Source organism: Aegilops tauschii, chromosome 7 (assembly GCF_002575655.3).
Source record: "Aegilops tauschii subsp. strangulata cultivar AL8/78 chromosome 7, Aet v6.0, whole genome shotgun sequence".
NCBI classification, from domain to species: domain Eukaryota; kingdom Viridiplantae; phylum Streptophyta; class Magnoliopsida; order Poales; family Poaceae; genus Aegilops; species Aegilops tauschii.
Genome location: NC_053041.3, coordinates 110,034,573 through 110,106,661, shown reverse-complemented (window position 1 = coordinate 110,106,661; position 72,089 = coordinate 110,034,573). Strand labels below are relative to the sequence as shown.

At 45.4% G+C, this 72,089-nt stretch overlaps 1 long non-coding RNA gene, 1 other non-coding gene and 2 pseudogenes across 3 annotated transcripts; all 4 read left to right on the top strand.

The window, feature by feature from the left end:
• Positions 1-358: 358 nt before the first annotated feature.
• Positions 359-431, top strand: TRNAK-UUU (transfer RNA lysine (anticodon UUU)). The gene has a single exon. It is a non-coding gene; the product is annotated as a tRNA-Lys (tRNA).
• Positions 432-16,503: 16,072 nt separating this feature from the next.
• LOC109744668 (glutamate receptor 2.8-like) lies at positions 16,504-24,593 on the top strand (annotated as a pseudogene).
• LOC109744669 (uncharacterized) lies at positions 19,325-21,507 on the top strand. 2 transcript variants are annotated; one of them, XR_012190040.1, is made up of 4 exons: positions 19,325-19,567; positions 19,659-19,751; positions 20,281-20,352; positions 20,805-21,507. It is a non-coding gene; the product is annotated as an uncharacterized lncRNA (long non-coding RNA). The 2 variants fall into 2 exon arrangements; XR_002228361.3 differs by lacking the exon at positions 20,805-21,507 and having other exon boundaries at positions 20,281-20,621.
• Positions 24,594-27,668: 3,075 nt separating the features above from the next.
• LOC109744658 (glutamate receptor 2.7-like) lies at positions 27,669-57,330 on the top strand (annotated as a pseudogene).
• Positions 57,331-72,089: the final 14,759 nt, after the last annotated feature.

Genomic DNA, 72,089 nt, shown 5'->3' with positions numbered 1-72,089 from the left:
ATCGATCGGAAGTTCACGCCAATCGATCTTCTGTAGGAGTAGGAGGTAGCGCGAATCCCCTCTTTCTTCGTTTAGAAGAGTGCTGGACCTCCACAACGTCAAACCATAGAACACAGCTCCTTTCGGTCGAACCGTAGGAAAGACGACTTTACCTCTTTCGTAGATAGTCTGAGTTCGAGCTACTGTAGTCTCCCCCGTTGACCTTCTTTTTTAGATAGAATCCTCAATGAGTGGAAAGGACTCCCAGACTTGCTCCACAGTACTATACCATACAGAGCCGCGCCCTTGTGATATGGTAAGAAGAAAAGGGGCCAGGCCGCCCTCTTTTCTTTTCCGCACCAAGCCTTCTTCTAAAATCGGGTGTATAGCTCAGTTGGTAGAGCATTGGGCTTTTAACCTAATGGTCGCAGGTTCAAGTCCTGCTATACCCAAAACAAAAAAAACCACTCTTGTATTCGTAAGGATGCATAGTAGCCTTCAAAGAGCACTCTTTGGCCTTGAGAAAAGCCCCTTTCTCATCAACATCTCGACTTCGCTTGTTCTTTGAGGTAAGTATAAAGGAGATCAGATCTGTCCCGGGAATCGAAGGATATAGAAATATGGAATCGAGCACAGATTATAGGAGACGAGCAAACAGAACAGGTTGGATCCCATCTTTAACTGCACAGAGCAACAACCTACTATTGTGTTGGGGAACGTAGTAATTTCAAAAAAAATCCTATGAACACGCAAGATCATGGTGATGCATAGCAACGAGAGGGGAGAGTGTTGTCCACATACCCTCGTAGACCGATAGCGGAAGCGTTAACACAACGCGGTTGATGTAGTCGTACGTCTTCACGATCCGACCAATCAAGTACCGAACGTATGGCACCTCAGAGTTCAGCACACGTTCAGCTCGATGACGTCCCTCGAACTCCGATCCAGCCGAGTGTTGAGGGAGAGTTTCGTCAGCACGACGGCGTGGTGACGATGATGATGTTCTACCGACGCAGGGCTTCGCCTAAGCACCGCTACGATATTGTCGAGGTGTAATATGGTGGAAGGGGGCACCGCACACGGCTAAGAGATCAATAGATCAATTGTTGTGTCTATGGGGTGCCCCCTGCCCCCGTATATAAAGGAGCAAGGGGGAGGCCGGCCGGCCCTTGTTGGCGCGCCAGGAGGAGGAGTCCTCCTCCTAGTAGGAGTAGGACTCCCCTCTTTCCTACTCCTACTAGGAGGGGGAAAGGAAAGGGGAGAGGGAGAAGGAAAGGGGGGCGCCGCCCCCCCTCTCCTAGTCCAATTCGGAGCAGAGGGGGAGGGGGCGCGCGGCCCCTCCTGGCTGCCCCTCTCTCTCTCTCCACTAAGGCCCATAAGGCCCATTACTTCTCCCGAGGGGGTTCCGGTAACCCTCCGGCACTCCGGTTTTCTCCGAAATCACCCGGAACACTTCCGGTGTCCGAATATAGTCGTCCAATATATCAATCTTTATGTCTCGACCATTTCGAGACTCCTCGTCATGTCCGTGATCACATCCGGGACTCCGAACAACCTTCGGTACATCAAAACATATAAACTCATAATATAACTGTCATCGTAACGTTAAGCGTGCGGACCCTACGGGTTCGAGAACTATGTAGACATGACCGAGACACATCTCCGGTCAATAACCAATAGCGGAACCTGGATGCTCATATTGGCTCCCACATATTCTACGAAGATCTTTATCGGTCAGACCGCATAACAACATACGTTGTTCCCTTTGTCATCGGTATGTTACTTGCCCGAGATTCGATCGTCGGTATCTCAATACCTAGTTCAATATCGTTACCGGCAATTATCTTTACTCGTTCCGTAATACATCATCTTGCAACAAACTCTTTAGTTGCAATGCTTGCAAGGCTTAAGTGATGTGCATTACCGAGAGGGCCCAGAGATACCTCTCCGACAATCGGAGTGACAAATCCTAATCTCGAAATACGCCAACCCAACAAGTACCTTCGGAGACACCTGTAGAGCACCTTTATAATCACCCAGTTACGTTGTGACGTTTGGTAGCACACAAAGTGTTCCTCCGGTAAACGGGAGTTGCATAATCTCATAGTCATAGGAACATGTATAAGTCATGAAGAAAGCAATAGCAACATACTAAACGATCAAGTGCTAAGCTAACGGAATGGGTCAAGTCAATCACATCATAATAATGTGATCCCGTTAATCAAATGACAACTCATGTTTATGGCTAGGAAACATAACCATCTTTGATCAACGAGCTAGTCAAGTAGAGGCATACTAGTGACACTCTGTTTGTCTATGTATTCACACATGTATCATGTTTCCGGTTAATACAATTCTAGCATGAATAATAAACATTTATCATGATATAAGGAAATAAATAATAACTTTATTATTGCCTCAAGGGCATATTTCCTTCAGTCTCCCACTTGCACTAGAGTCAATAATCTATATTACACAGTAATGATTCTTACACCCATGGAGCCTTGGTGTTGATCATGTTTTGCTCGTGGAAGAGGCTTAGTCAACGGGTCTGAAACATTCAGATCCGTATGTATCTTGCAAATTTCTATGTCTCCCACCTGGACTAAATCCCGGATGGAATTGAAGCGCCTTTTGATGTGCTTGGTTCTCTTGTGAAATCTGGATTCCTTTGCTAACATATCCTTAGTCCTTTTCAGGTATTTCAGGATGTTCTTGACCGTTGTCCAGTGATCCACTCCTGGATTACTTTGGTACCTTCCTGCTAGACTTATAGCAAGGCATACATCAGGTCTGGTACACAGCATTGCATACATGATAGAGCCTATGGCTGAAGCATAGGGGACATCTTTCATCTTCTCTCTATCTTCTGCAGTGGTCGGGCATTGAGTCTTACTCAACTTCACACCTTGTAACACAGGCAAGAACCCTTTCTTTGCTTGATCCATTTTGAACTTCTTCAAAACTTTGTCAATGTATGTGCTTTGTGAAAGTCCAATTAAGCGTCTTGATCTATCTCTATAGATCTTGATGCCCAATATATACGCAGCTTCACCGAGGTCTTTCATTGAAAAACTCTTATTCAAGTATCCCTTTATGCTATCCAGAAATTCTATATCATTTCCAATCAGCAATATGTCATCCACATATAATATCAGAAATGCTACAGAGCTCCCACTCACTTTCTTGTAAATACAGGCTTCTCCAAAAGTCTGTATAAAACCAAATGCTTTGATCACACTATCAAAGCGTTTATTCCAACTCCGAGAGGCTTGCACCAGTCCATAAATGGATCGCTAGAGCTTGCACACTTTGTTAGCTTCCTTTGGATTGACAAAACCTTCCGGTTGCATCATATACAACTCTTCTTCCAGAAATCCATTCAGGAATGCAGTTTTGACATCCATTTGCCAAATTTCATAGTCACAAAATGCGGCAATTGCTAACATGATTCGGACAGACTGAAGCACCGCTACGGGTGAGAAGGTCTCATCGTAGTCAATCCCTTGAACTTGCCGAAAACCGTTCGCAACAAGTCGAGCTTTATAGACAGTAACATTACCGTCAGCGTCAGTCTTCTTCTTGAAGATCCATTTATTTTCAATGGCTTGCCGATCATCGGGCAAGTCAACCAAGGTCCATACTTTGTTCTCATACATGGATCCCATCTCGGATTTCATGGCCTCAAGCCATTTTGCGGAATCTGGGCTCACCATCGCTTCTTCATAGTTCGTAGGTTCGTCATGGTCTAGTAACATAACCTCCAGAACAGGATTACCGTACCACTCTGGTGCGGATCTTACTCTGGTTGATCTACGAGGTTCAGTAATAACTTTATCTGAAGTTTCCTGATCATCATCATTAACTTCCTCACTAATTGGCGTAGGTGTCGCAGAAACTGGTTTCTGTGATGAACTACTTTCCAATAAGGGAGCAGGTACAGTTACCTCATCAAGTTCTACTTTCCTCCCACTCACTTCTTTCGAGAGAAACTCCTTCTCCAGAAAATTTCCGAATTTAGCAACAAAAGTTTTGCCTTCGCATCTGTGATAGAAGGTGTACCCAACAGTCTCCTTTGGGTATCCTATGAAGACACATTTCTCCGATTTGGGTTCGAGCTTATCAAGTTGAAGTTTTTTCACATAAGCATCGCAGCCCCAAACTTTAAGAAACGACAACTTTGGTTTCTTGCTAAACCACAGTTCATAAGGCGTCGTCTCAACGGATTTTGATGGTGCCCTATTTAACGTGAATGTAGCCGTCTCTAAAGCATAACCCCAAAACGATAGCGGTAAATCAGTAAGAGACATCATAGATCGTACCATATCTAGTAAAGTACGATTACGACGTTCGGACACACCATTACGTTGTGGTGTTCCGGGTGGCGTGTGTTGCGAAACTATTCCGCATTGTTTCAAATTTAGACCAAACTCGTAACTCAAATATTCTCCTCCACGATCTGATCGTAGAAACTTTATTTTCTTGTTATGATGATTTTCAACTTCACTCTGAAATTTGTTGAACCTTTCAAATGTTTCAGACTTATGTTTCATTAAGTAGATATACCCATATCTGCTCAAATCATCTGTAAAGGTGAGAAAATAACGATATCCGCCACGAGCCTCAATATTCATTGGACCACATACATCTGTATGTATGATTTCCAACAAATCTGTTGCTCTCTCCATAGTTCCGGAGAACGGTGTTTTAGTCATCTTGCCCATGAGGCACGGTTCGCAAGTACCAAGTGATTCATAATCAAGTGGTTCCAAAAGTCCATCAGTATGGAGTTTCTTCATGCGCTTTACACCGATATGACCTAAACGGCAGGGCCACAAATAAGTTGCACTATCATTATCAACTCTGCATCTTTTGGCTTCAATATTATGAATATGTGTATCACTACTATCGAGATTCAACAAAAATAGACCACTCTTCAAGGGTGCATGACCATAAAAGATATTACTCATATAAATAGAACAACCATTATTCTCTGATTTAAATAAATAACCGTCTCGCATCAAACAAGATCCAGATATAATGTTCATGCTTAACGCTGGCACCAAATAACAATTATTTAGGTCTAAAACTAATCCCGAAGGTAGATGTAGAGGTAGCGTGCCGACCGCGATCACATCGACTTTGGAACCATTTCCCACGCGCATCGTCACCTCGTCCTTAGCCAATCTTCGCTTAATCCGTAGCCCCTGTTTCGAGTTGCAAATAATAGCAACAGAACCAGTATCAAATACCCAGGTGCTACTGCGAGCATTAGTAAGGTACACATCAATGTATATCACATATACCTTTGTTCACCTTGCCATCCTTCTTATCCGCCAAATACTTGGGGCAGTTCCGCTTCCAGTGACCAGTCTGCTTGCAGTAGAAGCACTCAGTCTCAGGCTTAGGTCCAGACTTGGGTTTCTTCTCCTGAGCAGCAACTAGTTTGCTGTTCTTCTTGAAGTTCCCCTTCTTCTTCCCTTTACCCTTTTTCTTGAAACTAGTGGTCTTATTGACCATCAACACTTGATGCTCCTTTTTGATTTCTACCTCCGCAGCCTTTAGCATTGCGAAGAGCTCGGGAATCGTCTTATCCATCCCTTGCATATTATAGTTCATCACGAAGCTCTTGTAGCTTGGTGGTAGTGATTGAAGAATTCTGTCAATGACGCTATCATCCGGAAGATTAACTCCCAGTTGAATCAAGTGATTGTTATACCCAGACATTTTGAGTATATGCTCACTGACAGAACTATTCTCTTCCATCTTGCGGCTGTAGAACTTATTGGAGACTTCATATCTCTCAATCCGGGCATTTGCTTGAAATATTAACTTCAACTCCTGGAACATCTCATATGCTCCATGACGTTCCAAACGTCGTTGAAGACCCGGTTCCAAGCCGTAAAGCATGGCACACTGAACTATCGAGTAGTCATCAGCTTTGCTCTGCCAGACGTTCATAACATCTGGTGTTGCTCCTGCAGCAGGCCTGGCACCCAGCGGTGCTTCCAGGACGTAATTCTTCTGTGCAGCAATGAGGATAATCCTCAAGTTACGGACCTAGTCCGTGTAATTGCTACCATCATCTTTCAACTTTGCTTTCTCAAGGAACGCACTAAAATTCAACGGAACAACAACACGGGCCATCTATCACAATTAACATAGACAAGCAAAATACTATCAGGTACTAAGTTCATGATAAATTCAAGTTCAATTAATCATATTACGTAAGAACTCCCACTTAGATAAACATCCCTCTAATCCTCTAAGTGATCACGTGATCCATATCAACTAAACCATGTCCGATCATCACGTGAGATGGAGTAGTTTCAACGGTGAACATCACTATGTTGATCATATCTACTATATGATTCACGCTCGACCTTTCGGTCTCCGTGTTCCGAGGCCATATCTGTTATATGCTAGGCTCGTCAAGTTTAACCTGAGTATTCCGCATGTGCAACTGTTTTGCACCCATTGTATTTGAACGTAGAGCCTATCACACCCGATCATCACATGGTGTCTCAGCACGAAGAACTTTCGCAACGGTGCATACTCAGGGAGAACACTTATACTTTGATAATTTAGTGAAGGATCATCTTATAATGCTACCGTCAATCAAAGCAAGATAAGATGCATAAAAGATAAACATCACATGCAATCAATATAAGTGATATGATATGGCCATCATCATCTTGTGCTTGTGATCTCCATCTCCGAAGCACCGTCATGATCACCATTGTCATCGGTGTGACACCTTGATCTCCATCGTAGCATCGTTGTCATCTCGCCAACTATTGCTTCTACGACTATCACTACCACTTAGTGATAAAGTAAAACAATTACATGGCGATTGCATTGCATACAATAAAGCGACAACCATATGGCTCCTGCCAGTTGCCGATAACTCGGTTACAAAACATGATCATGTCATACAATAAAATTAAGTATCATGTCTTGACCATATCACATCACAACATGCCCTGCAAAAACAAGTTAGACGTCCTCTACTTTGTTGTTGCAAGTTTTACGTGGCTGCTACGGGCTTAGCAAGAACCGTTCTTACCTACGCATCAAAACCACAACGATAGTTTGTCAAGTTGGTGCTGTTTTAACCTTCGCAAGGACCGGGCGTAGCTACACTCGGTTCAACTAAAGTGAGAGAGACAGACACCTGCTGGTCACCTTTAAGTAACGAGTGCTCGCAACGGTGAAACCAGTCTCGCGAAAGCGTACGCGTAATGTCGGTCCAGGCCGCTTCATCTCACAATACCGCTGAACCAAAGTATGACATGCTGGTAAGCAGTATGACTTATATCGCCCACAACTCACTCGTGTTCTACTCGTGCATAACATCAACGCATAAAACCAGGCTCGGATGCCACTGTTGGGGAACGTAGTAATTTCAAAAAAATTCCTACGAACACGCAAGATCATGGTGATGCATAGCAACGAGAGGGGAGAGTGTTGTCCACGCAAGATCATGGTGATGCATGGCTCCCACATATTCTACAAAGATCTTTATCGGTCAGACCGCATAACAACATACGTTGTTCCCTTTGTCATCGGTATGTTACTTGCCCGAGATTCGATCGTCGGTATCTCAATACCTAGTTCAATCTCGTTACCGGCAAGTCTCTTTACTCGTTCCGTAATACATCATCTTGCAACAAACTCTTTAGTTGCAATGCTTGCAAGGGTTAAGTGATGTGCATTACCGAGAGGGCCCAGAGATACCTCTCCGACAATCGGAGTGACAAATCCTAATCTCGAAATACGCCAACCCAACAAGTACCTTCGGAGACACCTGTAGAGCACCTTTATAATCACCCAGTTACGTTGTGACGTTTGGTAGCACACAAAGTGTTCCTCCGGTAAACGGGAGTTGCATAATCTCATAGTCATAGGAACATGTACAAGTCATGAAGAAAGCAATAGCAACATACTAAACGATCAAGTGCTAAGCTAACGGAATGGGTCAAGTCAATCACATCATTCTCCTAATAATGTGATCCCGTTAATCAAATGACAACTCATGTTTATGGCTAGGAAACATAACCATCTTTGATCAATGAGCTAGTCAAGTAGAGGCATACTAGTGACACTCTGTTTGTCTATGTATTCACACATGTATCATGTTTCCGGTTAATACAATTCTAGCATGACTAATAAACATTTATCATGATATAAGGAAATAAATAATAACTTTATTATTGCCTCTAGGGCATATTTCCTTCATATTGATTGATGACCTTACCTTCCTGAGAGTCGAGGAACAGCAGATGAGATAGCCCAAAGGGGGGACCCCGGGTAATAGGTTTCCTTTTCCAGTTTAGGCTTGAGATAAATCAGGAACTGAACTGAGCACTCCACAAGTATGGATTGGATTGTTTCATTCTGATACCAACTTTCATGCTGGAAGATAAGGTTGCCATACTGGGAAAGGGGGAAAGGAAATAGGATCCCCTCTCTTCTCTACAGGAATGAACTTCTCCTCGCCGACCACTGGCACTATACTTAGGTTAGGCGCAATAGGTGACTTAGGTTGGGTTGTCTGGATCAATCCTACAACGAATAGCTCTCTTTCCTTTTAATGGAACACTCACTAGATTCTGCTAAATAAGGATAACTGCAAAGATAAGCCGGGTCATCCGAAAATCCACGAAATATTTCCTTGATTTTCTGCATGGCATATTTCCTGTCATTTCACAACCTACTTTTTTTCTTAGTTAGATACTATAGCACCTTCCCTTCATGGGGAGATGTTTATATACCATCTAAATTCATGCATTCATTCATTACTTACTTGCCCTTCTTTCCCAGTGATCGGAATAGGGATTTCCATGGATTGTAGGCCCTCGATTGTAATGGTGGTATCAACGAAAGATGAAATAACATGATACTATTTAAAGCAATGGTTGATAGAGCGAGGTCTAACCTTGATTGGGTAGACCGAGAAGAAAGCCACTAAGCAACTGGACTGCAGCCCCGAGAAAACAAGCAGTTCGGAAAAGCAAGTCAGGAATACGGTGGCGATGCAGCAACGATACGCATTCCCGCAAGGGGTAGTGAAAAGCCATTAGGGGGAAGAGATAGGTTTCTTATTCTAAGCCAAATTACTATACCATAAGGAGATTACCATTATGAGATGACACTTGAGAGGGAACTTTAAAGTGATTGAACCCACTTTCCATGTTAGTTTAAGCAACAATATCGCTAGGGACCAAAGTAGTGAAAACGGCAGCTCCATTTTCCAAAACTTTCTGTCTCATAAAACTGTGAAACCACACAATTTGACATCCCCCTTGGGAAATAGGGAAAAACAGGCCCCGGATTCCGATAACTTATGTCTCGCCTAGTGGAAAAGTACACAATTGACTAAGAAGATTGGAAGGTGGTACGAAAATACTCATCGTTCTTTCGTTCCAGCAGTCATGATATAGCTTCTAGCTTTGACCGCTCTTAAGGCCCGCACTCTTGGCTTGAATCGCCGACTTGTGTTTCGGTTTAACCGAAAAGAAGAATCCTATCATTTCACTACTCGACAGAGGCTCCTCATTCATCCATCGGATAGGACGCCCCATCTATGGACCAAGATCACGAGATATTGACTTTTTTTACATCTGTAACTACATTCTCACATTTCTTTTTTGATCTCATGACTTTTTATGCGATCGGAAAACGAATGAAATTAGAAAGATAGGTTTCCGTGAGCAGTAAGCAGCGGATCTCCCCTTTTTGGGGGAAAGTTGGTGGCCCTTTTGGCGTGCTAATTCTTTCGACGGGGCGGCCTTCGTTCGGTAGATCCGGTCGAGGTGGTTTTCATTTACCAGCGCGTAGGTGGTCTAAGTTCCTATGACCGAGTCATTCTGGCCCCTGTGAACATATTTTCTTAATGTATTAAAGAGGGCCTCTCTAACCGGTGAAAAGTGGTAGGTGTCCACTAACGGCTATTCCTGGCTCGGCTCCGATAACGCAATTCCGGGAGGAGTCGGTAGTTGGGCACTGGATCCCTTCGGACCTGGAGAACGTGTGACACTGGGTCGGGGTTTGGTGAACCAACAGGTCGCTCCTTTAGTTGAAGTATCGGGCCCCTTTTTCGTTGCCTAGGTTACACCTGCGGAATACCCCAGACGGGGATTTCGCTCTATTCCCCCCAATCTTCACTTTACACCACGCCGACTCTCCGTCGTGGAATTAGACCAAGGGTCGAAGACCCATACCATAGGACCCCGTCTCCCGTATCTTATCTTTCGCGCGTAGGAGATCGAGACACAACCTTAGGGCTATGGGGAAAGTGGATCGATTGCCCTAGAATTACAACTACGTAGAGGGTCTCTACAAGTCTATAAATAAGTTCCAAAAAATTGATCGGTAGTAGTCCGGTCGCACCCGAACAATAATATTCCAGAGGGGAATGCACCTAAGATCAAATATTTTGAGCCGGCTTCCGTGGAAAATTCAGACTTTCTTTTTGATGCTGCGATCACATAAAAACATAAACTTTGAAGCTCAATAGCTAAATATATGGCAATTAAATCATGAGTCGGGATCATTAAGAGCATACTCCAAGTAGGAAGTGGAATTAATACAATGAATTCAGAAGCATCAAACCTCTCTTTTTCGAAAAAATCGAAACACATCGAAATGGTACCAGCCGTACTTAATAATAGAAGGATTTGGCAGAAATATGTAAAATTGTCCCTCCTAAAAAAATATTCCAGAATAAATGTGCAATAGTTAGGAGAGGTGCGCCAGCGGCGAGCAGAAGCAAGGTTATTAGATACCAAAGGAAAGCCCAGCCAGAACCACACGTGCAAGTTTCCCTGCATGTGGCTCATCCGTGATAACTTCTTCGGATTTGCGTGAACTAGCGGACCGATCACTAAGGGGTTACTACCTCCAGCATGAGCGAACCTTTTCAGAACTGGTTAGGAATGGGCGCCACTATCCTAGCCCGGATCCAGCCAGGTTCTATTGATCATGTCCCCTTCCCAACAGTTGTATCTTGTCTTGGGGCGTCTTTCTTTGGCTTTACTATCAAGCCAGACGCGCCGCCCTTTCGCATTATCATCTACCGCCCTTTCTTTCCTCCCGTCCCTTCACGCATGAAGATCGTTGTATGTATGTTCGACTTCGGTTGCCGGTGCAATAGAATTGGCGATATATATATATATATATATATATATATATATATATATATATATATATATATGGATGGATGATAGATGTTAGGGTTAGAACTAGGGGATTTTTAGTAAATGTATATGTCTTTTCATTTTTTAGGGTTAGAACTAGGTTTTATAAATTTAGGAGAAATTTTTAGACATAGGGTTTCACTAAGTCCTAAGATGAGGATAATAATGTTTCTGTTTATATTTTGTTTTTGCAGAAATCAAGGAGCCCATGCATCATCCAGGCCGTTATCCCCGTTACCGACCCCCTCCGACCTCGAGGTGAGACCAGCCAAATCCCCATGTCGATGACGATGTAGATGTTTTGATAGTTGTAGTAGAGTAGTAGCTACATGAGTAGCTGTGACAATTTTCATGGAATAGAAAATTTTCAATGTAGGTATTTCAAATATGATGGAGATTTAGACATGTGATATGTAGTGTTCTGTAGTACTAGTGCTTGCCCAAGTGGCCTATGTTTGCAGGGAACACCTCATAGTGGCCTATGTTTTGTCGGAGTGTTGATTAATTTCCATTCCGGCAAATTTTAGGCGCTCGATATATGTCCTTTTTAGCAATGGTCATGCGGGATTTTTTCGTGAATTTTGGCAATGACTTGTGCTAGAATATGTAAGAAATATCGAGTGCCCCAGATTTTGTAGAAAGATAATTAAACGACATTTCAGGTTGACTTTAAGTCTGTCGGGGCTCCACCATATATGAAAGGACGAAGAATTCCGACTGTTGTCGTGTGGGTAGCTTCTTCTCCATTCCAAGGTGCTAGACATTTTGGTGTAATGCACTTTGGAATGACAGGAGTAGCTACCCTCACCGACGGTCGCAAATGTCAGAGAGGAGGAATCCCGACTGTTGTTGTGGGGGTCGTTTCTCCTTCATTCTCGTGTGCTCGACATTTTGGTGTAATGCACTCGGGGACAAAGAAAGGAGCGACCATCACCGACAGTCGAATATATACACCACGTGAGCTGAGAGTTTTCAAGAAAAGACTCGACAGACCATAGTCAACCCGTGATGAATAATAATGATCTAATTTAGTTTTCGTAGTACATATATTGAATTGTACAAGTTTAATCTTTGAATTATGAACATAGGAAATGTCTAACGACGACGACAGGCTCCCGGAGTGCGACTGGTGCGGCGACGACTGGGGCCTGTGCGACAGGCCTCACCTAGTAGACGGTCGGCGCTTCAGTATTAAGCTCGAAGAGACATTCGATGTTGAAACGGTACGCAACGACGACAAGTGTTCTTTCGTAATTAAGCATGACTTCTGCTTCTTCAACGTGTAATTTCCATCTTTTACAATTCGACTAGCTTATCCCATGCCATGCAAGACGCTATGTCTTAGAGAAGCTGGGTTTTGAAGATCATGAAAATATGGAGACAAAGATAGTTCACCTAAGGACCCATCATGGTTATTATTTTGCTGTAAATCTATACAATTATGAGAGTGTATCCCATTTTGGTTGCCCGAATTGGGAAGCACTTTGCAAAGCGTATGATTTTCATGAGGATATGCTTGTCACCTTCGATCCTGGTGATCCTGACAACGACAAAGAGAATATGGACATTTGGGTCCTTGTTGATATGCTTCCACTTCTACCGCTATGTGAGTTTGTCAAACATATTTATTAAGTAATTTATATTGTTTATTTCAAAATAGTTGACAACTTATTTCCATTGACAGCTTATTTTCATTCTTTAAAAAATGTACGGAAGATGGTAGACAGAACCTACTACACTCATGGCGCAGAATTAACTTATCAGGAGAAAGATCATCTTATCTCATTTATTAATGTTGTTGAGAATTACAATATCGATTATCAAACTCATGCTCATTATGGTCAATACGTGCCACTAGTGCACGTGTTGAACTGCGGTAACATCCATGGAGATGGCATTGTAAGATTTTTTACTATTACGACATCCATGCATCTTTTGCATGAATTCTTCTAAAGCTAAACTACATTCCTAACTACGACGTTATTATTATGTTTTTAAACAGAAAATCCCGAAGGATTGTGTGCCTGATCTGATGTTTTCTAAAGGTCGCCTTGATGTTATTAGCTTATGGCCAGGTCATCCTAGGCTTCACAGCTGTTCATACCGGATTTCTAAAACCGATGAAGACATGACAATCAAAGAATGGAAAAACTGTATGAACAGTCGTAGGGAGCTACTTCGAAGCAACATTGTGCGAAGCGCAAGAATTGGAGACAGGATAATCTCCATTCTCCATAAAGGAGCGTCAGAACCTATCTTGTTTTATGCTATTTTACCTTAGAGAGGGTAGTAGGTCCTAGCTAATACTCATGATCATGTGCTAAGAACAATTAAGTAGGGTTGGTTAGATGACTATGATGATGATGAGTATGACTTGTTTTTTTTTTGCGAGAAAATTTCCGATCTATTCATCTTCAATCATGGCAGTACAACGAATACTAGAAATAACAAAAATTACATCCAGATCCGTAGACCACCTAGCGACGACTACAAGAACTAAAGCGAGCCGAAGCAGCACCACCGCATCGCCCCTCCATCGCCGGAGTCGGGCACAACTTGTTGTAGTAGACAGTCGGGAAGTCGTCGTGCTAAGGCCCTGTAGGACCAGCACACCAGAACAGCAACCGCCGCAGATGAAGAATAACGTAGATCAGAAGGATCAACTCGAAGACACACGAACGTAGACGAACAACGACGAGATCCGAGCAAATCCATCAAAGATAGATCCGCCGGAGACGCACCTCCACACGCCCACCAACGGTGCTAGACACACCGCCGGAACAGGGTCTAGGCGGGGAGACCTTTATTCCATCTTCAGGGAGCCGCCGCCGTCTCGTCTTCCTGAGCAGGACAGAAACCCTAGCAAAACTGAAAGAAACGACTAAAAACGGAGCCCTCCCGCCGGCCTTTGCCGAGATCCACCACGCCCCCATGGCCCTAGGGCCACCGGAGAGGAGCGGATCTGCGGCGGCACCGGCGGGAGGCAGAAACCCTAGCTCTTTTTGTGGAGGAGTAGGTGGCAGCTAGCAGGGAAGGCTCCCACGCAATATAAGTTGTATGATGATGATGAGTAGGACTTGTTATATGATAAAAATAATGAGTTATTTATTATTATGATGATGCATGATGCTAAGTTGTTATATGAGCATGATGAGTTATTATATATATCAGTGGGTGAAATGAACGTGGATTAGATTCAAGTGGAGGCAACATGTGGTTTCGATGTGTGTTGCCTCCGCATCGAAACCACCGCATCGAAACCACATGTTGCCTCCACTTAAATCAAATTCACGTTCATTTCACCCACTGATATATATAATAACTAATCATGGTCATAAAATCATATGATGAAAGTACTGTATATAAAAGCTATACAAATACAGCAACAATAATATGCATTTATTAAAATACAGGAAAATTTAACAGTAGCGCTTTTCATAAGAAACACTACTGCTACTTACTATTATCAATAGCAATGGTTTCATTCGAGCGCTACTGCTAATTAGATATATCAGTAGCGCTGGAAACCAGCGCTACTGCTACCAGTTAACTGTAGCGCCTTAATGGTAGCACTGGTACAAGCGCTACTGGTAGCTATAAATCCAACGCTACTGCTAGGGTTATCCCTAGTAGTGCAAATTGGTGTAGCAAGGATCGATAAACCCATGCCATCAATTTCAGAAACAAAAATCTACGCCCAGCTGGTCGTCCGTAGAATTATACACGGCACTGGAGCTAGCAGCTAGGTTGGAGACAAATCCTTGCTGGACATGGATCAAAAGAGGCACAGCAAGTCTGCATCAAGATGTACACAAAACTGTCGGTGTTTCATTTGCTGCATGTATGAAACTGCGAAGATGCCTCGGTTGTTCTCTAGCCTCAAGTCACCATTAGTCGACCTCCACCTTCGCCATCGCTCCCGCCTGATCGGAACATGCGTGTGCCACGTCGTACGTACGACCTCCCTGAAGCCCACGCAGACACTGGGATTTTGGTTCTGCTACTAATGCAGCAAGGATCTATATATGTCTATTCTTCCGGCTGTCATTATTTTTTCTCCTTGTCTATGTTTCAGTTACCCTAGCGAACATTCTACTTGACAGTTGACACTGACACCAGAAACCTCGTCGAAACTCACGTGCCTGCCGCTGCCTGGACACACTCGCCGAATCGTGAGGACGAGCCAAGAGACCGAAGATGATCCATCAAGCAGTTGAGGGCGCCTTTTCTGTGGCACCACGCTTCTCGCCTTTGCTTCCAAGTGACTTCTCGAGGCTGCCAGATCTTCAAACTTTTCGTTACCACATATCTCTTCTTTCACACACCAGACAGACAAGAGACAGAGAGACTTGGAGACTTTCGCTGCATTTCTAGAGAACTTGCTTGCACTGTCCGCTGGCTAGCGTCGTCGTGGGAGGAGGATTGCCCGGGAAATTTCGTCGCCGGCCACCATTGCCACTGTTTCACGTCCGTCCCCGCACGGTACATACACATCAACATACGTACACGGCGGACAGTATATAACTATATATACACGATGTAGGAGATGGCAACGGGGACAAAAACTCATCGGGTTTTGCCTTCCCAAACCCATCCTTACGAGAAAATTGTAAACCCGTCCCCATCCTCGTCACGGTGGGTGGGGCTAGTTTTCTGCCCGTCCCCTAAACCCATCGGATTTCGGGGAACTCACGAAAAAATCAAAATATTTAAACAAATATAGTGACGACAAATAATAACATTTCAGCAGCAAAACAAGCACATTTCAGCAGCATAACTTGAGCAAATTTCAACAAAAAACAATATAGATGGTTCAACAGCAATATAGAGTGTATTTCAGCAGCATGATACCACATTTCAGCAACAAAAATGATCAGATTTCAGCAACAAAGATGATCAGATTTCAGCCATACATGGATCAACAAGATGTGCAATTACATAAGTTTTAAAATAGAATTCTTGGTTTGGCCTTCGACGCTGGGGGTGGGGGGCTCGGTCGCTCAGGCTCGGTAGCTTTGGTTTGGGCCGCACCAGATTAGTGCTTGGTAAAAAAATGTATTTTGCCGGGTTTGCCGGGTTTCGGATTCGGGGACTACCGAAACGGGTGCAAACCCACGAAACGTGTCGAGTTGTATAATATGCCCAACAACAGCCTCGCGGGGATGAAAATACGCCCATCCCCGTCCCCTAATAATGTAAAAACCCACGGGGACGCGGGTTTCGAGGCCCATTGCCATGCATGTGCAGTACAGTCCTACCGTATCCACGCACGGACAGTAAACTACACCGAATTACAGTAGTAGGGAGAATACCACCGCGCGCGCGCATGGAGTGGCCGGCAGCAAGGCTCGTGCTCGTGCTCGTCCTCGTCACTTTGCTCACGCTTTGGAGCAGCGCCGTTGCCGTTGCATCGCCGCCAGCGGTGGCGTCGGCGGCGCCGGTGCGGGTCGGCGTCGTGCTGGACCTGACAAGCATGGGGAGGTAGAGGCGCGCCTGCATTTCCATGGCGTTGGACGACTTCCACGCAGCTCACGCCGGCTCCGGCGCCGCGCGGATCGAGCTGCTCGTACGAGACTCGCACGGTGATCTCGCCACGGCCGCACATGCTGGTAAAAGAACATACGTCGAACCTAAATATCTCTCTCTAGTCGTCTTCGCTTCAACATATCTCACCCCTGCATGTATCTCGTTACTTGAGCTTAAATTCAAAGAATTTTTTTTTGCGGGTGCAAAAAATTCAAAGATTTTCTTTCCATACGATTCAAATTCGGACTTAAATTTAAAGATGACTAGATGACATACAAGTTCATTCAATTCAAGTGAACTCGTAATCCCTTTTACTCAAAAAAAAAGTTCATTCAGTTCAATACACACACTTAATATTCTGGGATAAATATGAAAGGATTTTGTTCATATTAATGTTTTAGGAGTATTATTTTTTCTAGGAAAACGAGGTTTTTTGTTTTTTGGCGAGAGATATTTTGGTTCGGTTTTTTTTGTTGAGAAAAGTTCGGTGTTTTCTTTGAGCAGAAGATTTTGGTTCGTTTCGTAAACCCTAAATCGATCCGGTCGGCCCAGTGCAATGTTGGCCCACGTAGCGCACCAGCCTTCCAGGGCCAGGCACCTGTTTTTTTGACAATTGGGCCCATGCACCTAGTAGTAGTGCCACACGGCACACGCCCAAACATCCACTCGCTTCCGTCGCACAGCCGACGTAACCCCAGCACCGGCGGTGGCCTCAGCAGGCCACCCCCTCAATGTCCAGACGCGTCACTCCCGCCCGGCGCCGAGATGCCGAGTCCTTCCTCCACATGCCGCCCTGCCACCACTGGCTATGGGCCACGGCTGCACCACCCACGGTCCCTCTGAGGCTCTGACCTCTATTGACCCAGCGGACCGCCATATGGCCTCCATCCCTGCTGGTCGCTGCAGCTAACGGCAAAGCCTCCTTAGCTCTCGCCCATAAGGTACTCTTTCTCGCGACTCCACTGGCTGGCTAGTGGGTACAGAGCGGCAGGGCAGAAATTTCTTTCAAGTTAATTTTGTATGTACGGAAGTTCAAAAGCAGAAACGATCTGTTATGTGGATGCACGGCATACCTCTAGAATATAGTCCCTCACTTTGATGATGCTGATAATCCCTTACTCTAGCGTGAAACTACAACGAAAAGTGTAAATCAAATTTTTAAATAGCCGGCCATAGCCTCATTATAGCGGTTTGAGCAGTGTGCCGCTAAATGATCAGCTATAATATTCATGTACAATTGTCCGATAAGGTTATGAAATAGCCAGCTATAGCTAGCTGATTTGGAGGACCGCTGCTATTTGGCATAGAACGCTATTTAAAACAATGGTGTAAATACTTAAATGAATAATGCAACAATAGGCCTATTTGCTTGCTTAATTGTTCCAATATCATGCTATTTGCTTGGCTAATTCTCTATGATTTTGGCAGCCGAGGACCTGATTAAGAATGGGCAAGTGCAAGCCATCATATGGGGCCCTGCGACACTAACCAAAGTAGATCATGTCACACACCTGGGCCGTCGCCGCAACCAAGTCCCGGTTCTCTCCTTCCCCAGCATTTCTCCAACATCGTGTGCCTTCTGGCTGGAAGATTCCGTAACAGTTCCTGGGTGCTATGCAAAGTTTGGCTTTACACTTGGAAATGACAGTATAACCTTTCCTAATTCACAAACCGGTAGAAGATACATGAGAAAACTAGGTACAAAAAAATCAAGCAAGGGTTGCGGAGGTAAGAGGCTGAAGATTGCCGTGCCGCACAAACCAGGTTTTCAAGTTTTTGTGGCTGTTACCGATCCTAATTCCAAGAAACAACATGTCACTGGCTACAGCATTGATATCTTTGAGGCTGCTATGACGAATTTACATCCTCGCCTGTGCTATAAATATGTTGCCTTCGGCGGTACTTATGATGAGCTAGTAGGCAACGTGTCTTAGGGGGTAAGGCTAACTCCTACACCACTTGCATCTCATCCTTTTTACGAGTATTCATATGTTAACACTATAATTTCTTGTACCTAAATACCTTTTCATCTCTGCTAATTTTCTGGCGGATAAATAGGTTTATGATGGAGCAGTAGGCGATGTGACTATAACGGCGGAACGAGTCACTACCACCGACTTTACAATGCCATACACACAGTCTGGTGTGTCTATGCTTCTGCATGCCGCGGATGAACCGGATACAGTCATTAGTTGGAATTTGTAAAGCCACTAAGTCAGAGGCTTTGGTTTGCAATCATGGCCTTTTTCTTCTATACTGGCTTTGTCGTGTGGGTGATTGAACTACCCAGAAATCAGGAGTACCAAGGATCAAGGTTGAGATAGTGTAGCACTGCCCTCTACTTCATTTTCTCCACTTTGACATATTCTCATGGTCAGCACTTCAAGCTTAAACTTTCTGATAATATTTCATGTATTATAATAAGTATTTTTAATATGAGCTCTTTTACGGTGATTGGCGAGTTACAACTCGTAATTTCGTGTAACTCCGCCTCTATATTTTTCTAACCGTCGGATCTGAGAAATGACTTAAAGTTTTTTTTTTGTGTGTGCAAAGGATAGAGTTGTAAATTAGCAAGTCAATCTAATCGCTAGTCAATCCCTGGCACGGCCTTCGTCGTTACCTCAATCCCCTCGCACAGGAGCCGCCGCCAACCCTGCCCTCGACCGTGGCGCCGTCGGCGTCCCTCCTGTCGCTCGTGCCACCGCCGCCGGCGACCCTCGCACAGCCGCAGCCGCCTGCTCTCCTCTGCTGCCCCAGCGCCCCGAGCATCGCCCCGTCGAATAGGCGCTCCCCACGGCAGCGCCTCCTCCCTGGATCAGCCACTGACGGCCATCAACGCCGACGACCCAATCCATAGGAAGGTAACCCCGGGGCTTAATCTTCCGCCGCCGCTGCCGCCGAGGACGGCCCTGTTTTTCCATGTACATCCTCTGACCCCGTTATCCTGCACAGTCGTCCGCCGACGCCGAGGACGGAGAAGGTCCGGTGTCTATAACTGTCGATTCCGAAAGCTCAACAGGTCAAGTGACCTTGTAGAAAATTTTGGTATGTAAAAGTTTCACTTATGATCAACATGTTCTTGTGGTTAAAATTTAGAAATAGTATCTTAACCAGAATAATCCGAATGATAGAGGTAGTGTCGTACAGGAAATAATCTTTTTTGCAGTAGAAAACAGTCAGTAGATATCATATCTTGTTTAAGTGTTCAGTTGCCGGTTATGGTTTGAACACTGGAGAGTGTGCTTTTTGTTTTGATACAATTCAGTTAGCATGGATGGTGTTTGTGATTGGGTGATGAATTTCACCGTGGCAACTACGGACAAACGTAATATTGGGAAGACTATGCAGTGTGCTTTTTGTTCCGATGAATACAGTTCTGTTAGCTTGGAGGGACTTTGTGATTGGGTGATAAATTGTAGGTGTAAAGATAAGATTCTGGTTCTAATGGGGCAGCAACAGTTATTTGTTATTTTTGGAAAAAGAGGACCGATGCTTTGCTTCAGAAATATCTTCCCTATGGATTCTAGGCGTTTAGTTGATAAAGTTACAGAGAAAAGACTTGTGTGATGTGCAGGTAGCAGGCTGCACAAAAATGTTGGGTGGGCAAGGAATTGAAGGATGGAAAAACTTTCGAGCTTCGCTGGAAGTTCCGCGATCGATGAGCTTCTTTTAAATCAGTCGCTTGTTTTGTAAGGGTGTTGGAGTGAATTGATCCCTTACAAGGATAGCTTGCTTTGTTTCGGCAGAGAGCCATCGTTGTTGCTCTGCTTTGCATGTTGTTACGTCTTGCTGATGGTTTATGTTTTTTTTCTCTGAACTGGACAAACCTAAGCTTGTATTATCCGTTTCATGCTGAATGACAGTGGCTCACCTGAGCTCCTTAATTTTACGAAAATATCTATCTTTCGCTCAAAATATCTACTCCTATTGATTTTTACTGAGTGGAACTTATAGAGTTGGACTTCAGGGATTTATAAGGTTGCAATTGTCTTTTTATTCTAGCAAAGTTGCTGCCTCATTTATTGAGGAAATTGTTACTAATACTTTTGACCAAAAGAAGTAGGACTAATGTTTGCTCACATGGTCTCCTATGAACAGTGATTGTGGGCGTCCACGATGGACGTTGCGGTGCAGGGACTTGTTTCAACAGCGGCATTTTGAGGTCATGCATATGAAGATAGGAAATACTGTTGATGAGGTGGAGTTGATCGGAATGGGATGTGTTTGGGATCATATTGGGTTCCCCTGCTGCTATCTCTGCACAGACGGTTGAGCGAGACCGCAGTTTTTTGTTCTTGCAGATGCATTCTTGGATCATTTCTTCTGACTATAGTGAATGCCTAATCCTACGGTTATATGAGCAACATTGTTTTGATGAACTAGGCCGTGTGGTTTTCCATCCCTGTAGCTTGATTGCATTCTTCAAATGTGGCAAAGTAACGATCGAGTTGCATTTTTTTATTTGTGGGGGTGTGTGTGTGTATTGGGGGTTGTATTGCTCGCCTTGTGGTTTACAGAAATTTAGACGGGTGCATGACCTTGTTGGGCGTTGTATTGTCGGGGCTCCTGAAGATTGATAAAGTTGGGGCTGCTAGATTGCACACCTATTCTTGTCATTGCCTCGTTATATATTTTGTTGGTGCATAATACAATGAGATCACAATTGCGCTATGCAAAGAATAATGTTTGGTGGGTAAGTACAGTTCTGTCATAGATTCGATCCGTGTTATTCGAAAGGACAACATTCCAAAAAAGTGGTCAACTTGTCTCGAACCGAGGACCACAAGCTAGAAGTGCAGATTGTTGCCAGTCTGATATAAGGTGGTTTTTGGTAATGAGCTATCTACATGTCTACTTAGGCAACCATCTTGCATTCATGGACAAAATATAGTGTAAAGGACAAGTTTGTCCAGGCAACACCGTTTTCACATTCGGGATAACTAATTTCAGTTGTTCGGGTCCACGCGCACTGATCTTAGTCGTTCGGGCGGCGGTACCGCTCTTAGTCATTCAGAGCCACAAGTATCGATATTAGTCGGCTAGACCCACAAGTACCGGTCTTACTCGTTTGGGCTCACTAGTATCGATGTTAATCATTTAGGCCCACACGTACTGATCTTAGTTGTTAAGGTAGTTGTGGGTCCGGATGACCGGTAATGCTAGTTGTCAGTCCAGACAACCCATACTAGTAGTTCTGGGTTCGATGACCCATAATGCTAGAAGTGGGATCAGATGACCAATAGTTCTAGTTGTGGGACCAGCCCATAGTGGTGCTGGTGGACCTAGACGACCCATACTTGAAGTTTTAAGTTCGGACGACCCATAGTGGTGATTGTATACCCGGACGACCCATACTTATAGTTCTGGGTTTAAACGACCCATATCTAGTAGTGGGATCGAACTACCCATTAGTGCCAGTTGTGTGCCCACAAGTACCACTATGGGTCGGGCCACCAATACCACCTCGTGCCCCTTTATGTCGTCCAGACCACCAATGCCACTACTAGTCACTCTGGATCGCCCGGGCTAACAAACACATCTAAGAATCACTCTGGGTCGTAGGGCACACACATACTGCCGAGGATAACCCCCGGGTAGCCCCAAGACTGCGAGCCGGACAGGGTGCCTGCCTGCCCGGGCCGGCTGCGCCAGGGCGTCTGTCGATAAAAGACCCCAGGGGGCTCCTCGCATCGACATGCTCGTGGACGCTCGTTCCTGCCTCTCTCTTAGACGACGACACAATAGGCAAGAATGGACAGCTAGCTCCTTCCTCTTCCACCAAACAGCTAGCTCCTTGTGCATATCATACCATTTCGGCAAGACTAGGGTTACCTCCACCGGAGGGCCACCAACCTGAATACGTCTTGTGTCTCACACCCGCGCGTCCCTACCTCGCCTGCGGATCCACTGGCGTCCGCCGGGCATATGAGGTGGGTTTGGGGCGCCCGGCTGTAGATGCTCCAATCCTCACAATACAAGTGCTTCGCTGGTCCATATAAAATGCTTCGGACACACGTTGAATTAGATGAGAGGAAATGATTCAGTACCATCATGCTTCCGGTGCATGCTTTCTTTAGTTTTGGAATAGAAACCAAAGAATATGGACGAAGCACAAAAGACTTATCAACGAGGGCTAAACCTGGCGTGATTTGTGGGGGTAGTTGCCAGGAAGCAAACTGCATGTAAACTGCCCAGCAGGCCCACGTTCTATTATTCCACCGAACGGAGTCAATTAGCGAACGGAAGGAGCTAATCCCGTGCGGGCCTTAAACATCAGATTCGACGTCCATCTTATTTTCTATCCCACGACACAGCTGCCCTAATGATCCACTCAAAAAAAAACTGCCCTAGTGACGGATTTACCCTTTCATAAATTAACTGGTCCCACCTAAATTTTGTAACGGTCCCACCATTATATGTAATTTCCCGTAATTTCGTAACTCCTCGTAACTCCTATTTTCCCACCATCGGATAAGGGTGGATGAACGGCTCCTAAAATCGCCAATCACCGTAACAGTTGTATTTTAATATATTAGCACAGTTATAAGATTACAATGTCTTGGCTATTTCATGCATAGGTCATACTATTAGAAGCCCCTTGTCAAAAATTGTTGTGGTGATATGGTGCTTTGCAGTGTTGGTTCTTGTCCAGAGCTACGCAGCAAGCCTGTCATCCATTCTGACTACAAAGAGCCTCCGTCCGTTCCTGTATTTTGGGAGCGGTGACTTTGTAGGATACCAAGATGGTTCATTTGTGCGGTCCCTCTTGCTGAATCAATCCTTCAGTGAAAACAGATTAAGGAGCTACAGGACGAAAGAACAATATGCTGATGCTTTGAGGAAGGGATCCAAGAATGGAGGGGTGTCGGCTATTGTTGATGAGATCCCCTATTTAACTTCTTTCCTCTCTGATGGTCGGTATGAAAATGATTTTATGATGCTTGGATCCGTATACGAGACTCCTGGATTTGGTTTTGTAAGCTACTCGACCTTAATGCCTTCGTATTGCTTATTTTGCAGCGCTATGCTGCAATCTAGATACAGAATTAAGTTGCTGACATCGTTTTCTTATCTTCAGGCGTTTCCTCTAGGTTCTTCGCTAGTGCATAATATTTCAATTGCCATCCTAGACCTAGAATCAGGGGGTGAGGGCTCACGGATCAAAAGGAACTGGTTTGGCACAGACTCCGTGCCTCTCACTTTCGAAAGTTTCTCTAGTTTGATGGATGCTAGTAAGGTCCCTAACACGGAATCCAAGCCTCTCACTGTCCAATGTTTCTCTGGTCTCTTCGTCATCATTGGATCCATTTCAACTCTCATGTTGCCGATAAGCATTATGAGGTTGATTTATGCCAAATGCACTGAGTTGAGAAAGGCTGATGTGAAAAGTGACAGTGTCACCGACGATGAGTCCCGTCTGTTGCAGAATGGCATAGGTGACAACCCCAGCCCTGGTCTACAACCCTTCCATGTAGCTGGCATTGAAAATTCCGGGGGTGTCCAATTAAGCGGCGAGAATGTTGGGGACGTGGAGCCTGACACAGTGCAGCAGAATGGCATGCATGGTGACTCTGTCCCTGCAGGACACATTCAGATTGAGATGCACAATGTCTAAGGTGAAGGGAAGCGCCAGATGCTCATAGGTACTTCTTTCGTCATTGAAGCGATGCGGCATTCCAAACCTTGGACTAGATAGAAGTACTAAAATAATCTCTCTTTCCTGCCCTTTGGAAAGAAGAGTTAGGTGTCCAGTGAGCACATTCTCTTTAGACTGATACTACTTATGTTGTTTTTGAAGTACTACCTATGTACTAGAAGTTCTCTAATTCTATTTGTAAATAGATGGTGATTTAGACTGCAGGTATAGCCCCCAACATTTGTAAATAATAACAATCTAATGGTATTATTTGCGTTTTACAAACCTGAATGTTTGGAGTTGGAGAAGTTCATGCTTTCGAGAACATCGCCTATAATCTGAACGGAGGCAGTATTACATATCTAGTGTATGATTTTACATGTGTGCTTCAGCCTACCAGGAGAATGCTAAGAATGAGTCTGGCCAAATGCAAGCAGAATGCCATGCAGGGTGGCTCTGTAGCTTGACATGGCCACTGTCTCAGATGATTTTCTACCGAGCAGGGATGCTTCTGTTGCCATTCAAGCGACCCTGCATTCCACACCTTGAATTGGATATAAAAACAGTCGGTCTTTCCCATCTCTTTTGCATAGCAGATATATACAATCAGTGAGTTATGTGCACATTTATCTGTTCAGATTGACATTATTTATGTTGTCTTCTCGAACCAACGATGTACTGGTTCGGACAAAACCATAATCTCCAAGGTCATGGTAAGCAAAATCTCAACTTTCAGATGAACATATCAGTACCAAATTTGTTGAGAGAAAAATTTAGCGGTACTGCTTTCAGTTAACCAATGATAATTGTTTTTCTTTAATAGAGTCTATCTATAATAGCCAAAGTTAAAGAAGTATGCGCGTGTAACAGCCTGACAGAAGAACGCTAGGTTTGGTTCTTTAGAGTGTGTTCGGATCTCCTCCACTCCTTCAAATCATTGACCCCGCTCCCTGCTCTTGGATTGCTGCATGCGGGCGAGAAAATTGGATCAAATGAACGGGTAAGTTTTGCGCGAGAAGCTCAGAGTGGCACGCGGAGCTCGGTTTCAGCAACTCTGCTGGATTGAACTACGGTCTGCTCCGCTCCGCGCTTCATGCTCCGTGGAGTTGTAGTGTTCGGCACCGCTCCGACCGCTCCGGGAGAAGAGCTGGGGAGCGGAATGAATCCGAACATGCTCCACTTGGCCGGATGTCTGTACCTTGAGATACTAGCACCAATGCATTACCATGAGTCCGTGATGTGACGTTAACAGTTCGTATATTGTTAAACAGTTTCAAGCTATCTTAGCTCAGCTTACTTGTCAAGTTGTTTTTTTCTCAAAACAAGATATATGTACTTTCATTGAGTCATTCGCCCCGCAAAAGAAGTGAAACGGCTTCTCTAACAGACAGGCATAGTTGTAGTGAGACGGAGAGAGTAAGTCAATTGCATCTCAAGGGTATCTTCAGCACCGACACACAACTCCCCAAACTCAAGCCAAACAATGGCAAACAGGACGGGCACAGAGCACACAGGTCGTGTCCCAACCGAACAGAACACCTCAGAACTCGACAAAACCGCCAAAGCAAACTAGATCAACGCACTCCACTCATGGCACCTAGGAGATCGGCAAGTGGACAACACGAGCTAGCCTAGCTCGATGAAGATGTCGCAGATGAGGCGTCGATGATGGAGTACATAGCGCCCCGGATGCTCGTGCCCATAGCAAGAACTAGCACATGACAACCCGGCACCCCAAGCCTCACCGCCGAGGCGAACGAGACACCCACACGAGTTACTCCTCCGGAAGACACCCCGATCACCTAGGCAACACCATCAAGAAGGGAACAACGTGGTGATGCCGCCGCTGCCTGGCCAGGCAAGCCGAGCCTAGGGTTTCCCTCGGTGCAGAGCAGGGGATGGACAAGGCCATGGCAACGCCTCCAGGAAGAAGGAGCCCACGGGCGTCGCCGTTGCCCGCAGCAATAGTAGCGCACGGATTTCTCCTCGGCCTTGTCAGTAACGTCTTCGGAGCGCAGAAACTGGGAAGGGAGGGCAAAGTGCCAAAATCGTCACCTTTGGCCATCACCATGGAGAGGGGAAGTCGTATGCCGCTACGCTGCCGCCCACGCCGTCAGAGAAAGTGAATCCACCACCTTAATGCCGGCTGGCAACCACTGCATGCCGGCCAGAACTCGTACCACCATGCCACCTTGTCGCACGGTTTTTCGGGGCCGCCACCCCACCATGGAGCCCGCCGACCCCAAGCTAGGGACAGACCCAGCCAGACGGCGTCACCACCGATGGGAGTGCCTGCTCCAGCCTTCCACGCCACCACAGCATGACGTGCCACGACCACCCTCCAGGGCCGCCGGACGAACCGCTGATGCCACCAACCCCCCCCCCCCCACCCACCAGATCTGGGCATAAGACCCCAGATCCGCCGCCACCATGCCCCAGCCAAAGCACAGGCGAGCTGCAGGGCAACGGGAGGAAGGCCGCGTCGGCTGGGCCACCACAACGCTGGAGGGGAAGCGCTGAAGCCGGGATCGGACCACCGCCCCGCGTCGTTGACATGCGAGCAGCCCCGCACTACCCCGCATCTGCCAGGGAGGGAGACCGCCCTGCCGCCGCCCATGTCGCGAGAGCTTTGCCCTGGCGGCGCCGCTGGCGGCGGCGAGGGGAGGAAGAGCGGGAGGAGGGCTTGCTGGCCGGCGGCGGGGAGGGCTCTCCCGGGTCGCCCACGGGGGGAGCGACATGGGAGCGAGATAGTAGGGAACTGGTAAGAAAGGTATAATATATAAAACTAATTTGATAATAATCATAAAACAGTCAGATTATGTATATGCCCCATGGGTTGCTGATTAGTCCTTGTCTAATCTAGAATATGTAGTTATAGTTATTTGTTGATGTAAAATCTCAAGATCGACGAAGTCAACACATAAGTCTGCTATAGATGGAAACATCACCCCTCCACTCAAAGATTGCGCCGCAATAATGAGATACCAAAGGGCCAAACCTGAAATTTGGTTCCTGGTGAGACTTGACCAAGAGATGTACAAATTCATGAGATCCCTCCAACTCAAGATATATATAGTAGGGTAGAATCGCATCGTATATATTCCGGAGAGAGGTTGACTTGTATATGCATATACTGTATTACATAACCAGAGGGCGGTGGAAGATGCTCGTCGAAATTTCGCCGGTCCTCGCTGGCGTGGAAGATACTCGCCGAAATTTCACAGGTCCTCGCTGCTTCACGCCGTTCCTCGCTGTGCCGTATATATATATGTGTTATGTATCAGGTACAACAACCAAGCAAGTTATACCAGATACACGTGCCGAACTGAAGATTCGGCTGTATGGAGTGGTCAGCGAGGCGCTTGCTCGCCGTCGCTGCGTCTGCAGGCATTCTCTCCATGCTCATGCTCCGGAGCAGTGTCGCCATGGCTGCGGCGGTGCCGGTGCGAGTCAGCGTGGTGCTGGACCTCACCAGCGACGACGGGAGGAGGAGCGTCACCTGCATTTCCATGGCCCTTGAAGACTTCTACCTCAAGCACCCGAGCTACGCCACGCGGGTGGAGCTGCGCGTCAGGGATTCGCGCGGAGACATCGTCACCGCGGCATACGCTGGTAAGCTCGATCCTGTTGGAATGATTTTGTGGTAAATTTTGTCATCGAGCTTGCTCTGGTCTTTTGTTTTTTTTTAAGTTTGTACTCAGTGTCGTGTTAAGCCTAGCACGCCGATAACGTCCACACGTATGATGGGAGCGACATCCGTCCACACGGCTTAGAGCATCTCCAGTCGTTCATCCCAGGGGCTAGAAAAAAGCGCTGCTTGGCGGTGAACCGGCGATATTTTCGGCATGGGGCGATCGGCTTCCCAGCCGCCGCCCCAGGTCGGCTCCAGACGCTCTTTTTTAATTTAGAAAAAACATAATTGGGCAAACTTCGGCAAACACGGCATACATTCGGCGATATTTAGGCGGTTCACAGTTTTTTACATATAGAAACATAATAATAAGTGTACTAAAAAGAAGAAGAAAAAACGGCCGCGCCTACAGGCCGAACAACTCGCTGAACACACCGAAGTCGCTGCCGTCGTCGTCCTTCTTCTCCTCCTTCACGCGGCTGTCCTTGCTGGACCCCTGCCCGGGGTCCCCCTCGCGGACTGGTTTGGCCGCCGGCGGCACCTCGTCGTCGTTGTCGTCGAGAACGACGACGCCTCCCTCGTCGCGGCCACGATGCCCAGCGGCGATCTCCTCCAGGGCGCGGCGCTGGCGCTCCAACTCCGTCTGCGCCCAGTCCGCCTGCGCCCACTTCATGGCGGCCTCGTCATTGTGCTTGCGCTTCACGGGGCTCGGCCCCGGCTCCATCTTCGGCCTGACGAGGCGGGAGGCTGGAACCGAGAAACCGCCGCCGCCCTCGTTGATGACGATGCCGCGGTTGCGCCGGCCGAGCGGCGTTTCCACGGGCTCGGCCTTGACGCTTAAGAGCACCGGCGACCCGGAGGAGTGGGAGGAGGAGCGGGAGGAGGAGGAGGACCCGCCCAGCATCCTCCTCGGCAGCCATGGACCGCAACTCCGGCGGCGGACCGGGGCGGCGGGGTACGTCAGCGGCGGATCGTTGCCACCCTCGAGGTACTCGAGGACAGCGTGTAGCGTGCGGCCCGGGGCGCCCCACCACAGGCGGCGGCCGTCGCTGTTGTTGCGCCCCCTCACCAGTGGCGCGCTGTTGATGGAGGCCAGCCGCTCCTCCTGCCGGCGTTCGAAGTACGCCGCCCACGCCTCGTGGTTGCCAGCATCGTACTCCGGGAGGGCTCGCTCCTCCTCCAACAGAGACGCCCACACACGGCCGATCTCGGCCTGGAAGTAGTGGGGTTGCTTGACGTCGGGCAGCGGTGGGACGGGGACGCCCCCGGTGCTGAGCCTCCACCACCCCGGCGCGCGCATGTCGGGAGGCGCCCGGTAGTTCACTTCGTGGAGGAGATCGGCTTCCCACACGTGCAGAGAGCGGCGGCCGAAGCCATTGGCCGCCGCCGGGAACCTTTCGCCCATCGTCTGTGCGAGCACGGGGAGAGAGGGAAAGAGAGTTCGGCGGCGGCGGTTGTGCGTCCACGGGGAGAGAGGGGGGCTGCGGGCGGGGTGCCTTCACCGGCGAGGCAGGGTCGGCTTATATAGCGGCCGGGGGGGGGGGGGCGGCGTCGTGTGTACGCGTGGCGGGAGGGGGCGTGTCGCCTAACCACGCCGCCCGTGAGGGATCAATAGAAGGCTGACCGGCGGCAGCGTTGGCATTGATTCCCGGCGAGAAACCGAGCGATGAGGACGACGAGGCGCGACGGTCGCTGACTCGGCGGGCCCGCCATTCTTTCGCATCAAAAAGCGATTGCCCGGCGCCCCCGGGCGCCCCCCAGCATGCCGGGTTCGGCCTGGGTCCGCCGGCGCCAGTTTCAGCCCTAACCGGCAAAATTTGGGCTCCTGGGGGCGCGACTAGGCCGATGTTTGAGTGCCGGCGCTAAAAAATGGTTGGGGAACGTAGTAATTTCAAAAAAAATCCTACACACATGCAAGATCATGGTGATGCATAGCAACGTGAGGGGAGAGTGTGTCCACGTACCCTCGTAGACTGAAAGCGGAAGCGTTAGCACAACGCGGTTGATGTAGTCGTACGTCTTCACGATCCGACCGATCAAGTACCGAACGCACGGCACCTCCGAGTTCAGCACACGTTCAGCCCGATGACGTCCCTCAAACTCCGATCCAGCCGAGTGTTGAGGGAGAGTTTCGTCAGCACGACGGCGTGGTGATGATGATGATGTTCTACCGACGCAGGGCTTCGCCTAAGCACCGCTACAGTATTATCAAGGTGGACTATGGTGGAGGGGGGCACCGCACACGGCTAAAAGATCAACAGATCAATTGTTATGTCTATTGGGTGCCCCCCTACCCTCGTATATAAAGGAGCAAGGGGAGGAGGCGGCCGGCCAGGGAGAGGCGCGCCAAGGGGGAGTCCTACTCCCACTAGGAGTAGAGTAGGACTCCTCCTATTCCTAGTAGGAGTAGGAGAGGGGGAAGGAAAGGGAGAGGAGGAGAAGGAAAAGGGGGCCACCCCCCCTTGCCCTAAACCAATTCGGTTTGGGCCTTGGGGGGGCGCGCCCCACACTCCCCTTGCTGCCCTCTATTTCCACTAAGGCCCATGTAGGCCCATTAAGCCCCCGGGGGGGTTCCGGTAACCCCCGGTACTCCGATAAAATCCCGATTTCACCCGGAACACTTCCGATATCCAAATATAGGCTTCCAATATATCAATCTTCATGTCTCGACCATTTTGAGACTCCTCGTCATGTCCGTGATCACATCAGGGACTCCGAACAACATTCGGTACATCAAAACATATAAACTCATAATATAACTGTCATCGAAACGTTAAGCGTGCGGACCCTATGGGTTCGAGAACTATGTAGACATGACCGAGACACGTCTCCGGTCAATAACCAATAGCGGAACCTGGATGCTCATATTGGCTCCCACATATTCTACGAAGATCTTTATCGGTCAAACCGCATAACAACATACGTTGTTCCCTTTGTCATCGGTATGTTACTTGCCCGAGATTCGATCGTCGGTATCTCAATACCTAGTTCAATCTCGTTACCAGCAAGTCTCTTTACTCGTTCCGTAATACATCATCCCGCAACTAACTCATTAGTTACAATGCTTTCAAGGCTTATAGTGATGTGCATTACTGAGTGGGCCCAGAGATACCTCTCCGACAATCGGAGTGACAAATCCTAATCTCGAAATATGCCAACCCAACAAGTACCTTCGGAGACACCTGTAGAGCACCTTTATAATCACCCAGTTAGGTTGTGATGTTTGGTAGCACACAAAGTGTTCCTCCTGTTGGAAATATGCCCTAGAGGCAATAATAAAATGGTTATTATTATATTTCCTTGTTCATGATAATTGTCTATTGTTCATGCTATAATTGTGTTATCCGGAAATCGTAATACATGTGTGAATACATAGACCACAACGTGTCCCTAGTAAGCCTCTAGTTGACTGGCTCGTTGATCAACAGATAGTCATGGTTAGATAGTCATGGTTTCCTGACTATGGACATTGGATGTCATTGATAACGGGATCACATCATTAGGAGAATGATGTGATGGACAAGACCCAATCCTAAGCATAGCACAAAGATCGTGTAGTTCGTTTGCTAGAGCTTTTCCAATGTCAAGTATCATTTCCTTAGACCATGAGATCGTGTAACTCCCGGATGCCGTAGGAGTGCTTTGGGTGTACCAAACGTCACAACGTAACTGGGTGACTATAAAGGTACACTACAGGTATCTCTGAAAGTGTCTGTTGGGTTGACACGGATCGAGACTGGGATTTGTCACTCTGTATGACGGAGAGGTATCTCTGGGCCCACTCGGTAATGCATCATCATAATGAGCTCAATGTGACTAAGGAGTTAGCCATGGGATCATGCATTACGGTACGAGTAAAGTGACTTGCCAATAACGAGATTGAACAAGGTATTGGGATACCGACGATCGAATCTCGGGCAAGTAACGTACCGATTGACAAAGGGAATTGTATACGGGATTGATTGAATCCTCGACATCGTGGTTCATCCGATGAGATCATCGTGGAACATGTGGGAGCCAACATGGGTATCCAGATCCCGCTGTTGGTTATTGACGGGAGAGTCGTCTCGGTCATGTCTGCATGTCTCCCGAACCCGTAGGGTCTACACACTTAAGGTTCGGTGACGCTAGGGTTGTAGAGATATTAGTATGCGGAAACCCAAAAGTTGTTCGGAGTCCCGGATGAGATCCCGGACGTCACGAGGAGTTCCGAAATGGTCCGGAGGTGAAGAATTATATATAGGAAGTCCAGTTTCGGCCACCGGGAAAGTTTAGGGGGTTACCGGTATTGTACCGGGACCACCGAAGGGTCCCCGGGGTCCACCGGGTGGGGCCACCTATCCCGGAGGGCCCCATGGGCTGAAGTGGGAGGGGAACCAGCCCCTAGTGGGCTGGGTCGCCCCCCTTGGGCCTCCCCCTGCGCCTAGGGTTGGAAACCCTAGGGGTGGGGGGCGCCCCACTTGGCTTGGGGGGAAGCCACCCCCCTTGGCCGCCGCCCCCCCTCAGATGGGATCTCCAGGGGGCCGGCGCCCCCCCAGGACCCCTATATATAGTGGGGGGAAGGGAGGGCAACCCTACCCTATCCCCTGGCGCCTCCCTTCCCCTCCCGTGACACCTCTCCCTCCCGCTTGTGCTTGGCGAAGCCCTGCCGGGATCCCCGCTACATCCACCACCACGCCGTCATGCTGCTGGATCTCCATCAACCTCTCCTTCCCCCTTGCTGGATCAAGAAGGAGGAGACGTCGCTGCTCCGTACGTGTGTTGAACGCGGAGGTGCCGTCCGTTCGGCGCTCGGTCATCGGTGATTTGGATCACGACGAGTACGACTCCATCAACCCCGTTCACTTGAACGCTTCCGCTCGCGATCTACAAGGGTATGTAGATGCACTCCTTCCTTCTCGTTGCTAGTAAATTCCATAGATGGATCTTGGTGATGCGTAGAAAATTTTAAAATTCTGCAACGATCCCCAACAGTGGCATCAGAGCCAGGCCTATGCGTAGTTACTATGCACGAGTAGAACACAAAGCAGTTGTGGGTGTAGATGTTGTCAATTTTTCTTGCCACTACTAGTCTTATCTTGTTTCGGCGGTATTGTGGGATGAAGCGGCCCGGACCGACCTTACACGTACGCTTACATGAGACAGGTTCCACCGACTGACATGCACTAGTTGCATAAGGTGGCTAGCGGGTGTCTGTCTCTCCCACTTTAGTCGGAACGGATTCGATGAAAAGGGTCCTTATGAAGGGTAAATAGAAATTGGCATATCACGTTGTGGTAAGAAACGTTCTTGCTAGAAACCTATAGAAGCCACGTAAAAACTTGCAACAACAATTAGAGGACGTCTAACTTGTTTTTGCAGCATGTGCCTTGTGATGTGATATGGCCAAAAGGATGTGATGAATGAGATATATGTGATGTATGAGATTGATCATGTTCTTGTAATAGGAATCACGACTTGCATGTCGATGAGTATGACAACCGGCAGGAGCCATAGGAGTTGTCTTTATTTTTTGTATGACCTGCGTGTCATTGAATAACGCCATGTAAATTACTTTACTTTATTGCTAAACACGTTAGCCATAGAAGTAGAAGTAATCGTTGGCGTGACAACTTCATGAAGACACGATGATGGAGATCATGATGATGGAGATCATGGTGTCATGCCGGTGACGAAGATGATCATGGCGCCCCGAAGATGGAGACCAAAGGAGCAAAATGATATTGGCCATATCATGTCACTATTTGATTGCATGTGATGTTTATCATGTTTTACATCTTATTTGCTTAGAACGACGGTAGTAAGTAAGATGATCCCTTATAATAATTTCAAGAAAGTGTCCCCCCTAACTGTGCACCGTTGTGAAGGTTCGTTGTTTCGAAGCACCACATGATGATCGGGTGTGATAGATTCTAACGTTCGCATACAACGGGTGTTGACAAGCCTAGCATGTACAGACATGGCCTCGGAACACACGCAATACACTTAGGTTGACTTGACGAGCCTAGCATGTACAGACATGGCCTCGGAACACGGAAGACCGAAAGGTCGAGCATGAGTCGTATAGAAGATACGATCAACATGAAGATGTTCACCGATCTTGACTAGTCCGTCTCACGTGATGATCGGACACGGCCTAGTTAACTCAGATTATGTTTCACTTAGATGACTGGAGGGATGTCTATCCGAGTGGGAGTTCATTGAATAATTTGATTAGATGAACTTAATTATCATGAACTTAGTCTAAAATCTTTACAATATGTCTTGTAGATCAAATGGCCCACATTGCCCTCAACTTCAACGCGTTCCTAGAGAAAACCAAGCTGAAAGATGATGGCAGCAACTATACGGACTGGGTCCGGAACCTGAGGATCATCCTCATAGCTGCCAAGAAAGATTATGTCCTAGAAGCACCGCTAGGTGAAGCACCCATCCCAGAGAACCAAGACGTTATGAACGCTTGGCAATCACATGCTGATGATTACTCCCTCGTCCAGTGCGGCATGCTTTACAGCTTAGAACCGGGGCTCCAAAAGCGTTTCGAGAAACACAGAGCATATGAGATGTTCGAAGAGCTGAAAATGGTTTTCCAAGCTCATGCCCGGGTCGAGAGATATGAAGTCTCCGACAAGTTCTTCAATTGTAAGATGGAGGAAAACAGTTCTGTCAGTGAGCACATACTCAAAATGTCTGGGTTGCACAACCGCTTGTCTCAGCTGGGAGTTAATCTCCCGGATGACGCGGTCATTGACAGAATCCTTCAGTCGCTTCCACCGAGCTACAAGAGCTTTGTGATGAACTTCAATATGTAGGGGATGGAAAAGACCATTCCTGAGGTATATTCAATGTTGAAATCAGTGGAGGTGGAGATCAAAAAGGAACATCAAGTGTTGATGGTGAATAAAACCACTAAGTTCAAGAAAGGCAAGGGTAAGAAGAACTTCAAGAAGGACGGCAAGGGAGTTGCCGCGCCCGGTAAGCCAGTTGCCGGGAAGAAGTCAAAGAATGGACCCAAGCCTGAGACTGGGTGCTTTTATTGCAAGGGAAGTGGTCACTGGAAGCGGAACTGCCCCAAATACTTAGCGGACAAGAAGGCTGGCAACACCAAAGGTATATGTGATATACATGTAATTGATGTGTACCTTACCAGTACTCGTAGTAGCTCCTGGGTATTTGATACCGGTGCGGTTGCTCATATTTGTAACTCAAAACAGGAGCTGCGGAATAAGCGGAGATTGGCGAAGGACGAGGTGACGATGCGCGTCGGGAATGGTTCCAAGGTCGATGTGATCGTCGTCGGCACGCTGCCTCTACATTTACCTACGGGATTAGTTTTAAACCTCAATAATTGTTATTTAGTGCCAGCTTTGAGCATGAACATTGTATCTGGATCTCGTTTAATTCGAGATGGCTACTCATTTAAATCCGAGAATAATGGTTGTTCTATTTATATGAGAGATATGTTTTATGGTCATGCCCCGCTGGTCAATGGTTTATTCTTAATGAATCTCGAACGTGATGTTACACATATTCATAGTGTGAATACCAAAAGATGTAAAGTTGATAACGATAGTCCCACATACTTGTGGCACTGCCGCCTTGGTCACATTGGTGTCAAACGCATGAAGAAGCTCCATGCGGATGGACTTTTGGAGTCTCTTGATTACGAATCATTTGACACGTGCGAACCATGCCTCATGGGTAAGATGACCAAGACTCCGTTCTCCGGAACAATGGAGAGAGCAACCAACTTATTGGAAATCATACATACCGATGTGTGCGGTCCAATGAGTGTTGAGGCTCGCGGTGGCTATCGTTATGTTCTCACTCTCACTGATGACTTAAGTAGATATGGGTATGTCTACCTAATGAAACACAAGTCTGAGACCTTTGAAAAGTTCAAGGAATTTCAGAGTGAGGTTGAGAATCAACGTGACAGGAAAATAAAGTTCTTACGATCAGATCGTGGGGGAGAATATTTAAGTCACGAATTTGGTACGCACTTAAGGAAATGTGGAATCGTTTCACAACTCACGCCGCCTGGAACACCTCAGCGAAATGGTGTGTCCGAACGTCGTAATCGCACTCTATTGGATATGGTGCGATCTATGATGTCTCTTACTGATCTACCGCTCTCATTTTGGGGCTATGCTTTAGAGACTGCCGCATTCACTTTAAATAGGGCTCCGTCGAAATCCGTTGAGACGACACCGTATGAATTATGGTTTGGGAAGAAACCTAAGCTGTCGTTTCTAAAAGTTTGGGGATGCGATGCTTATGTCAAGAAACTTCAACCTGAAAAGCTCGAACCCAAGTCGGAAAAATGCGTCTTCATAGGATACCCTAAGGAAACCATTGGGTATACCTTCTACCTCAGATCCGAAGGCAAGATCTTTGTTGCCAAGAACGGGTCCTTTCTGGAGAAAGAGTTTCTCTCGAAAGAAGTAAGTGGGAGGAAAGTGGAACTTGATGAGGTGATAGTCACCCCTTCCGAACCGGAAAGTAGCGCAGCGCGGGAAGATGTTCCTGTGGTGCCTACACCGACTGGGGAGGAAGTTAATGATGATGATCATGAAGCTTTGGATCAAGTTACTGCTGAACCTCGTAGGTCCACAAGGACACGTTCCGCACCAGAGTGGTACGGCAACCCTGTCCTGGAAATCATGTTGTTAGACAACGATGAACCTTCGAACTATGAAGAGGTGATGGCGGGCCCGGATTCCAACAAATGACTTGAAGCCATGCAATCCGAGATAGGATCCATGTATGAAAACGAAGTATGGACTTTGACTGACTTGCCCGATGATCGGCGAGCCATAGAAAATAAATGGATCTTTAAGAGGAAGACAGACGCGGATGGTAATGTGACCATCTATAAGGCTCGACTTTTCGCTAAGGGTTATCGACAGGTTCAAGGGGTTGACTACGATGAGACTTTCTCACCCGTAGCGAAGCTGAAGTCCGTCCGAATCGTGTTAGCAATTGCCGCATACTATGATTATGAGATATGGCAGATGGACGTCAAAACGGCATTCCTTAACGGCTTTCTTAAGGAAGAATTGTATATGATGCAGCCGGAAGGTTTTGTCGATCCTAAGAATGCTAACAAGGTATGCAAGCTCCAGCGCTCCATCTATGGGCTGGTGCAAGCATCTCGGAGTTGGAACATTCGATTTGATGAGATGATCAAAGCGTTTGGGTTTACACAGACTTATGGAGAAGCCTGTGTTTACAAGAAAGTGAGTGGGAGCTCTGTAGCATTTATCTTATTATATGTGGATGACATACTATTGATGGGAAATGATATAGAATTCTTGGAAAGTATAAAGGCCTATTTGAATAAGTGTTTTTCAATGAATGACCTTGGAGAAGCTGCTTATATATTAGGCATCAAGATCTATAGAGATAGATCAAGACGCCTCATTGGTCTTTGAGAGTACGTAACTTGACAAGATATTGAAGAAGTTCAATATGGATCAGTCCAAGAAGGGGTTCTTGCTTGTATTGCAAGGTGTGCAATTGAGCACGGCTCAATGCCCGACCACGGCAGAAGATAGAGAAAAGATGAGTGTCATCCCCTATGCCTCGGCCATAGGGTCTATTATGTATGCCATGCTGTGTACCAGACCTGATGTAAACCTTGCCATAAGTTTGGTAGGAAGGTACCAAAGTAATCCCGGCATGGAACACTGGACAACGGTCAAGAATATCCTGAAGTACCTGAAGAGGACTAAGGATATGTTTCTCGTTTATGGAGGTGACGAAGAGCTCGTCGTAAAGGGTTACGTCGATGTTAGCTTCGACACAGATCTGGATGACTCTAAGTCACAAACCGGATACGTGTATATTTTGAATGGAGGGGCAGTAAGCTGGTGCAGTTGCAAGCAAAGCGTCGTGGCGGGATCTACATGTGAGGCGGAGTACATGGCGGCCTCAAAGGCAGCACAAGAAGCAATCTGGATGAAGGAGTTCATTACCGACCTAGGGGTGATTCCCAATGCGTCGGGCCCGATGACTCTCTTCTGTGACAACACTGGAGCTATTGCCCTTGCCAAGGAGCCCAGGTTTCACAGGAAGACCAGGCATATCAAGCGTCGCTTCAACTCCATTCGTGAAAGTGTTCAAAATGGAGACATAGATATTTGTAAAGTACATACGGACCTGAATGTAGCAGATCCGTTGACTAAACCTCTCCCTAGAGCAAAACATGATCAACACCAGAACTCTATGGGTGTTCGATTCATCACAATGTAACTAGATTATTGACTCTAGTGCAAGTGGGAGATTGTTGGAAATATGCCCTAGAGGCAATAATAAAATTGTTATTATTATATTTCCTTGTTCATGATAATTGTCTATTGTTCATGCTATAATTGTGTTATCCGGAAATTGTAATACATGTGTGAATACATAGACCACAACGTGTCCCTAGTAAGCCTCTAGTTGACTGGCTCGTTGATCAACAGATAGTCATGGTTTCCTGACTATGGACATTGGATGTCATTGATAACGCGATCACATCATTAGGAGAATGATGTGATGGACAAGACCCAATCCTAAGCATAGCACAAAGATCGTGTAGTTCGTTTGCTAGAGCTTTTCCAATGTCAAGTATCATTTCCTTAGACCATGAGATCGTGTAACTCCCGGATGCCGTAGGAGTGCTTTGGGTGTACCAAACGTCACAACGTAACTGGGTGACTATAAAGGTACACAACAGGTATCTCTGAAAGTGTCTGTTGGGTTGACACGGATCGAGACTAGGATTTGTCACTCCGTATGACGGAGAGGTATCTCTGGGCCCACTCGGTAATGCATCATCATAACGAGCTCAATGTGACTAAGGAGTTAGCCACGGGATCATGCATTACGGTACGAGTAAAGTGACTTGCCGGTAACGAGATTGAACAAGGTATTGGGATACCGACGATCGAATCTCGGGCAAGTAACGTACCGATTGACAAAGGGAATTGTATACGGGATTGATTGAATCCTCGACATCGTGGTTCATCCGATGAGATCATCGTGGAACATGTGGGTGCCAACATGGGTATCCAGATCCCGCTGTTGGTCATTGACGGGAGAGTCGTCTCGGTCATGTCTGCATGTCTCCCGAACCTGTAGGGTCTACACACTTAAGGTTCGGTGACACTAGGGTTGTAGAGATATTAGTATGCGGAAACCCGAAAGTTGTTCGGTGTCCCGGATGAGATCCTGGACGTCACGAGGAATTCCGGAATGGTCCGGAGGTGAAGAATTATATATAGGAAGTCCAGTTTCGGCCACCGGGAAAGTTTCGGGGGTTACCGGTATTGTACCGGGACCACCGGAAGGGTCCCGGGGGTCCACCGGGTGGGGCCACCTATCCCGGAGGGCCCCATGGGCCGAAGTGGGAGGGGAACCAGCCCCTAGTGGGCTGGGTCGCCCCCCTTGGGCCTCCCCCTGCGCCTAGGGTTGGAAACCCTAGGGGTGGGGGCGCCCCACTTGGCTTGGGGGGGAAGCCACCCCCCTTGGCCGCCGCCCCCCCCTCAGATGGGATCTCTAGGGGGCCGGCGCCCCCCCAGGACCCCTATATATAGTGGGAGGAAGGGAGGGCAACCCTACCCTAGCCCCTGGCGCCTCCCTTCCCCTCCCGTGACACCTCTCCCTCCCGCTTGTGCTTGGCGAAGCCCTGCCGGGATCCCCGCTACATCCACCACCACGCCGTCGTGCTGCTGGATCTCCATCAACCTCTCCTTCCCCCTTGCTGGATCAAGAAGGAGGAGACGTCACTGCTCCGTACGTGTGTTGAACGCGGAGGTGCCGTCCGTTCGGCGCTCGGTCATCGGTGATTTGGATGACGACGAGTACGACTCCATCAACCCCGTTCACTTGAACGCTTCCGCTCGCGATCTACAAGGGTATGTAGATGCACTCCTTCCTTCTCGTTGCTAGTAAACTCCATAGATGGATCTTGGTGATGCGTAGAAAATTTTAAAATTCTGCAGCGATCCCCAACACCTCCGGTAAACGGGAGTTGCATAATCTCATAGTCATAGGAACATGTATAAGTCATGAAGAAAGCAATAGCAATATACTAAACGATCGAGTGCTAAGCTAACGGAATGGGTCAAGTCAATCACATCATTCTCCTAATGATGTGATCCCGTTAATCAAATGACAACTCATGTCTATGGTTAGGAAACATAACCATCTTTAATTAACGAGCTAGTGAAGTAGAGGCATACTAGTGACACTCTGTTTGTCTATGTATTCACACATGTATTATGTTTCCGGTTAATACAATTCTAGCATGAATAATAAACATTCATCATGATATAAGGAAATAAATAATAACTTTATTATTGCCTCTAGGGCATATTTCCTTCAGTCTCCCACTTGCACTAGAGTCAATAATCTAGTTCACATCACCATGTGATTAACACCCATAGTTCACACCGTCATGTGACCAACACCCAAAGAGTTTACTAGAGTCAATAATCTAGTTCACATCGCTATGTGATTAACACCCAAAGAGTACTAAGGTGTGATCATGTTTTGCTTGTGAGAGAAGTTTAGTCAACGGGTCTGCCACATTCAAATGCGTATGTATTTTGCAAATTTCTATGTCAACAATGCTCTGCACGGAGCTACTCTAGCTAATTGCTCCCACTTTCAATATGTATCCAGATTGAGACTTATAGTCATCTAGATCAGTATCAAAATTTGCACCGACGTAACCCTTTACGATGAACCTTTTTGTCACCTCCATAATCGAGAAACATATCCTTATTCCACTAAGGATAATTTTGACCGCTGTCCGGTGATCTACTCCTAGATCACTATTGTACTCCCTTGCCAAAATTAGTGTAGGGTATACAATAGATCTGGTACATAGCATGGCATACTTTATAGAACCTATGGCTGAGGCATAGGGAATGACTTTCATTCTCTTTCTATCTTCTGCCGTGGTCGGGCTTTGAGTCTTACTCAATTTCACACCTTTTAACACAGGCAAGAACTCTTTCTTTGACTGTTCCATTTTGAACTACTTCAAAATCTTGTCAAGGTATGTACTCATTGAAAAAACTTATCAAGCGTTTTGATCTATCTCTATAGATCTTGATGCTCAATATGTAAGCAGCTTCACTGAGGTCTTTTCTTTGAAAAACTCCTTTCAAACACTCCTTTATGCTTTACAGAATAATTCTACATTATCTCCGATCAACAATATGTCATTCACATATACTTATCAGAAATGTTGTAGTGCTCTCACTCACTTTCTTGTAAATACAGGCTTCACCACAAGTCTGTATAAAACTATATGCTTTGATCAACTCATCAAAGCGTATATTCCAACTCCGAGATGCTTGCACATTTTGTCAACACCTTTAGGATCGACAAAACCTTCTGGTTGCATCATATACAACTCTTCTTTAATAAATCCATGCAGTTTTGTTTATCCATTTGCCAGATTTCATAAAATGCGGCAATTGCTAACATGATTCGGATAGACTTAAGCATAGATACGAGTTTGAAACTCTCATCATAGTCAACACCTTGAACTTGTCGAAAACCTTTTGCGACAATTCTAGCTTTGTAGATAGTAACTCTACTATCAGCGTCTGTCTTCCTCTTGAAGATCCATTTAATCTCAATGGCTTGCCGATCATTGGGCAAGTCAATCAAAGTCCATACTTTGTTCTCATACATGGATCCCATCTCAGATTTCATGGCCTCAAACCATTTCGCGGAATCTGGGCTCATCATCTCTTCCTCATAGTTCGTAGGTTCGTCATGGTCAAGTAACATGACCTCCAGAATAGGATTACCGTACCACTCTGGTGTGGATCTCACTCTGGTTGACCTACGAGGTTTGGTAGTAACTTGATCTGAAGTTACATGATCATCATCATTAGCTTCCTCACTAATTGGTGTAGGAGTCATAGGAACAGATTTCTGTGATGAACTACTTTCCAATAAGGGGGCAGGTACAGTTACCTCATCAAGTTCTACTTTCCTCCCACTCACTTCTTTCGAGAGAAACTCCTTCTCTAGAAAGGATCCATTCTTAGCAACGAAGGTCTTGCCTTCAGATCTGTGATAGAAGGTGTTCCCAACAGTCTCCTTTGGGTATCCTATGAAGACACATTTTTCCGATTTGGGTTTGAGCTTATCAGGATGAAACTTTTTCACATAAGCATCGCAACCCCAAACTTTAAGAAACGACAACTTTGGTTTCTTGCCAAACCACAGTTCATAAGGCGTCGTCTCAATGGATTTAGATGGTGCCCTATTTAACGTGAATGCAGCTGTCTCTAATGTACAACCCCAAAACGATAGTGGTAAATTGGTAAGATACATCATAGATCGCACTATATCTAATAAAGTGCGGTTACGACATTCGGACACACCATTACGCTGTGGTGTTCCAGGTGGCGTGAGTTGCGAAACTATTCCGCATTGTTTTAATTGAAGACCAAACTCGTAACTCAAATATTTGTCTCCGCGATCAGATCGTAGAAACCTTATTTTCTTGTCACGATGATTTTCCACTTCACTCTGAAATTCTTTGAACTTTTCAAATGTTCCAGACTTATGTTTCATCAAGTAGATATACCCATATCTGTTCAAATCATCTGTGAAGGTCAGAAAATAACGATACCCGCCGCGAGCCTCAACACTCATCGGATCGCATACATCAGTATGTATTATTTCCAATAAGACAGTTGCTTGCTCCATTGTTCCGGAGAACGGAGTTTTAGTCATCTTGTCCATAAGGCATGGTTCGCAAGCATCAAGTGATTCATAATCAAGTGATTCCAAAATCCCATCAGCATGGAGTTTCTTCATGTGCTTTACACCAATATGACCTAAACGGCAGTGCCACAAATAAGTTGCACTATCATTATTAACTTTGCATCTTTTGGCTTCAATATTATGAATATGTGTATCACTACGATCGAGATCCAACAAACCATTTTCGTTGGTGTGTATGACCATAGAAGGTTTTACTCATGTAAACAGAACAACAATTGTTCTCTAACTTAAATGAATAACCGTATTGCAATAAACATGATCAAATCATATTCATGCTCAACGCAAACACCAAATAACACTTATTTAGGTTTAACACTAATCCCGAAAGTATAGGGAGTCTGCGATGATGATCATATCAATCTTGGAACCACTTCCAACACACATCGTCACTTCACCCTTAACTAGTCTCTGTTTATTCTGCAACTCCCGTTTCGAGTTACTAATCATACCAACTGAACTAGTATCAAATACTTAGGGGTTGCTATAAACACTAGTAAAGTACACATAAATAATATGTATATCAAATATACCTTTGTTCACTTTGCCATCCTTTTTATCCGCCAAATACTTGGGGCAGTTCCGCTTCCAGTGACCAGTTCCTTTGCAGTAGAAGCACTCAGTCTCAGGCTTAGGTCCAGACTTGGGCTTCTTCACTTGAGCAGAACTCGCTTGCCGTTCTTCTTGAAGTTCCCCTTCTTCCCATTGCCCTTTTCTTGAAACTAGTGGTCTTGTCAACCATCAAGACTTGATGTTTTTCTTGATTTCTACCTTTGTCAATTTCAGCATCACGAAGAGCTTGGGAATCGTTTCCGTTATCCCTTGCATATTATAGTTCATCACGAAGTTCCAGTAACTTGGTGACAGTGACTAGAGAACTCTGTCAATCACTATCTTATCTGGAAGATTAACTCCCACTTGATTCAAGTGATTGTAGTACTCAGACATTATGAGCACATGCTCACTAGCTGAGCAATTCTCCTCCATCTTGTAGGCAAAATATTGTCAGAGGTCAAATACCTCTCGACACGGACATGAGTATAAAATACTAATTTCAACTCTTGGAACATCTTATATGCTCCGTGGCGTTTCAAAACATTTTTTAAGTCTCGGTTCAAAGCCGTAAAGCCTGGTGCACTAAACTATCAAGTAGTCATCATACCGAGCTTTTGTTAAACGTTCATAGCGTCTGCATCTGCTCCTGCAACAGGTCTGTCACCTAGCGGTGCATCAAGGACATAATTCTTCTGTGCAGCAATGAGGTTAATCCTCAGATCACGGACCAAGTCCGCATCATTGCTACTAACATCTTTCAACTTAGTTTTCTCTAGGAACATATCAAAATAAAACAGGGGAGCTAAACGCGAGCTATTGATCTACAACATAGATATGCTAATACTACCAGGACTAAGTTCATGATAAATTTAAGTTCAATTAATCATATTACTTAAGAACTCCCACTTAGATAGACATCTCTCTAATCATCTAAGTGATCACGTGATCCAAATCAACTAAACCATAACCGATCATCACGTGAAATGGGGTAGCTTTCAATGGTGAACATCACTATGTTGATCATATCTACTATATGATTCACGCTCGACCTTTCGGTCTCAGTGTTCCGAGGCCATATCTGCATATGCTAGGCTCGTCAAGTTTAACGTGAGTATTCTGCGTGTGCAAAACTGGCTTGCACCCGTTGTAGATGGACGTAGAGCTTATCACACCTGATCATCACGTGGTGTCTGGGCACGACGAACTTTGGCAACGGTGCATACTCAGGGAGAACACTTTTATCTTGAAATTTAGTGAGAGATCATCTTATAATGCTACCGTCAATCAAAGCAAGATAAGATGCATAAAAGATAAACATCACATGCAATCAATATAAGTGATATGATATGGCCATCATCATCTTGTGCTTGTGATCTCCATCTCCGAAGCACCATCATGATCACCATCGTCACCGGCGCGACACCTTGATCTCCATCGTAGCATCGTTGTCGTCTCGCCAATCTTATGCTTCTACGACTATCGCTACCGCTTAGTGATAAAGTAAAGCATTACAGGGCGATTGCATTGCATACAATAAAGCGACAACCATATGGCTCCTGCCAGTTGCCGATAACTCGGTTACAAAACATGATCATCTCATACAATAAAATTTAGTATCATGTCTTGACCATATCACATCACAACATGCCCTGCAAAAACAAGTTAGACGTCCTCTACTTTGTTGTCGCAAATTTTACGTGGCTGCTACGGGCTTAGCAAGAACCGTTCTTACCTACGTATCAAAACCACAACGATAGTTTGTCAAGTTGGTGCTGTTTTAACCTTCGCAAGGACCGGGCGTAGCCACACTCGGTTCAACTAAAGTTGGAGAAACTGACACCCGGCCACCTGTGTGCAAAGCACGTCGGTAGAATCAGTCTCGCGTAAGCGTACGCGTAATGTCGGTCCGGGCCGCTTCATCCAACAATACTGCCGAACCAAAGTATGACATGCTGGTAAGCAGTATGACTTATATCGCCCATAACTCACTTTGTGTTCTACTCGTGCATATGACATCTACGCATAAAACCAGGCTCGGATGCCACTGTTGGGGAACGTAGTAATTTAAAAAAAATTCCTACGCACACGCAAGATCATGGTAATGCATAGCAACGAGAGGGGAGAGTGTGTCCACGTACCCTCGTAGACCGAAAGCGGAAGCGTTAGCACCACGCGGTTGATGTAGTCGTACGTCTTCACGATCCGACCGATCAAGTACCGAACGCACGGCACCTCCGAGTTCAGCACACGTTCAGCCCGATGACGTCCCTCGAACTCCGATCCAGCCAAGTGTTGAGGGAGAGTTTCGTCAGCACGACGGCGTGGTGACGATGATGATGTTATACCGCCGCAGGGCTTCGCCTAAGCACCGCTACAGTATTATCGAGGTGGACTATGGTGGAGGGGGGCACCGCACACGGCTAAAAGATCAACAGATCAATTGTTGTGTCTATGGGGTGCCCCCATACCCTCGTATGTAAAGGAGCAAGGGGAGGAGGCAGCCGGCCAGGGAGAGGCGCGCCAAGGGGGAGTCCTACTCCCACTAGGAGTAGGACTCCTCCTATTCCTAGTAGGAGTAGGAGAGGGGGAAGGAAAGGGAGAGGAGGAGAAGGAAAGAGGGGGCCGGCCCCCCTTGCCCTAAACCAATTCGGTTTGGACCTTGGGGGGCGCCCCCACACTCCCCTTGCTGCCCTCTATTTCCACTAAGGCCCATGTAGGCCCATTAAGCCCCCGGGGGGGGGGGGTTCCGGTAACCCCCGGTACTCCGGTAAAATCCCGATTTCACCCGGAACACTTCCAATATCCAAATATAGGCTTCGAATATATCAATCTTCATGTCTCGATCATTTCGAGACTCCTCGTCATGTCCGTGATCACATCCGGGACTCCGAACAACATTCGGTACATCAAAACATATAGACTCATAATATAACTGTCATCGAAACATTAAGCGTGCGGACCCTACGGGTTCGAGAACTATGTAGACATGACCGAGACACGTCTCCGGTCAATAACCAATAGCGGAAACTGGATGCTCATATTGGCTCCCACATATTCTACGAAGATCTTTATCGGTCAAACCGCATAACAACATACGTTGTTCCCTTTGTCATCGGTATGTTACTTGCCCGAGATTCGATCGTCGGTATCTCAATACCTAGTTCAATCTCGTTATCGGGAAGTCTCTTTACTCGTTCCTTAATACATCATCCCGCAACTAACTCATTAGTTACAATGCTTTCAAGGCTTATAGTGATGTGCATTACTGAGTGGGCCCAGAGATACCTCTCCGACAATCGGAGTGACAAATCCTAATCTCGAAATACGCCAACCCAACAAGCGCCTTCGGAGACACCTGTAGAGCACCTTTATAATCACCCAGTTACATTGTGACGTTTGGTAGCACACAAAGTGTTCCTCCGGTAAACGGGAGTTGCATAATCTCATAGTCATAGGAACATGTATAAGTCATGAAGAAAGCAATAGCAGAATACCAGACGATCAAGTGATAAGCTAACGGAATGGGTCAAGTCAATCACATCATTCTCCTAATGATGTGATGCCGTTAATCAAATGACAACTCATGTCTATGGTTAGGAAACATAACCATCTTTAATTAACGAGCTAGTCAAGTAGAGGCATACTCGTGACACTCTGTTTGTCTATGTATTCACACATGTATTATGTTTCCGGTTAATACAATTCTAGCATGAATAATAAACATTTATCATGATATAAAGAAATAAATAATAACTTTATTATTGCCTCTAGGGCATATTTCCTTCAAAAATGGCCTTGGAGGGGCCTATTGGGGGCGCGGCTGGAAATGCTCCTATTACACACAGACTGCGTAACGTCACCGCATGCATGCATGTGGGATTCTTTTTTTATTTCCAGTTTTTGAAATGTTTTATCTATTAAATGAAAAATCTGATTGAAGATCCGTTTTCACCATTAAATCCATCGCGACGAGATCTTCGAAACTAGATCTCATATCAATATGTTTCGATGACTTTTTTTTGGGTTAAAACTTGATATGTCTATTGCACATGAATTGCCATGGAATTCACACTGAAGTTGTCATGATATGTTTCAGCTATTTTCTTCTACATTTAAAAGTAAATTTTGACATATTATAAAACGAAGAATTAAGAAACTAGACTTGCCATGAACCATAAAAACTAAAATTGCCATGATACATGCACTTAAAATTGCCATGGTTCATACAAAATATAATTTTCATGGGTAAAGTACTGGAATTGCCATGGTCAAAATATTAAAATTGCCATGCTCTATAAACTAAAGTTGCCACATGGCAACTTTAATGTAAACACTATGCCAACTACGGTGTAAACATCACGGCAACTTTTGGGCAAAAAAAAATCGTCAAAACATATCAACATGGGATCTAGTTTTGAAGATCTCGTAGAGACGTATTTAATGCTGAAAATGAATTTTTAATTGGATTTTTAATTAGGAGATAAAATATTTTTAAGCCGAAAACCAAAAAGATTCCCGCTGATGTCATCTGTTTTGACGTGGCAAAATGAATGGTAATGAAGACGTTTGGGCCATGTTGTTTTCGTGTCACACGTGTGAACGTTAACATTTGCGTAAGCCTATGGTATATCCTTGTGTAAAGGGATAGTACACTCGGTCGCTGCAAGGGCAAATTATGTAGAGTAGCAACTGTCATCGTAGGAGTACTTCCTGCACCTTTTTTCAGAAAAAAAGAAAAGGAGTACTTCCTGCACATTGTTTGGATCACCGGATTTTCTTGCATCTCCGTCGAAAACTACATCTTTCAAAAAAAAAAGATATGTTTTGAATTTTCTGCACAACTCTAATAAGCGGTTCGAATACGTATACGATGCAAATATGGGGCATTGGGAGATTAGGGACGCGTTTGGTTAGTTTCTCAGTGCAGCCTGGCCCAGTGAAGCCTGGCCCCGTGGAGCCTGGTTCAGTGTATACAGGCTCTGGGCATCATTTGCACGTTGTTTGGTTGTCCGCCTTAATCCTAACTAGCATCTTTCACATAGTGTAAATTGCATTAAGCTTAGTCTGCATCTAAAAAAACGGTCAAGTTGAGCATTCCTGGCGAGCCAAGCTGAGGATGCTTTCAATTTCGTGCGGGCCAGTTTCTACATGAGTCAGGCAACCAAACAACTCGCTACTGAGTCCGCCAGAGCCTGGTTAGCCTTAATGCAGGCCACCAAACGCGCCCTAGAGCATCTACAACCGGAGCCCCAAATCCGCCCAAACGCACGGACGGGTTGTCCGGTTAGTGCCCAGACACGAAATTGCCACCTAACCGGAGATGACAAATCCGGCTCAAATGCCCGGACTGACCGGTACTCCCTATATCAACCACAAATATCTCAAGCGGACATGAGGATGCTCGGACGCGCCCGGACACGCCCGCCATGTAGGATCTGGCCCACTGTGGCCCACCCGATCTCACATAAATTGGACCATATCTGCACTTTAGATGAAACCCTAGCCGCATTCCACCCCACTCTCGTCTGGCGATCTCCGACCTTCTCCGGCATAACGGGCAGCAGATCCGAGTCCTACACCTCCCAGTCTGTTTACCCGGAGCTTGTCCCATGCGGCCCCAAGGAGGAGAGGGCCATCTGCCTTGAGCTCCACCGCTCCTAGGAGGAGTCCACCCGACGGCAGCGCTCAGACCTCTTCCGGCGGAAATCCATTGTGTCCGCCCAAATAGCGCATCAATCCAGAACCAGGGCAGTCACCACTGCCTTGTCGGAGGCAGTGCGTTCTGTCTGGCATCCGAACGCTATGGCGGATGCACAACCAATTCACATCGGACACAAATATAGCGCGGTGTGCCCGCCATGCGAGGCAGTGGGCGTGGAAGGCCGCGGCAACCCTCACGGTATAAGCAGGTGAGGCAGAGTGTCACTCTCCGACGTCGCGTATGGTGCTCGGCAACCCCTGCAGCCGCAACCGCGTCATGGTGGATGTGGCCAGCTCCGACACGACAGATCCATCATCGACCTCACATCCACCGGCGACGTGCAAGGCACAGGCTCCAACGAGGGAGAGTAGGGCATGAGAGATGGCGACGCCTCAAGTCCCGTGAGCCGTTGCGTGTCTCATGTCATGCTCTACCTTGCCGGATAACACGAACACTCCGAGCGGCGCAGCCGGCCGCCAGGGGCGTCCGTGGGCGTGGTTGGCAGATTTTGTCAGTTGTGGTTGTGGATGCTCTGATCTCTTTATATATATAGCCGTTCCATATGGTTTGAAAATTAGATCTGCCCTTCTTTTTTCTTCTTTCTTTTTAAAAAAGGGGTATCTGCCCTTCACGAGATCTCAATGGTCATATGTCTGATAGGCTCGCTGCGAAGACTAATGGCCTCCGGGGTCAATGACGTTCTGGCTATTATCAAGAACCGTTGGTCCAACGCCCTGGAAACCCCTCTATAAAACACCTTCGAAACTACGCATTCTTGTAACGACTACTTTTGCTAGTCCAGCCAAGTCTTGGTATTCTTATACTAGTCAAACATACTCTGTCCGGTCTAAAATATGCTTGTTTTTTAAAGGTCAAACTTTGGACAGTTTGACCAAATTTATAGAAAAATATCAACATCAATAATACCAAATAAATACAATATAAATTATATTTCATGAGGTATCTCATGATATTTATCTGGTATTGTTGATGTAGATTCTCAATTATAAATCTTGAATATTAAAAATTAAATCTATATATAGTATTCCACAACTAGTAAGAAAACAATCAGTAGAAAATTCTTGTATTGGATCATTAAGTACCCTATTTTTATCCTGACAAATTATATGAACGATTTTACTATTATTAATTTGGTAATAAAGTTAACAATGATGTCCTTCACTAAATAACTCATCGACAACATCAGATTGATATTGTAAGATTTACTATAAAATATACGTTCAAAATATTTACTCCTTTTGTTCAGAAATATAGACGTGTTATTATGCTTGCAGCTAATCATGGGCTTGAATCTTTGATCACCATTAAACTGTTATGTGCAAATAGGGTGTAAAGCAAAATATTTTACTATGGATTGAGGATGAAAACCATGATGTCCTTCACTGAATAACTATGTTAAAAACACATCTTTCTAGGATAATGAACATCCTGCCTCGCCGACTTGTGTTTTCATCCAATGTTGATTTTTCTCGTCAGTAGCGCACATCCAGTGTGTTGACTGAAGAACTCACACACCGCCTTTGCCTATATTAACGGCACATAGTGATGATACTTTCATTTGTTTGGTTTCTGCAAGCCGTTCCAAAGACTAATCAAATGGGAAATCTGATACACCACTAAAATACGATCACGCAGGTAAACATGATCAAAACATGTGTTTCTGGTCTTCCAAACAAACCAGGCTACCATAGCTACTCCAAGGAAAACTATCCCTATATCTCTACTAGGGAAACCCATAATCCCGATACTAATATCAAAGATTTGTGCAAGGATATTATCAATACCGGTAGCACAAATCACAAGTCCCCGCAAATATCTAGCTAACTTGCAATGGGAAAATGATCTAGGCTTTCTCTTTCATTAGAGAAAACAACATTTGCTATGATTACCTTCCTTGATATCTTCTCCTGGTGAACACATCTTGAGTCAAATACTATTGCTAGTGGTTAGACGCCAAAAACTTTGATCTTTAAAGGTGGCCTAATTTAGTACAGTTTCCTATGAGGCCATTTTACCAGAGCAGTAATGGCTGAATATGAAGAACTAATAGAAAATACCTGGCTTGGTTTGAGGACATCGACACTTATCCTCTTCTTCAGACAAAACAACATTAACACACTGATGTTGCAACTGTTGCCACATAGCAGCAGTGTCACCAACATGACCCTTCAAAGCATGATCATGCCCGAGCCTTCCTCCAGGTCAAAGTAAACAATCTACTATACTTCATACACACAACATTATCCCCAATCCATCGATCTTCATAAAATCAAGTTCTTACTCCATTACATATCACCTTCCGATAAAATAAGGGCAGCCCGGTGCATGTTCTAAATTGTCCTGAAAATATAGATAGTGGCATTTGCATATTATAACATACTAACACCCCCTTCTAACAAATCAAAGGTATTCGGCAAATTTGGCTCAACTGCATTGATAATCAACAGGTTCAAGACATCACTACTACTTAGAACATCAGTTCAACTGCATTGATAATCAACAAGTTGGATAATATAGGTGACAGAGGATCTCCCTGTGTAAGCCACTTTCCAGTTTTAAAAAATGACCAACCTGGTCATTAACCATCACTACTACTTTACCATGAGTTACTGATTCTACTAAATTAATAGAAATCATTTTTGCAACATTACTTCTTTCAAAAAGGACCAATCAATTTCATAATAAGTTACTCAAAATCAACTTGAAATAAAACATCTACTTTATTCCTATGGGAAATAATTTTATTGGCTACTGAAATATCCCTTTTATTAGTGACTTCAATGAAAATTGTAGACAGCACATTAAGCAAACATATAGGCATATATTGTTGCATTTTATCAGCACCCACAAATCTTGCCAGAAAAGTTAAAACTGCATACAGTAAATCATTACGCATAATTGGCAAAAAATGTTGCTAAAACACAACAGGGAACCCATCTAAAATAAGGACTCATGTTGTGTTTCATTTGAAAAAACAGCCTCCCCTATTTCTTCTATAGAAACTTTATGTCCCGAAAAAGCTCTATCACTATCATCTAGAACACCAGGCATAGGGCAATCTAAAGAAACATTTACCAAATCATCAAAAGGACCAAACATTTTTGTACAAAAAATTGTAGCATAAAATAAAATGTTTGTATTGCTGACCCCAACCTCTTGTTGTGAAGACATAATTTTATGTTTTCTTTCTTACCACCAGCTTTCTTTCATAAAATAGGAAGTTAAAACATCACCATCTAACAATTATATCTCTTTAGCTCTCTGGAACCACATGATTTCCTAGCTTCTCAAAAGTAGAACTTTCTAGATTATCAGTCCAATTATATGTTGTACCAGCCATCTCTATTTCTTTAAGCTCGAGTGTGCAATATTAGCACTGAAAAGATGTGACCATTTTGGTAATCATTAAATTTTATTGCACTCATAATTTTCTAATAATATTGAAAGCACCACCAGCTATAATAGGCAAAGTACCATTATCAAAGCACAAACAACCTCAAATAAAACATCCTTGTCTCTAACATGTGGAGCACCATAAATGCTAGCAACTAAATTCCATGTCTCCTAGAGACTTTGTCTTTAACCACCGTCCTACCCACATCAGAATCTATAAACTCTAAAAACTCATGATTGGCCATTAGAAGTAACAAAAATCCAAATAAAGCCATGTCTACCACTTATATATTCAGTTAATTAAAACACTGTTTTAGTTTCTTGAACACCGCTACAGATCTGAACCTGTAATCAGTAATAGCATTCCTAAGGAAATTCCATTTTGCTGGTTCACCTTGCCTTCTAGCATTCCAGAACATTTCCAGCCATCTGAATAATACTGTTCCAGGGAATATATCCCTACCTCTACCCTAGCTCCTGACCTCCTGCCAACTTGATTTTTCCTACTCATAAGACTAGCAATCCATGCACTATACATTGTTTTCATCATCTTCATCAAAAAATAACTCCTGATTAGGCTTAAAATCAAAACTATTTTACTTAGAAGGTTCACACCCAGGCTTCCTCTTACTTTTTTCACTAAATCTCTAATAGTATGAACAATTTTCTCTACCCCTATTGGATTACCCCCTAGTTTCACCACAACCCTACTGGCTATGCAATGTAAAGTAACATTGCAGAATGTAAAGTAGGATACTGGACTTTGATATCGATGGTTCTCATTTTTGTTATATGCATGTTTCTGCAGCAGAGGAGCTCATGAACAAGAATGCACTCGTGCAAGCGATCATCTTGCCTCAGATATCACCAGAGGTTGAGTTATTTGCTAGCATGGCGAAACGCAGCAATATCCCGATACTTTCTCTCTCTGCCACCATGCCAACATCGAGTTCGTCACAAGGACGCTTCTTCTTGCACACCGCAGCCAACAGCAACTCTCAGCTGGCCACGCCTATTGCGGCCATTCTCGAGGCATTCGCGTGGCACTCCGCCGTCCTGTTGCACGAGGACTCACCCTATGGCATCGGCATTCCCTCGGCACTGGTCCACGCGTTCCAGGGGTCACGCGGCATAACAGATTCTGTGGCTGTGCCCGCCGATGCAACTGACAGCCGCCTCGACGTGGCACTCCTTGCCATCAAGGCTCCCCGCTCTAGCGGTCCGCCTCTTTCACCGGGCCATGGTCCTGGGCATGATGTCGGAGGGGTATGTGCGGATCAGCACCACCGGCATTGGTGAAGCTGCGTACAACCTCGGTGGCATTGATAATATGCAGGGTGTTGTCAGCCTGCGGCCTCATGTGCAGGAAACAGAGCAAGTCAAGAGCTTCTTAAGACGAATGAATGCGAGGCTTAGCCAGGATAGCACTGCTACCGGTGGCCCGAGTGCGCCCGTGTCTCTGATATGGTTGTATGACACAGCATGGGCAGTTGCGGCGGCAACTGAAGTTTCCTTCCGATCAGCAAAACGAATTACATTTCTTGATGCTTTGGTCGCTGCCAAGTTCAACGGCCTGGCAGGAAGATTTAGGCGACAAGTCCTGGCGTATGAGATCGTGAATGTCATCGGCAAAGGCGAAAGGACGGTGGGTTTCTGGACGGCTGAGTCTGGGATCACGACGAGCTTGGACCTCAAGAGTGCAGGCAAAGAGCTGAAACAGATAGTCTGGCCAGGCGAAACGGCCGCCGTGCCGATCGGGTGGAGCATGTCACCAAACGGCCAACTACTTCGCGTCGCCGTCCCGGTGAAGCGTGGATTCAGCCAATTCGTGGAGATCTCCGGCAACCCGAGTAGCGCCACCGAGAGAGTGACAGGCTACTGCATAGATGTGTTCCACGCTGTCATGACGAAGCTGAAGTATCCAGTTGCGTACAGTTACGTGCCAGTTAACAACAGCTCTGACTCCGAGTCATACGAAAGGCTTGTAGAGCTGGTGCCTGACAAGGTTAGTACGAGCATCCAAACACTGATATTTTCACTAGTAATACTTGTCCCCAGAGACTAACAAGTTGAACTTTGCTGAAGTCGTCTTCGCAGAAGGCGGACGTGGTGGTCGGAGACGTCACGATAACAGCGAGCAGGATGAAGATGGTTTCCTTCACGATGCCATTCGCCGACACAGGCTGGTCAATGATCGTAGCAGAGCAAGACAACAGCAACAGCATGTGGATCTTCGTGAAGCCCTTGACACCAGGATTGTGGTTCACCAACCTTGCCTTCTTCTTCTTCACTGGCTTCGTCGTGTGGGCAATCGAGCACGAAGACAACCATCGATTCCGTGGCACACCGTGGAATCAATTCGGCGTCCTCATGTACTTTGCATTCTCGACCATGGTCTTCTCCCACAGTAAAGCACCACCACGTCCCATCCGTTTTCTCTACATACACATACTGCTGCATGTATATGTAGACGAAAACTAATAGTTTGCACACTTGCTTGCAGAGGAGAAGCTGGAGAGCAATCTATCGAAGTTTGTGGTAATCATGTGGGTGTTTGTTGTGCTTATCCTGACGACAAGCTACACGGCGAACCTGTCCTCAATGCTGACTATACGGCAGCTCCAACCAGCGATAAACAACCTGAGAGAGTGGGACTATGTGGGGTACCAGGAGGGTTCCTTCATCGGGGGCATCCTCAAGGAGATGGACTTCGAAGAGGCGAGGTTGAGGACTTACTCCTCCATGGATCAATACGCTGACGCCCTCAAGAAAGGGTCGGACAACGGAGGTGTCACAGCGATCTTCGACGAGGTGCCATACCTGAGGCTCTTCCTGTCACGCTATTGTGAAGGTTACTCCATGGCCGGTCCGACCTACAAGAGCGGCGGATTTGGATTCGTATGTGTTCCCAACATTTTTTATACCCATTCCAGGGTCGAATGTTCACTTACGTTCAAATGTGGAACAACTATAAGTTTTCTTGTTGTTCAGGTGTTCCCAATGGGATCCCCTCTCGCGGTGGATGTGTCGCGTGCCATCCTGGAGCTGGCGGAGGAGGATAAGCTTGCGCGCATCGAGAACAAGTGGTTCGGCCACCCTGGGGCGTGCGTGGGTAGGGGCAATGGCGGCGCCGATGCTAGGCTAGGGCTGTGGAGATTCGGTGGGCTGTTCCTCACCAACGGTATCGTCTCATGCCTCATGCTCCTTATCCACCTCGCTAAGTTTGTCTACCGGGAGCGAGGCGAGCCCAGGGACGACGCAGACGCAGAGCTCTCGGCCGCGTCGGGAGCACTGACATGGCTACGTGCGTGTCTCCGGCGCTTTGACGCCTTCCAGGGGCCGCGAGAGCAGCCTGTGAGCAACAGCCGCCGGGTGGATGAGCCAAATCATCAAGGTCTGGCCGACCGATCTACAGAGCAAGAAGGAGCCACGGGAGACTCTATTGTCTCTGCTCCGGTGGATGAATCGGATTCTCGGAGAAACTCTGCTTCTGCCCCTGTTTCGGAACAAATCTTAGCACCCATTGGTGCCGTTCGATAGAGTGGCATGTTCACGAACTTACGGCAGCCTTGGCGTTCATGTATTGCAGGATATATAGATGACAGATAGACTCATCTTAGTACGCTTGGTTTATACAAATCTAAATATATCAGGTACTAGGGTAAGAAATTAAAATGGATAGATGTATGCAATGTCGGCCAACGGCCTTTCGAGATAGATGTATGTAATGTTCTTCCAGAACTGACATTATATTAGCACATAAAGTTGCATACGTTATATTAGCTGATTAAAACAGGCTTGCTGCGATCGAAGGGAATGTTGATATTAGCACATAAAGAAAAATAAGCTTACCTCTAGAAACAAAGTCAAGATTCCTATATATTCTGATCAGTGCCGAACTGCAAATTAACACGGACGTACTTTTTACACCAGAGTGAAAAACGCGTGGCTCAGTTCCTCAGTTTTGCATCCGTGGAAAAGGCAGAACATATAATTTATCGTGTAGCATATAGATAGTAGACAGTTCTTGCTGACCTTAACTATAATAATTACCGAAATAACACAGTAGGTTCAGGAAAATGGGAAAAAAGAGCAGTGGTTAATTTGATGGAAGAACATGATGACTAGAAAATGGATTCCTACTTGAAGAGTGCCTAACCGCATGGATAAGCTCACATTAGGACATCCTTGCGCAAGACATTGCACTAAATGATTAAGATGTGGAAAGAACTCTTGTTGCTAGAGGAACTGTTAGGTACGTGAGGGTAAAATTAACGTGCAGCTCTGTATTTTTTTTGGCCAACAACGACAATTTTTTGCAATGCATTTATCTAAAACCACCTTCTTGGCAAGCAAACAATTCAGCAAACACTTAGAGTGCATTGCCTACCACTACCAGAGGGAAATACGGAAGCACAGGAGGAAGCATTGGACCTGGGCAAAGAAGAGAAGCTGCTATTGGCTTGACAGAGTAGCTCAGCTCAAGGTAAATCAGAGTGGCGAGCTCAGGGCCGACGCCAACGCAGAGCTCGCGGTCGCGGCAGGAGCGCTGACATGGCCACGTGCGTGGCTCCGGCGCTTCGCCGCCTTCCAGGGGCCGCGAGGCCAGCCCACGAGCAACGGCGATGGGCGGCGGATGCCTTGTGCTACTGCTGTTGCGAGGCCGTTGACCGCCTTGGATGTGGACTGCATGCCATCGAGGGAGGCGAGCAGCAGAGAGAAGGCGTGCCGGGAGACGCGAGGGGATTTTTTGTCCCCTCGTCGCCGAGTTTGCATTGCGCTGGAGGAGAAGGACGCCCCCGATCCAGAAGGACAAACCGGTCGACACAATCCTGAACGCACGCATCACTTCAATCCGACGGCAGGGGAGCGGACCGATCTGGCGCTCTAGCATCGCCCTGTTTGAAAAGCAACTTCGGCTATATAGAGCGGGACTCCTCAAATCGCCTCCTATAAGTTCCAGACGGCTCGATCACTAGACAACGGCACTTGCACTTCATAGATTAAGGAACATCAGAATAGAGTTCGTCCCGGATGCAATCCGGAGCCACACCACGGTAAAAGCAGTTTACAGCTAGCTTACAGCTCCGTGCCAATTCATGTGCCGCTACATTCAGTCCACGCTTGACATGTAAGAAAGTACAGTGGGTAAAACTAACAGCCAGAGACTTGATGTCGGAGACAACAGCACCCACACTCGAACGATCTTGGACAGGAGACCTGATCCTGTTCACCATAGAGAGGCAGTCTGACACTAGACTGATATGCATGAAGCCTCCAGCTTGGCAGATGTTCAAAGCATGCCGAATGGCAAGAGCCTCAGCAAGCTCCGGTTCAGTAATACCAGGAAACACTTCGTTGCAAGCAACAAGACAGTCCCCACTGTGATTTCGAACGACGACACCAATACCCATCCATACGGCTCGATCACTGGACAACAACGGCGCTTAGGTAAGCCGATCCTAAGGGATGGGTAACCCTGGCAGATAGCGCGATCACGCACATCCACCGAAAGGGAATCGGGTCAAGATTTCCCGAGCCGGGATGTGGCAGTTGGCGACGACGTTAGGAAGTCCGGAGACGCCGGTGACTCAGCTAAGTTTTTTTATACCAGTCCTAAACGCCCGGGCTGACCGGAACCCCTCATATCTAGCTTATACTTGGGGCGGATATGAGGAGACTCAGATGCGCTCGGCCAGGACGTCGTGTCGGATGGCAAGACTCACCACAAATTCTACCAAATCCCCAGACCCTGCCGGACGAGTCATCTTCCTCTCCTCTCCTCTCCCTCATCCGCCCCGACCCTTCACTAGCTCTGTCGCCCTCCCGACCCCTCAGTGCCGCCGCCACCACCACCACAAAACTCCTACCCGGCCATCTTGACGCTTCGGACACCGTCGCCGTCCTGGAAACCACCGTCGTGCGTTCAACTATTCTCGGAGCACACCCTGCCCTGTATGTGTTTGATAAATTGTCCGAGCAGTTTTTTTGATTCTTTTGTAGGCAAAATGATGGATGGAGTGATAGTTCGTCGGATGAGCGGTATGGAAACGCGAAGCTTGATGAATTCATGCAAAATGAGTTCTTCGATTTGTCGGAGTCGGACAAAGATGTCGAGATGATGATGATCATAAGCATCCTGGAGAAGATGGACAGGGAGGGGTGGAGCACATTATGAACTTTAATGGTTTGATCAAAGAGGGAAGAGTTTTGGACCGGGATAGGGTCGCTAGAGCACGGCTGCTCTATAAGAACTGATTTGATCCCAAATCAACATCCCCTGATACATGGTTCCGTCGACGCTTCCGTATATGCAAACCCTTGTTCTTGCGTGTGGTGGAGGGAGTGGAGGCACATGATCCCTGCTTCAGGCCCATCAGGGATTGTTCCGGAGAACTCTCGTTCTCTGCTAAGCAAAAATGCATGGCTGCTGTGAGGAGCGGCCCTTTGTTTCTCCCAAAGGTCAGTATTGTGTTGTTTGCAGTCTGTGTAATCAACCGTTCACTACGCCTTCACAATGAAAAACCTCACTGCCCATCCTCGGCACCACTATCTCTTCACCGCTCTCGGCACCACTCTCTCCCGTCCATCACTGTTCCCGACCACCGGTATTCTTTCCCTCCCCCCCCCCCCCTCTCCCGGCTCTGTCTGTCGGAGAGAGTTCGGCGCCATGGTCGGCGCTACACGACACAAAGACGCAGATCCGCCATCGTTCGGTGTCACCACTACCTTTGTGGACGATGTCATCGTTCCATGGCATCGTTCATCTGATCCGGCAGTTGCATTCCGCCAATTGTCGGACGCCGGGTCTCCCGCGCATGTGTGTTCATGCGGGCATAGACCTGGCATGTGCTTCATCATTCTTCGATCGCGTCTGCTGCCACAATGGTGAGCTCTATTCCTTTCTATTAGTATTCAAATTTGAAGTTTGTTATGCATCTTGTGGATGAGTCATTATTATTGTGTTATAAATTTGTATGTTAGTTTACTATGCAAGTTAGCATGTTATTTGTGCATATTAAGACAAGATTTTGAACCTGAAGGCCTCACTACAAAGGTTTTATTTGTATCACCCATGATGAGCATGAAAGATTTATTCGTTTCACCAATGATGAAAAACTGAAAATATATATGTTAGTAATTTTGTCCATATGATTTTCCTACATAGCCTAAACAAACTAGCTTATGATATTGCTTGGGTGTGATATCACTTTTAATACTACACTTTGTACGATCACTTTTATTAGTATGTATTTGGCTATCAAGTATAGCAAATAAACATGTTCTATATTTTGTGCCAACGCACTAGTAGAAAAAGGGCCATTTGTCCCGGTTCGTATGGCCCATCTGTCCCGGTTCTGGAACTGGCACTACTACAAAGCTATAGCCAATATGGACACTAATGACGCACTGTGCATGTGGTGCGCCATTACTAAATAGTAATGGCGCACCATGTGTTGGTGCGCCATTAGTAATTTTTTTTCTTTTCAAAACTAGTAATGGCGCACCAGGGGATAGTGCGCCGTTACTAGTTAAACTAGTAATGGCGCACCACACCCACAGTGCGCCATTAGTAATTATGTTTCAATTTTTTTATTTTATTTTTTAAACTACTAATGGCGCAGCGTGGGACATTACTAGTTGAACTAGTAATGGCGCACCACTCCCACGGTGCGCCATTAGTAATTTGGCCCAAACATTCCCCCGAATGCACCCCCCTCCCCCCATGGACCGCCTTTTCAGTTTCAAAAATAAATAAAAGGAAATGATAGAAATGTCAAAAAAATAAAAGAAAATAAGATTCCCATGTGATATGTGGTCTAGTTGTTAGCAAAATTTACAAACATGAATTTTCGACTTTTTTGCAAAATCTCTCGAGAATTTGTAAAATGGGCATAACTTTTGCATACGAATTCGGATGAAAAAGTCTTTTATATGAAAAATCATCTACTCGAAAAGATACATCCGAATTTAACTGCGGGAACCCCGTTAAACATTTTCAAAATCCTCAAAAACCTAACAGAAAAAAAGATACGGGGCTTTTAAGATCTGGAGAGGCAAAAAAATTCAAAAAAATTCAAACTTACTAATGGCGCACCTGCCAATGGTGCGCCATTACTATCTTCGCGCCTTCAAAATTCAAAATAAATCAAAAAATTAAAAAAAAAGTTAGTAATGGCGCACCTGCCCACGGTGCGCCATTACTATGCCGTATATATGGCTGGGCGTGGTCCTCTCCTCCTTACCTCTTCATTCTTCTCCTCCACTCCACCTCTCCTCCACTCCATCTCCTCCTCTCCTCCACTCCATCTCCCCTTCTCTCCTCCACCATACTACCCTCCTCTCCGGCGACCTCCTCTCCGGCGACCTCTTCCTCCCTCCTCTCCTCCCCTCCCCTCACGGTTTCTCCTCCCTCCTCTCCGGTGAGCTCCTCCTCCCTCCTCTCCGGTGAGCTCCTCCCTCCCTCCTCTCCGGTGAGCTCCTCCTCCCTCCTCTCCGGTGAGCTCCTCCTCCCTCCTCTCCTCCCCTCCCCTCATGGTTTCTCCTTCCTACTCTCCGATGCTCCGGTGAACTCCTCTCCGGCGACCTCCTCCTCCTCTCCGGCGATGTAGGCGAGCGCCTCTCCGGTGACCTCGGCCCTCCTCTCCGGCGAACTCCTCTCCGGCAAAAGAACGTACAAGATCCAAAAACGAGAACAAAATTTGAAAAAAAAGAGCAAAAACACGAGCAAAAAATGGGCAAAAAAATCGCGATCCAGATCCAGTTCAGAATTCAAAAATAGCAATGGCGCACGGTGGGGGTTAGACGGTGCGCCACTACTATTTTCCCGCCTTCAAAATTCAAAAATACTAATGGCGCACCGTGGCCTATACTAATGGCGCACCAGTGGTGCGCCATTAGTATACCAGATACTAATGGCGCACCAGTGGTGCGCCATTAGTAAAAAATACTAGTGGCGTGGTACTAGTGGTGCACCAGTAGTGCGCCATTAGTAGGCAAAACTGGTGCGCCACTAGTAGGCCTTTTCCTAGTAGTGTGGGACTAAAGGGTCGTTACTAATGCCCTAGGCCTTTAGTCTCGGTTCTTACACGAACCGGGACAGATGGGCCTCCACGTGGCCGCTGTGGCGAGCCCAGACAGGAGGCCCTTTGGTCCCGGTTGGTGGCACCAACCGGGACCAAAAGGCATCCACACGTCAGCAGCTGGCAGGAGCTGAGGTTTTCTTTTTTTAAAAGGGGGTGGTTTAGGGGTTTTGGGGGTTAATTTATTTTGTTAGCTAGCTAATAGAGACAAGTGTCCTCTTATCTCCGTGCTTGGTTTACCAATGCTACTGCTATGCCTAAACATGGCTTAGATTGAAATGACGGCAACATGTGGTGCATGTCGAAAGTAATACTAATAATAACTTGATCAAGTTTGGATTGTACTACTTTCGACATGCATCACATGCATGTTGCCTTCACTTCAATTCAATCCATGTTTATTTATATATAATAACTCTTCATGCTCGCATCATGCATCATCATAATAAAAAGTCGTACTAATCATCATCATACAACTTCTACTCATTATTAATAACAAGTCATACGATCATCATCGTCATAGTCATCGAACCAACCCTAGCTACTTAATTGTTCTTAGCACATGATCATCAGTATTAGGTAGGACCTAAATACCCTCTTTAAGGTAAAATAACATAAAACAATATAGACCCTGATAACCCACAAGTATAGGGGATCGCAACAGTTTTCGAGGGTGGAGTATTCAACCCAAATTTATTGATTCGACACAAGGGGAGCCAAAGAATATTCTCAAGTATTAGCAGTTGAGTTGTCAATTCAACCACACCTGGATAACTTAGTATCTGCAGCAAAGTATTTAGTAGTAAAGTAGTATGATAGTAACGGTAACAGTAGCAAAAGTAATATTTTTGGGTTTTGTAATGATTGTAACAGTAGCAATGGAAAAGTAAATAAGCGAAGAACAATATGTGAAAAGCTCGTAGGCATTGGATCGGTGATGGAGAATTATGCCGGATGCGATTATTCATGCAACAGTTATAACATAGGGTCACACAGAACTAGGTCCAATTCATCAATGTAATGTAGGCATGTATTCCGAATATAGTCATACGTGCTTATGGAAAAGAACTTGCATGACATCTTTTGTCCTACCCTCCCGTGGCAGCGGGGTCCTATTGGAAACTAGGGGATATTAAGGCCTCCTTTTAATAGAGTACCGGACCAAAGCATTAACACATAGTGAATACATGAACTCCTCAAACTACGATCATCACCGGGAGTGGTCCCGATTATTGTCACTTCGGGGTTGCCGGATCATAACACATAGTAGGTGACTATAGACTTGCAAGATAGGATCAAGAACTCACATATATTCATGAAAACATAATAGGTTCAGATCTGAAATCATGGCACTCGGGCCCTAGTGACAAGCATTAAGCATAGCAAAGTCATAGCAACATCAATCTCAGAACATAGTGGATACTAGGGATCAAACCCTAACAAAACTAACTCGATTACATGATAAATCTCATCCAACCCATCACCGTCCAGCAAGCCTACGATGGAATTACTCACGCACGGCGGTGAGCATCAAGAAATTGGTGATGGAGGATGGTTGATGATGACGATGGCGACGGATTCCCCTCTCCGGAGCCCCGAACAGACTCCAGATCAGCCCTGCCGAGAGAGTTTAGGGCTTGGCGGCGGCTCCGTATCGTAAAACGTGATGAATCCTTCTCTCTGATTTTTTTCTCCCCGAACACGAATATATAGAGTTGGAGTTGAGGTCGGTGGAGCACCAGGGGGGCCACGAGGCAGGGGGGCGCGCCCTGGGGGGCAGGCGCGCCTCCCACCCTCGTGGACAGGGTGTGGGCCCCCTGGCCTTGATTCTTTCACCAATATTTTTTATTATTTCCGAAAATAATCTCCGTGAAGTTTCAGGTCATTCCGAGAACTTTTGTTTCTGCACAAAGATAACACCATGGCAATTCTGCTGAAAACAGCGTCAGTCCGGGTTAGTTCCATTCAAATCATGCAAGTTAGAGTCCAAAACAAGGGGAAAAGTGTTTGGAAAAGTAGATACGACGGAGACGTATCAACTCCCCCAAGCTTAAACCCTGGCTTGTCCTCAAGCAATTCAGTTGATAAACTGAAAGTGATAAAGAAAAACTTTTACAAACTCTGTTTGCTCTTGTTGTTGTAAATATGTAAAGCCAGCATTCAAGTTTTCAGCAAAGATTATGAACTAACCATATTCACAATAACACTTAGGTCTCATGTTTACTCATGTCAATGGCATAATCAACTAGTGAGCAATAATAATAAATCTCGGATGACAACACTTTCTCAAAACAATCATGATATGATATAACAAGATGGTATCTCGCTAGCACTTTCTGAGACCGCAAAACATAAATGCAGAGCACCTTTAAAGATCAAGGACTGACTAAACATTGTAATTCATGGTAAAAGAGATCCAGTCATAGTCATACCCAATATAAATTAATAGTAATGGATGCAAATGACAGCGGTGCTCTCCAGCTGGTGCTTTTTAATAAGAGGGTGATGACTCAACATAAAAGTAAATAGATAGGCCCTTCGCAGAGGGAAGCAGGGATTTGTAGAGGTGCTAGAGCTCGATTTTTGAAATAGAGATAAATAATATTTTGAGCGGCATACTATCATTGTCAACATAACAACCGAGAGATGGCGATATCTTCCATGCTACACACATTATAGGCGGTTCCCAAACAGAATGGTAAATTTTATACTCCCCCTCCACCAACAAGCATCAATCCATGACTTGCTCGAAACAACGAGTGCCTCCAACTAACAAGAGTCCCGGGGGAGTTTTGTTTGCAATTATTTTGATTTGATTTGCATAAAGCATGAGAGTGGGCATCCCGGTGACCAGCCATTTTCTCATGAGTGAGGAGCGGAGTCCACTCCTCTTGAGAATAACCCGCCTAACATGGAAGATACAGACAACCCTATTCGATACATGAGCTATTCGAGCATGCAAAACAGAATTTCATTTGAAGGTTTGGAGTTTGGCACATACAAATTTACTTGGAATGACAGGTAAATACCGCATATATAGGAAGGTATAGTGGACTCATATGGAACAACTTTGGGGTTTATGGAAGTGGATGCACAAGCAGTATTCCCGCTTAGTACAAGTGAAGGCTAGCAAAAGACTGGGAAGCGACCAACTAGAGAGCGACAACAGTCATGAACATGCATTAAAATTAATGAACATTGAGTGCAAACATGAGTAGGATATAATCCACCATGAACATATATATCATGAAGGCTATGTTGATTTTGTTTCAACTACATGCGTGAACATGTGCCAAGTCAAGTCACTCGAATCATTCAAAGGAGGATACCACCCTATCATACCACATCACAACCATTTTAATAGCATGTTGGCACGCAAGGTAAACCATTATAAATTCCTAGCTAATTAAGCATGGCATAAGTAACTATAATCTCTAATTGTCATTGCAAACATGTTTATTCATAATGGGCTGAATCAGGAACGATGAACTAATCATATTTAAAAAACAAGAGAGGTCGAGTACATACTAGCTTTTCTCATCTCAATCAATTCATCATATATCATCATTATTGCCTTTCACTTGCACGACCGAACGATGTGAATAATAATAATAGTGCACGTGCATTGGACTAAGCTAGAATCTGCAGGCATTCAATAAACAGGAGAAGACAAGGCAATATGGGCTCTTGGTTAAATCAACAATAGTGCATATAGGAGCCACTTTAACAATTTCATTATGGTCTTCTCCTGTCGACCCCCAAAGAAAAGAAAAGAAATAAAACTATTTACACGGGAAAGCTCCCAACAAGCAAAACAAGAACGGGAAATCTTTTTGGGTTTTCTTTTTAATTATTACTACTACAGGCAAGGAAAGTGAACTAGCTAAAAGCTGGAACTAATTTTTTGGTTTTCTCAAGGTTTTTCAAACACACAAGAAGAAAACATAAAAAAGAAAAATAAACTAGCATGGATATTACAGTGAAAGAGTATGAGCACCGACAACTAGCAATGAGTGTGTGAACATAAATGTAATGTCGGTGAGAAATACGTACTCCCCCAAGCTTAGGCTTTTGGCCTAAGTTGGTCTATGACCACGGCTGGCCTGGCGGATATCCAAAGTTATAGTTGGGGTCGTACTGAGATGAAGCCTAAGGTTGCCACTGGTTGGCAACCTCCTCCGGATCCCACTGGTAAACAGACTGGCATGGGGGGACAAATTGTGGTTCCGGATCTGGCTCTGTAGCTGATGTGGGGTTCCGGTAGGCGTGAATGGCCTCCAACGGAACAAGGTACTCGCCTGCAGATAAATCAAACAAGGAAGGAGCAGGCAAGGTAATAGTCTCAGGGTGATTTTTATCAAATAACAGTCTATAGTTAAGCTCCTTTTTCCTGTTCTTAATAATGAAATCATGTGCAATCATACTCTTGTAATCTAGAAGAACAGTAGGCAACAATTTTTCTTCCTTCGCATAATGCCTAATAGGTATGTTAAAATATGCAGCGAGGCGCGAGGCGAAGATGCCTCCCAAGATGGGGCCCTTAGTATGGTTAAGATTTAACCGCTTTGCAACAATAGCGCCCATACTGAATGAGTCATCACGAAACAAGGCATGGCACAAAATAACAATATCAGGGGCACTTAGGTTGCCACAGTTTCCGCGACCAATTAAGCATCTACTAGCAAATAATGCAAAGTAACGTAAAACAGGAAAATGTATGCTAGTGATTCTTGCATCGGAAACTTTCCTAGTTTCCCCTATAGCAATTGTATCAATAAACCCTTCCACATCGTCACGATGTGGTTCCTCTACGCTGCCCGGAAAAGGCAACTTGCAAACCTCACAAAATTCACGAAGGGTCATCTCCTTATACTCATCATATAAATAGAAATCCACCGGAGGTGGAGACCTCCTAGAATGGAAATGAAAATTTTGCACAAAGATATTGGTGAGTAAGAGATACTGTTCGCGTTGGTCGCGGAGGAAGTCGGTGAGGCCTGCATTCTCAGCCAATTCATAAAAATCATCATAAATCCCGGCTGCCCTTAAGAAATCATCACAAGGCCATTCACACGGCCGAACTTCCGCGATGCAAGGGAGATTATACTTGGGCCTCGATTCTTCTTCACTTTGCTTATCCTTCGAGCTGCGGCTCGTAGAACCCCTCAAAAATCTCTTCATTATTTTTTGAAAATTTCTGAATTTTTTTGTAACTTCAAATAAAAGTGAACCAAACTCAACAAAATTGATAGCAACTACTCCCACAAGTGCCTAGAGACTATATCATGCATTAGAACTACTTGGGACCTTATAAATTTGACATGCAAGCTCAAGAACAGGGTCACCTAGGCAGCAATAAAGATTTGCAATGAATAAAGCACTAGAACAAAAACTAATTGGACCATTGGAGGAGTCACATACCAAAGAACAATCCCCCAAAGCAGTTTTGTGAGAGGTGCTTTGAGCAAGGAGATCGAAAATGGCAGCAAAACTAGCTAGAACTCGTGCTTGAGCTGGTTGGTGATTTTTTTCAGAGGAAGAAGGAGTGTGTGGTGGCTGGAATAAGTGGAGGGGAGCCACCATGGGCCCACGAGGCAGGGGGCGCGCCCTGTAGGGGTGGGCGTGCCCTGGACCCTCGTGGCGAGGTGCTTGCTCCCCCTCCTGTGTTCTCAGTGCCAGATATTCTCAAATATTCCAGAAAAATCATATTTCAATTTCAGGGCATTTGGAGAACTTTTATTTTCGGGGTATTTTTTATTGCACGGATAATTCAGAAAACAGGCAGAAAATACTATTTTTACTTTATTCATTCTAAATAACAGAAAGTAAAAAGAGGCTACAGAAGGTTGTGCTTTCTAACTTCATCCATCTCATGCTCATCAAAAGGAATCCACTAACAAGGTTGATCAGGTCTTGTTAACAAACTCATTCCGAATTGCATAAAACCGGAGAAATTTCGAATAACACTATGTTACCTCAACGGGGATATGCACGTCCCCAATAATAAGAATATCATATTTCTTCTTGACAGTAGGATGGAATTTTTCCAATAGAATTGATACTGTGGACTTGAGGTTGTTTCCTCGGAAAGTGTACCGTATGCTCATTAGCATTAACATGAAAAGTGACATTGCCTTTGTTGCAATCAATAACAGCCCCTGCAGTATTCAAAAAGGGTCTTCCAAGAATAATAGACATACTATCGTCCTCGGGAATATCAAGAATAACAAAGTCCGTTAAAATAGCAACATTTGCAACCACAACAGGCACATCCTCACAAATACCGACAGGTATAGCAGTTGATTTATCAGCCATTTGAAAAGATATTTCAGTAGGTGTCAACTTATTCAAATCAAGTCTACGATATAAAGAGAGAGGCATAACACTAACACCGGCTCCAAGATAACATAAAGCAGTTCTAACATAATTTCTTTTAATGGAGCATGGTATAGTGGGTACTCCTGGATCTCCTAACTTCTTTGGTATTCCACCCTTAAAAGTATAATTAGCAAGCATGGTGGAAACTTCAGCTTCCGGTATCTTTCTTTTATTTGTAACAATTTCTTTCATATACTTAGCATAAGGATTCATTTTGAGCATATCAGTTAATCGCATACGCAAAAAGATAGGTCTAATCATTTCAGCAAAGCGCTCAAAATCCTCATCATCCTTTTTCTTGGATGGTTTGGAGGAAAAGGCATGGGTTTCTGAACCCATGGTTCTCTTTCTTTACCGTGCTTCCTAGCAACAAAGTCTCTCTTATCATAACGTTGATTCTTTGATTGTGGGTTATCAAGATCAACAACAGGTTCAATTTCTACATCATTGTTATTACTAGGTTGAGAATCAACATGAACATTATCATTAACATTATCACTAGGTTCATGTTAATCACCAGATTGTGTTTCAGCATCAGAAATAGAAATATCATTCGGATTCTCAGGTGTGTCTACAACAGGTTCACTAGAAGCATGCAAAGTCCTATCATTTTTCTTTTTCTTCTTTTTAGAAGGACTAGGTGCATCTACATTAGTTCAGTGCGAATCCTGCTCAATTCTCTTGGGGTGACCTTCAGGATACAAAGGTTCCTGAGTCACTTTACCTCCTCTAGTTGCAACTCTAACAGCAACGTCATTATTCTTACTATTTAATTCATTGAGCAAATCATTCTGAGCTTTAAGTACTTGTTCTACTTGAGTGGTAACCACAGAAGCATGTTTACTATTGAGTTTAAGTTCACCTTTAACTCTAGACATATAATCACTCAAGTGTTCAATCATATAAGCATTGTGTTTTAATTGTCTACCAAAATAAGCATTGAAATCTTCTTGCTTAACCATAAAATTATCAAACTCATCCAAACATTGGCTAGCAAACTTAGTAGGCGGGATTTCAGCTTTATCATATCTATAGAGAGAATTTACCTTTACTGCCTGTGTCGGGTTATCAAGACCATGTGTTTCTTCAACAGGCGGTAAATTAAGACCATATAGTTCTTCAATAGGAGGTAAATTCTTAACATCTTCAACTTTAATACCTTTTTCCTTCATAGATTTCTTTGCCTCTTGCATATCTTCAGGACTGAGAAATAGAACACCCCTTTTCTTCGGAGTTGGCTTAGGAGTTGGTTCGGGAAGTGTCCAATTATTTTCATTAGTCAACATATTATTCAATAGAATTTCAGCTCGATCAATAGTTCTTTCCCTGAAAACACAACCAGCACAACTACCCAGGTGGTCTCTGGAAGCATCGGTTAGTCCATTATAAAAGATATCAAGTATTTCATTTTTCTTGAGAGGATGATCAGGCAAAGCATTAAGTAATTGTGGAGAAGCCTCCCCCAAGCTTGTGGGAGGCTCTCTTCTTCAATTTGCAGAAAATTATATATATCCCTTAAAGCAGCTTGTTTCTTATGAGCAGAAAAATATTTAGCAGAGAAGTAATAAATCATATCCTGGGGACTACGCACACAACCAGGATCAAGAGAATTAAACCATGTCTTAGCATCACCCTTTAATGAGAACGAAAATATCTTAAGGATATAATAGTAGCGAGTTTACTCATCATTAGTGAACAGGGTGGCTATATCATTTAATTTAGTAAGATGTGCCATAACAGTTTCAGATTCATAGCCATAAAAAGGATCAGATTCAACCAAAGTAATTATATCAGGGTCGACAGAGAATTCATAATCCTTATCAGTAACAAAGATAGGTGAAGTAGCATAAGCGGGATCATATTTCATTCTAGCATTCAGAGTTTTTTCTTTAAGCTTAGCTAATAATTTCTTAAGATCACTTCTATCATTGCAAGCAAGAAAGTCTCTAGCAGTTTCTTCATCCATAACATAACCCTCAGGCACAACAGGCAATTCATATTTAGGGGGAGAATCTTCATCATCACTTTCATCAATAATATCAGTTTCAATAATTTCATTCTCTCTAGCCCTAGCAAGTTGTTCATCATGAAATTCACCAAGTGGCATAGTAGTATCAAGCATAGAAGTAGTTTCATCATAAGTATCATGCATAGCAGAAGTGGCATCATCAATAACATGCGACATATCAGAATTAATAGCAGAAGCAGGTTTAGGTGTCGCAAGCTTACTCAAAACAGAAGGTGAATCAAGTGCAGAGCTAGATAGCAATTCCTTACCTCCCCTCGTAGTTGAGGGATAAATTTTTTATTTCTCGTCTTTCAAGTTCTTCGTAGTGACCAGCAGATATAAATCCCAGGTGACTCAAAGAATAGAGCTATGCTCCCTGGCAACGGCGCTAGAAAATAGTCTTGATAACCCACAAGTATAGGGGATCGCAACAGTTTTCGAGGGTAGAGTATTCAACCCAAATTTATTGATTCGACACAAGGGGAGCCAAAGAATATTCTCAAGTATTAGCAGTTGAGTTGTCAATTCAACCACACCTGGATAACTTAGTATCTGCAGCAAAGTATTTAGTAGCAAAGTAGTATGACAGTAACGGTAACAGTAGCAAAAGTAATATTTTTGGGTTTTGTAATGATTGTAACAGTAGCAACAGAAAAGTAAATAAGCGAAGAACAATATGTGAAAAGCTCGTAGGCATTGGATCGGTGATGGAGAATTATGCCGGATGCGATTATTCATGCAACAGTTATAACATAGGGTGACACAGAACTAGCTCCAATTCATCAATGTAATGTAGGCATGTATTTCGAATATAGTCATACGTGCTTATGGAAAAGAACTTGCGTGACATCTTTTGTCCTACCCTCCCGTGGCAGCGGCGTCCTATTGGAAACTAAGGGATATTAAGGCCTCCTTTTAATAGAGTACCGGACCAAAGCATTGACACATAGTGAATACATGAACTCCTCAAACTACGGTCATCACCGGGAGTGTTCACGATTATTGTCACTTCGGGGTTGCCGGATCATAACACATTGTAGGTGACTATATACTTGCAAGATAGGATCAAGAACTCACATATATTCATGAAAACATAATAGGTTCAGATCTGAAATCATGGCACTTGGGCCCTAGTGACAAGCATTAAGCATAGCAAAGTCATAGCAACATCAATCTCAGAACATAGTGGATACTAGGGATCAAACCCTAACAAAACTAACTCGATTACATGATAAATCTCATCCAACCCATCACCGTCCAGCAAGCCTACGATGGAATTACTCACGCACGGCGGTGAGCATCATGAAATTGGTGATGGAGGATGGTTGATGATGACGATGGCGACGGATTCCCCTCTCCGGAGCCCCGAACGGACTCCAGATCAGCCCTGCCGAGAGAGTTTAGGGCTTGGCGGCGGCTCCGTATCGTAAAACGCGATGAATCCTTCTCTCTAATTTTTTCTCCCCGAACACGAATATATAGAGTTGGAGTTGAGGTCGGTGAAGCACCAGGGGGCCCAGGAGGCAGGGGTGCGCCCTGGGGGGGAAGGCGTGCCTCCCACCCTCGTGGACAGGGTGTGGGCCCCCTGGCCTTGATTATTTCTGTGAAGTTTCCAAAAATAATCTGTGAAGTTTCAGGTTATTCTGAGAACTTTTGTTTCTGCACAAAGATAACACCATGGCAATTCTGCTGAAAACAGTGTGAGTCCGGGTTAGTTCCATTCAACTCATGCAAGTTAGAGTCCAAAACAAGGGCAAAAGTGTTTGGAAAAGTAGATACGACGGAGACGTATGAGACCCTGACTCTCCATTATGGAGAATGGAGATCATCCTGTCTCTAATTCTTGCGCTTCACTTCCTTTTGCTTCCAAGAACCTCCTTACGACTGTCCATACATTTTTTCCATTAATTCTTTTATTAGCATGCCTCCACTTCTTTTAGAAATCTGGTATGGACAGTTCAGATTCGTAGGATGACCTGGATGTATGTTCAAAACATCAAGGCTACCATTCTGATACATCAAATGAGGGACACAATCCATCGGGATTCTCTGTTAAAAAACATAGTTATAACTTCATAGTTAGCAATGATGTACTAGTTTTAGAAGTATGCAAAAGATGCGCGGATGTCGTAATAGTAAAAAATCTTACCAGGGTATCTCCATGGTAGTTACCGTCGTTCA